The following is a 65,209-nucleotide window of genomic DNA, read 5'->3' as shown; positions in this document are numbered from 1 at the left end:
ACCGTCAAAAGCAATGACTGGCTGTAACAGAGGCCAAAATGATTGTCAGAAAGGTCAACCCATTCTGTTCGGCACGTTTTGGGTTCTGATTTGCACAATCTAATGTTGCTGTTGTTCCACCAATTACAATGGGTTTTGGCAATTATGCGGTTAAAACTTTAAGACTTTAAATGTTTTTCTGCAGTCGATTCTTTGGCACTTAAGTTAATGGGAAACATTAATGGCATACATCTGTCTAAAATGGCATTCAGCAATATGATAAGCAGTTTACGCTTCGACCGTAGACCTGTCTAGCAAATGACGTTAGCGTAATCAAATTCTATAGACGTTGCATTGCAACTACATGTTGATCTGGTCATTGATGGTCTTAAACAAATCCCGTTTAACGGTATCATTGTTGGAAGGACAGTAAAACTAGTTTCAGAAGTCAAATTGTCTGGTTGAAGCACGTTCATGTTTTTCTGTTTGCAGTATTCTAATGAGTGTTTTTTATTCCTCAGTCTTGGCAATATGGAGATGCGATATTTTTAAACTGATTAACGTGTGGCCAAGGATTGAAATAACTGTTTCGCAAAGAAAACAAATGAAAAAATCTTTTATTGGTTCGAAATTTTACTTTCTGAAATTTGTGCGATCTCAATAGTCCAGTATGTTCAATAACCACAGGAAAGTCAGATGTTGATTTTTTTCGAAAGAAAAAGAAATATGATAAGCATAAATAGTAGTTGTATGAGGATCAAACATGATTTGATACAAAAAACCTACAAAATGAGGGTTGCGTTTTTTAAGTCAGTCAGTATATATATATCATGCATATTCAGAATGAGAACAAATAAACCATACATACGTCAACATTATTTGTATATTAAATTGTAGATTAAACCATTCATGCATTTATACTGGAATGAAGGAAGAGTATGAATTCGCACATACCAAATATTGTTATCCTATTACTTATAATAAGACAGAATTTAACATTACAAAAGTCTTTTTTTAAGTAGTCACTGAACCATGAAAATGAGGTCAAGGACATTTGATATGTGACTGACGGAAAGTTCGTAGCATGAGGCATCTATATACAGACTATGAAGCATCCATGTCTTCCACCATCTAAAATATAAAGCTTTTTTTAAACGAAGTTAGCTAACGCCGCCGCCGCTGGATCACTATCCCTATGTCGAGATTTCTGCAACAAAAGTTGCAGGCTCGACAAAAACCAATGAGACGCAATACAATTGTTTGTGTGTTTCAATTTTATTTATAACAAATCCATATAGAAGAGTTATTTTGAATAAAGAAACAAAATATGGAGGACATAGATATTATTTAAATCAAAATTTCCTCTAAACAATTTATATATAGTTTTAAAAAAAATTTGTTGATTCAAATACATTTTTAATTTTCTTTTTTCTTCTCTAAAGAAGTAAATATCAAATACAACAGCCGAGGAAGATCTAAGTCACATTTTCAAAATAAATCATGATCTTTCCGTTATTTTGTTTTCAACGGAATTTTATCAGCATTTAAGACACAGTTATTTGTTAACAGGCATATCAATCTGTATGGTGCTATACCATGTGTTATTTGTACATTTTAATATATTTCATCAAATCAGGAAATACACAATTACGTTAGACTGATAGTAAAGCAACCAAAAAAAAATAGAAGTTAACTTGAATGACTAACATGAGGTTATCCTCATTTCACCTACTTTGACAATTTTTGTTCACCTATGTTTATTTATGAACCAGACAAGTTTTTTTTTAATTTTTAGATGTATCCTTATATATATAATATAATGATTTATTTGCAAAATATACACATATATGTCAAGCAAACACAAATATAAACATGCATATCACAAAACTACAAACATAATCATAAAAAAAAACATAGTTATAATGGTAATGTACCCTTTGATGGGCATCGGCCTCCATTTCACAATTCTAAAGACTGCTTTATAAAGTCACCAACTTCTGTCAAAGCTCAGATTCAGGATTTAAAAGTTATCGTAGCTGTAAAAGGGGTTGATAATTTGTATAAACAGGGTAAAAAGTATTAACCTTAAGGTAGCAATACACATTTAGGAGTTTGGTTTCTCATTTTGGACCCGGTCGATTTTTTGAATATGAAAGTTATTGTGTAATAAAATTCATTTTTAGACAGCTGTTTACTAATTTAGCCTTCAAAGATGGTTTATAAGAACATCAAGATTATATTTTACATGTTTTATTGGCTATTTCCTGTTCGGCTCTCCGTATTTTCATAGCTAGACCGGTCATCGGTCAAGAAATTAACGTTATGTTTACAAACACTTTTTTTCTACACGAAGTTTTTGACGAAATTTTACCAAAATATGAGGTGAAAGACATACAATTTTCATTGAATTTATTGAAAGATATATGTGAACAATTTCAGAAAAAGTATTACCTTAAGCGATTGCAATTATACTTTTAGCGAAATTGTGGGAAAATATGTGACTTCCCTCCCTTTTTTGCAATATTTTATAACAAATAAATGCAGATTGTTTCCATGGACACATCCAAAATAAATTATATTTTGCCATTTTACTGGATATAAAGTTTATGTAAGATTCTGATTCCATCCATATGCATATACATGACACAAACAGTAAGCTTAATATTGAAAGAAAGCAGTGAAAAAGGGGTGGTAAAATTTATGAGGGCAAAGGAGTAGGTCCGGTAAGGACCGATTTTGGCCTCAAATTTCAGGTTCATCTGACAAAAGATTTTGACGACTTTTTAAACACTTAAAAGTGTCTACTTCATTTGAATCAATTAATTTATGTGAACGATTTTAACTGATTCAATCATTAAAAACGATCCGATTCAAGCTCAAGTATGAAAAATCTACCAAGTATGCTGAAAAAATGTCACTTTTCATATGGTTTTTGTCAAAAATGAAAGTGGCCCCATCCGTGTTCATCCTCGACCTTTATATATGTTATGTATTATCATAAAGTACAACTTACATTTCAATATTAAGGATGGACACGAATGCGGCCACTTTCGTTTTAAACGAAAACCGTCTAAAATTTAACTAAAATGCTCAAACTGTGAGGATTTCAGTAATTTAGCATGACTTAATGGTGCTAGTACCCGATATATGTGCATTATATTGTAAAAAAAAAACCAACATATTTATGTAGCAGAAGCATTCTTGTGTCCAATAAATAACTTAAAGTTACCATTTTAACGATTTTGTAAAACTGCTATATTTTGGGGCCAAAAGGGGTCTTACTGAACCTTCTCCTTTTAATATCTTTTCCTAACTGTTTATAACTACCTTAAAAATAAGCAATCTTTTATAAAGTTGAGTTTAATTTACAATTTAAAAAAAAATGGTATTCATCATCAAGTTTATTGCAAAGTTAAGATAACCTTTGACTCTCGGTACATTTTAATATCTACCTATTTCAATTTCTAGGTTATGGTCACTAACCCTTAATTTTGGAATTCATTGTCTGGTTTTAAAATTTGATTCTTTCAATAAATAATTCTCAATTTTTATCTCAGATTTTATTCGACTGTATAGAAATAATTTTGAATTGGCTGTTAGTGACGAAAGTTTATTCAGGACTTCTTTTTTAATTTTGTATAAACTTCATGAGGGTCGTAATTAGGATACCTCCATGACGAATAACGGATACAATTCCTGCCAAATGATGTTAACGGTAATTTGTGGTGTATGACGATAAAAAGTACACTTTCTTTTACATGTTTTAGACAATAACAAATGACTGGTTTTGACGAACCACGTTAAATATTTTCCAAAAAACGACGGTGACGATAAATATCTGAGACATCTGACGATTCACGATAAAGATATTTGACATTACTACTCTCCTTCATGTGATACCTGTTTTAACTTCATCTTAAAGGAATGTACCTGTCCTAAGTCAGGAATCTGATGTACAGTAGTTGTCGTTTGTTTATGTAATTTATACGTGTTTCACGTTTCTGGTTCTTTTATATAGATTAGACCGTTGTTTTTTTCCCGTTTGAATGGTTTACACTAGTAATTTAGGGGCCCTTTATAGCATGTTGTTTGGTGTGAGCCAAGGCTCAGTGTTGAAGACCGTACATTGACCTATAATGGTTAACTTTAATAAATTGTTATTTGGATGGAGAGTTGTCTTATTGGCAGTCATACCACATCTTCTTATATCTATACTTAATTTTATTGTATGAGTTATCATAATTTGCAATATCTTCAGCAATTGGGTCTCTTTAAATATATTTGGAGGAAATATTTACCCACTATGAAAACCATCATTATGAGTGACTTATTTGATTTAAAGGCTACTTTTAACAGACGATAATGTTGACACAACTAAGTTTTCTGTGTATTTATTGTGTGGGTAGAGCGAGTAGGGCGATGAACTATTCGATGAGCATTCTTTCGGGTGCTGCGTGCTTCTTAAAAAAAGCTGACACAATTGTCAATATATATGACTTATTTGATTTAAAGGCTACGTTTAACAGAGGATTATATCATTAGTATAAAATCTGCAAAAATATAAATTGACTTGTGCTTTAATAAATAAAGCCATCGAAATTTGCTCAGTTTGTTTTCGCTGAAATAGAACATGCAGTTTTCCTAAGCCCTAGGACAGATTTTAAAATATGAATAAAAAGCATCTTCAATATGTTCTAAATATATGAAGAACAAAAATGTGAATTTAAGCATGAATGCACTTTTTGGGACTCCTTATTACAGAGTCATTGATCGACTGGAGGTCGGTTCAGGTGTGTGTTGCGTTTCGGTGTTGTGTCGTTGTTCTCCTCTTATATTTAATGCGTTTCCCTCGGTTTTAGTTTATTACCCCGATTTTGTTTTTTGTCCATGGATTTATGAGTTTTGAACAGCGGTATACTACTGTTGCCTTTATTTAAATATTTATTATGAATCATTTTATAGCAAGATTTGTCTTCTAAAGACAATGTATCACAAACAGATTATGTTATATACATTAAGTGTCACCAATTTAGTTTTTAATCCATATTCAATCCTAGAAAAATTAGCTTGAACCGACCTCCAGTCGATCAATGACTCTGTAATAAGGAGTCCCAAAAAGTGCATTCATGCTTAAATTCACATTTTTGTTCTTCATATATTTAGAACATATTGAAGATGCTTTTTATTCATATTTCAAGAAATGGATGATCGTAACATATTTTACTTACTCCTTTGTAACGATGACGTTTCCGTAGATATACCTTTTTCCAGTAAATGCGTCATCTGTTGATATAAACTGTGTTCGTTTTGAGAATATTTAAATAAATTTACCTATTTGAAAGATGTACATGTCAAAGAAAAAAACAATACAAACGTTTTAGTCAAGAAGAAAACTTGAAAGAATAACGATGCTCTTTATGTTAAAAAGATACAATTTAGGTTAGGTACTCCGTGCAAATTGGGTTATGTAACATTAATTTCAAAAACATATCAGATTCCAAATTAACTCATTGTCTGAAAGAAATATTTATGTTAATTTATGTTTCACGTCAAAAAGAAACACTTTGTCGTCTGTATAATTACAAACAAGAAGAATATTTTCTTTTTTGTCAAAATAAATTCCGTTGGGACTATTCAACCCATCTGATTCAGTAAGAAGTCCTCTATAATGTTTACCATCATCGGATACAACTACTACAGTGTTGGTCTTATAACTAATCACATAGACATTCCCCTCATTATCTGTTGTCACACGACGTAAATCTTGAAATTTATCATTTTTAAACTCCCACATTAGTTTACCATCTAACGAGCAGCAGTATATTGATGTATTGTCTATACAGATCAACCTGTCTCTGTCTACTGTAATGTCGGTGATACCGCCTGTAGGTACCGGTATAGTACGTATTACTTTACCTGTCAGGTTTATCACATGTATTATACTCCTAATAACAACGTACAGGTTATTATCATTATATGATATTCCTCGGCAGCTACCTTTGGTTTTGAGTGTACTGGTGACAGAACGTGTAGATATATTTATTATCAATATGGTATTGATATCTCTACAGGATACTGCTACAGTGTTACTATCTATCACTGTTATATAACGTGGTGTATAGGACAGAGGTATGTCACGGATATCAGTACCGTCTGAATTACAAGTAATAAGTCGGTTATAAAAATCGGTAAACACTAATGTATTGCCTGTTTTGATACAGCTAAAAATGAACAGACGTTCATAATCTGACTTTTTTATATTTAACTGTTGACGTAAACTGACAGAAACAGGAAGGTTGTATTTGACAGGTGCTTGAGCCTGGGTGAATGATTCTTCTGTGCTTGTGTTTTCTAAAAGAGAAAAAAAAAACATAAAAAAATACCTGAAAACAATGGATTGAATGTTGTAATATAAAGGAGCAGAACTATCAATTCCAATACAAGCACAAATCATACAAACACAAAATTCAATATGGATTGGTACAATATTGATAAAGTTATTAATACTGATATAAAATATCATAGGGAAGGAAAAAATCCAAACAGGTGCATAAAACAATGAAATTTATATATAACAAGTAAAGTGATTCAATTCAAGTATTCAACAATTTGAACTTATTTTTTCTTTGAGTATGACAGTTGTTATCCATTCGTTTGCTGTATTTGAGTTTTTAATTTTGAATTTTCCTCAGAGTTCAGTATTTTTCTAAGTTTACCTTTTTGTAACGTATCTCTTCATTAAGTACTGTATGAAAGTGCTAACTGGAAAGGAGCATTGGTATGATTTTTTGCGGATTGATTTCATTTTCATCGATTACTTATTATTTTTCAGTTTTATTTTTGCTTTTGCACATTATCCTGGACTTTGTGTTACATTCGGTTTAAGGGATAGTTATTTATTTTCAGCTCTTACCAGACTAAGATTTTCATTTTTAAAATCTGTACCGAATTCAAAGAGTGTGTTAATGAAAGAGTTTGAAAACAAAGGAGAATTTTGTTGAGTATATTCATGTATAGGACAGACTTATGCACACGTTATTTGTTTGGTGCTATCTATCTATGTCATGTTGTCAATGATGTATAGGCTTATTTTGTTATTCTTGTCCTAAAGTGTTTGGTTTTAGGGTTACTTATAAATTTATCGTCTTTTCCGCTTCTTTTTCTCGGAAATCATAGAACTAACTAATAAAAAAACCATAAGTTAATGGAAAAACTTTGTCTCAATGAAAAGTAGAAACAAACAATATATATTGGATAGATTGAGTTATTGATTATTGGTTGCTTAACGTCCAGTGACAAATATGTCATGCATGTTTAGGACGAAATCATTAGACAATGAACAAAATAAGAAGATCCCGTGAAAGAGGTCAACCGGCCGGATAAAGGTCGGGAAAACTGTAGGGTATATTGGGAAGTGGGCATGTAATTTGCCTTGAAACAGGCAACTTGCGGGTTCAAAGGGTTGTTACAAGGATTTTTAACTTACAGACAACGTGGCACCTTTCTACACGTGGCATCGGATTTAGCATCCCCGTCCTGACCAGACTTGCCTGAACATTTCGCACAGTCAAACAGACGCCAACGTTAACACAAGTTGTATTGGAACTGGCAAAAATTACATTACTATACACCTTAGCACAGAAAAAATCGGTTACGCTCAGTTATGGCACTGAGCACGCTTTTCAAGGGAGCATCCAATCACAGGATAAAGAAAAAAATCGGCACAGATATCAATATCTAGGTCTGAAAAGGGGGGGTTGTTGCAAGTAGTATACGGTAGATATGCAGGATGTATAGGTGTATATTATTGCATTGCATTGTGTACTGTACTTTGATCGTAAGCTTAATGTGCCATAGGGCCAATAAATGGACCTATGCAATATCTGAAAAATGCCACAAGGCCAATATTTTGGCCATCAATATTAATCATATCTTTAAATACGGCTTTATGTCTCTTAAAAATGTTGAAAATAAGTTGGTTTGATAACTACGACAGTTAAATTCAAATAATTTAACGGTTTTATTTCATATACTGTAAACAATATAGTTTGACGTTGACGTTTTTTTCGTCACTTTCACAACAACAACACTTTCACTGCGACCATACCACGAGTTATCCGATTGCAACACGATCTTACCACGTTTTAACCCTCTTGCTGCCAAAGGGACATTTATGGCTTCTACACACAAATCTTGTTGATTGTGTAGAACGTCAAAGGTCCATCGTAACGTCACAATACCCAGGGGCACTGACAACGTTTGAAGACGGCGCCAAAAGGACGAATTTGGCGGGAATGAAGCAAACTGAATAAAATGCATTATAAGTATATTTAAAACGGGTGTCAAAAAATGATATAGGATTATAAGCTTGTAAGTAATTAAATGAAAATTTATTCAACGTGTTTACTAATTATCTAGTTCTTGATTTTCCTGAAAAATGTTGCATAATTTCGAAAAATTTGTTAAACTTCTTTTCATAAATCTTTCAATCAAATTATCTCATATAATAATCGCATTCCGAATAATTAGACATAATATAATAAGTCCTAAAAAAGGTAAAATTTCATTTCGCGGCGAAATATTAATATTCACAATGACCGCTTTATTTTTAAAAGAGAACTTGCTAATTTCTTTAGAGCTCAAGTGCAGCGATTGAATTCCCAGTTTTGGTGGGTTTTTTTTTTAAAGCACACACATCTTATATTGCCATACGATATTAAATATTTCAATACATTCTTAATCCGTTTCATCACCCATTTCTAATCTAAAAATATTTATTTTCATTTGAAATGTTAAATCAGTAGGTGACACAATGAATTCTATTTATATCCTAAATATATCATCGATATATCCTTCCCAAGTGGCAACTTCAATTTTCAGCCATTCATTTCAGATCTTTTACTTTGTAGGAAAATTCATCGCTTACCGAAGCAAGGCTTAAAATGAAATTATTAGTCCGACACGTTTGATACTTTACAACAAAATCTAGTTCATAGAATCAGCTGCTCGGAGTTTCCATTTATTTTTATTTGTACACGCATTGTTTATTTTTTAATTGAGTGCCGTTATTTTGTTTATATAATTATTTGAGAGTTTTTTGCGGTATTTATCAATTATAACTAGGTTTACGAGGCTAATCAGAAAACAAGGAGAACTATATTTTAGTATTTTAGAGGTGGTTAAGAATCATGTAAGCATTTCACTTGACAAAGATAAAACAAAAATCGCCTATACGTCTCGTAGCCTCGTAGCAATTGTTGTATTATTTTCACTTTTTTAAAGACAAGAAAGATAAAAAAAAAAGATTACTATATTTCAAGGTTAAAAGTTGTATTTTTAAATGATGCTGTATAAAAATCATCGTTTATAACAATCTCAGAGCAGTATCCTTCATGAAATTACATTTACATCGCTTTTCAAAATTACGGCTTCAATGACGCAGGAAAAATAAGGGACGGCGGGAAAGCGCTGTTCTACAGAGAGGCACAAGTTTTGCAACGTCACAGACAAGAAACGTCAAGATGCTTTTGGCGCGACAAAGCAAGAAAAAAACTCGGCAGCAAGAGTTAACTGTGATTATAATACGTTCTTACCACGATTATACTACGTTCATACCGCGATCTTACTACGTTATAAGTAATAACGTTAACATCGTGTTCTATATCAATACAATTCCATTCATTCTATTTATGATTTAAAATAAATAGATTTCTCAGAAACAATACAGTCATGCCGCCAAAATCTTCTAAAACACGCGAATGTGGTGGTAGGGGTTGATGTAGAGGCAGAGGGAGCTCTGATAGTAACGAATTCTGATCAAGCAGAGATTTCGGACCGACCAATCCAAACCTAAATTACAACCTTTTGCTGGTCTATTAAGCTCAAATGACGATATGTAAGTGAACGATAGCAGAGATGACACAGATGTGTCAATAGATATTATATATGAAGATGTGGTATGAGTGCCAATGAGACAACTCTCCATCCAAGTAACAATTTATAAATGTTAACCATTATAGGCCAAGGAACGGCCTTCAACACGGAGCCTTGGCTCACACCGAACAGTATAAGTTATATGGTTCGCTACTGACCCCATACGGATCCATAGAGGGTTAGTAAAATTCATAGGAGTGAGGCCGGAGGCCGAATCCCCTATAAATTTTATTCACCCTCTATGGTCCGTAGGGGGTCAGTAGTTAAGGGCATATCCAACATTTTATTTTTGACGCTGAGATTTTTTTCCCTTGAAGATATTTCATTCTTCATTTGACAGAGAGAGAATCAAATTTTGCCAAAAAAAATATATGTCGTCGATATCGTTTTTGCAAAAAATACTGCTGAAAATTGAACATTATTGCCATTTTGAGGAAAAAAACGTTTTTTATTTAAAAAAAATAAATATGATTTTATAATCAAAATATACTTTTAAAATGGGGCTCAAATTGAAGCAAAATAGTTCAAGATGGTAAGAAAAATCTAACTTTACCATTTAAAGCATTAATTCTTACTCAAATACAGCCAAACACGTTATGGTGGACCCAAACAACGGCAAGAAATGAACATTTGAAATGCACATTTTTTATTTTTTTTAAATATTTCCAACGGTGTCGATTTGGCCAAAGTAAGATATGTTGTTCTTTGAAAAAAATGGAACGTCATAACGTTTTGAAAAATATTTGTCACCATACTCGTTTTTGAGAAAAATCGAGTAATATAATATTGTTTACTTGATCCCTCCCGTAAGCCTCACAAATTGCGCCAAAAATTAAGACGTTTTGGGACGTAACGTTATATTTCCCCGCTAATTTTTCAAAGGCAGTGCGACGGTGTGGCAGACAAATGTATTTATACACTGTGACTTTGTTGGATAGTTATCTCGATAGCACTCATATCGCATCTTCTTATTTATAATGGACCAGTATATGGACGAGATAACAATTCAGTTCAAAGTTTGGGTGGTTTTTTTCTTTATAGGCTTCTAGCTATAACAAAAATCTGTATGTTGATTCTTAGTGTTTTGAATTATATGTGTCGTTGGGTTGCTGTCGTATTTATGTATACCTTTAAAATCTTTTTCAAAACAAAAAGATTGATTGGGTTTAGAAATATTCACATCTCTGGACTGCTCCCGTCTGACAGTTACGTGTATATCTTTGCTAAAATTGGATGCGGCCGATTAGTTTCTCGGATGTATAAATTTGCAGCCTCGTTTAGTCGGATTAAAATGTCGTATATCCGATGCATTGAGTAGGAGAGTTTTGTGCTATCTATACGTTAAAATACCATCTAAATAAATGGCTGAAGGGATATACGAACTTCGAATAAAATCTGTAAACATCAACAAAGGTCACATGAATCTTCAAATAAGTCACATGACTGATTTTAACACATCTGTTGGGCCTTTTGCAGTTGTAGATGGAAAACAAACTTTGATTAACAAAACAGATCAGTAAGACATTAACTGGAGAATAAACGAAACGGCTGAAAAAAGTTGAATGTTATTATAAATTGTGGCCATTTTTTTCGTGTGTTTTTTCTTTCATGACATATTTACTATATATATATAAGTATAGAAATTGATAGTAATTTTCCCACCTAAACGAGCCTGACTGCCGTGGTTTTTTACGCTTCAATATATGAGTTATTGCATATACACAATGGAGTTTTCTGTTCTACTGCCCTCCACCTAGTTTGGCTGCATACAATGTAACCATTGATGTAGACTACTATATCATTATTGATTATTCAAACAAATGAATTCAAAGAGAAAGATGCGGAACAAATTCTAAAATTTTTGTTTAGAAATCAAATATAAAATAAAAATAAAATGTCAAAACTGGAAAACTGTTTGAGACAATCAGCAGTTGAAAACTAATGATTATGCATCACTATATGAAACTGATGAAATGCTTGCTCCCGTGCTCCAGTGGCAAATATATCAGGCATATTTAGGACAAGGCGAAAGTGGATCTGAAGTAAATGATTGATTCATTATCAAGATAAAGGGTTTGCAGCGGTAAAACGTATGCCGTACTAGATAAAGTTGAATAATGATTAAAATCTTGAGTTAAGGTATTAGCCCCCCCCCCCCCCAAATTTTGAATTATGTTATTTCGATGGCTGATTTTTTTTCCTATCCTGTTATGGACCCGCTGACATAAGGAGGCGTGTCTAATTAGTCAAGACCTACTTCAAGACCTACACCAGTTTGTTTTGTTAAATTATATTTGTTTCCTCATACATAAGTAAACACCAACATCGTCATATATTTTCAACTTGTATGTCGGTGTATATATTACAATGTTTTTCCTATTTCATTTTTTTTTTTATTGGTGTGTCATCTTTTGTTCTGCATTATTTACCAGTTGAAGGTCGTATTCATTTTAAAGAGCTACTGTATATTAGCACTTCAACGCAAAGCTAGATGCATGATAAATGATAGTTTACGCTGTATTTTATTTTTCTAAAAAAACCCATTTTTTTCCATCTTTCTCAAGTAAAACCAAACTTTGAGTTTTCTATCCTGAATGACAAAATCTCAGAAAAGAATTAATTACAATTTATGTTGCATTCTAAAGCAATAATAAACCATTACGCATTTGCTCTCGTTGTTTTCTATTGTATTGAAGATAATTTGAATAAAACGGACACTTAAGTGAGTATGGTCTAGTAATAATCAAGATAATTGCAGTTCTTTATAAAAGACCAAGAGGACAAAGATATCTTTTAAGTTTTGAGTTCTAGTTCTGTTAATATTCTGTTTGAGTTTTTTGCCGATTCCCGCCGTGGTGCCCTTTCCTTTGAGGAAAAAAACCGCCCTTTCCAGACGGCCATTATGACGTCGTTGAAACAACGTTAAATTACGGGAAACAATAGACGACGTTTACGTTTGTTATTACCTCCCCTGAAACTGTTGGATATGCCCTTAAACGTATAACGAATTTATCGCACGCTGGACTTTTTCTGCTGCGTTATGTTGAAAAATAAACAATGGAACACAACAACATCGATAGATGACGTCACCATTAACGCGTCATGAACCCCCTATGAAATCTACTAACCCCACACGGTCTCATAGGGGGTCACCACGTGACGGCGTTAAACCAACCACAACGTGATATTTTACTCGCGGTGCGATAATAAGATATAAAGGGCCCCAAAAATTACTAGTGTGAAAACATTCAAACGGGAAAACCAACCGTCTAATCTATATATAAACGAGAAGCATGGTTGAACTGTAAGAGAACATGGGCAAGAACTACATACAGACAAACAAAACCTGGAGATATATAATATATTTTATGTGAAAATGATAATGAGAATGATGATCGTAGTATGAACGTAGTCAGGTCGTAAGTAGGGCGTGATTAGGAAGGCAAGGGCGTGCTACAATCGTACTATGGTCTTGAACAGCGTGGTATAAACGTGGTATAGTCGTAGTGGAAGCGTAGTTCTTGGGTCGCCGTGAGAACGTGATGGTCGTTGTGAGGTCGTAATAACGTCGCTGTGAGATCGTAGTGCAGTCTCTCCGAATAGAATCCCGCTTTCGCTACGCTCTCGCTACGATGGTACAGCGATCTTACTACGACCGTAGTGAGCTCTCACTACGCTTCTACTACGACCTGATTTACCCACGACCGCACCACGATTATTTTCAACATGTTCAAAGTTGGCCACGCTCATCACGATCTCAAAGACCTCACTACGACCGTAATACGACTTTACTGCGATCTACATGACACGATCGTACTACGATCATCAAACTTTGCATTTTTTACACAGATCGTAGTGCGATTGTGGCCTAGTGGGACTGCCGTATTAGAATACTGTCAAATCTTGACAATTGTAGTCATATATGAAACTTCAAATTTAAAAGAAAAAATGGTTATTTCTTATATGTGTTGGAAAATCCTTTATACTATCAAAATCCTCATATGTGTTCTATCATTTTTTTCGCGAACTTATCGATTAACTCGACTTTTGATTGATTTCTTATTGTACATTGCATATTGAAGTATCTACAGCTTGATATTACAAAACGTAAAGTTTCAGGTAGAAACGACCCCCCTTATGACCCATCGGCAAAGTTTAAGACGATTATTGATACGTTGAACATGCGATTTAAATATCTGTATACACATTAAGATTGACCAGTCTTTGGTTGGAACACGTGCACGCTCTGTAATGACACAATATATACCGTCAAAAAGCCTCAAATTTGTCATTAAAGTTTGGATGCTGGTTGAATCTATTTCCGGTTATCTTATGTATACATAGAACTGTTTACAGAAGCCGTCGTTTTGGTCCTGTATCAGATTGGGAACCTCAAAGTAGTATGGTACATGTAGTTAAAAGTCTTCTTGTGTCGTATGTTGTTATCGAAAAAACGATAGATGTCTCCGTGGTGTACACAGTCTGTATTCCAACCGACATTTAGTTCTGTGCGACGAACAGTACCATTTTAATAAAGTTTGTCACATGTTATTTAGAATTTTATATCATTATTCAAAATAATGATTTCTAAAATATATAATAGTTACATGTATTAGTTGTCAACTGAGCCCCCCCCCCCCCCCTCCCTTAAACAAAGACAATTTACTTTAATAACACTTTTTTTTTAAAACTTTAGATTTCCCGTGGAAGATGGTTCTAATTGGGCACTCTGGCTTGCCGCCAACAAAACACAAAACTGACCGTCTCAATATAGTACAGAAAGAAGCGTTCAACACCAACAATGTCTTATAATCTTATCCTATCTTATAATGATGCAGGGAGCGATTTTACGGGGAATTCAAATCATTATGTTATTGATACATTTATATAAGTGAGTTTTATCAGCTGTTGCATGAGGCCAAAAAAAGTATGTGTGTTTACTGTATCTCTACCTACTGTAATTTTTATTCCCTACCCTAAAGTTTTTTTGACATTTTTAATTAAGCACTGTTAAAGTCACAATGTTGCTCCCATAGACTCAATATAAAAAAAATCCCTACCTACCCTGGTTTTTTTTCAGCATGTGACAATAAGCACACATACGTTTTTGTTTGACCTAATGTAATTATATGTATCACTTGTGAAGATGAATGCCTCAATTAAAAAAAGGTACATAACAAGAAATTAAAAATAAACTGCTCAAATAAGACAAGAAAGATCATAGTTCATAATCATCCCATTCTAGTAGAATTTGACTTTTTTTTTAATTGCAACCTGATTCTTCATAAATTTACTACGTGTATATCTTCTTTGTTTCCTTGTATATGGTTTTTATAAGCCATGCAATCATGTGAAAAAAACGTAAGCATTCACATATAAGAACACGAATAAAAAATAAAAGGAGATATGGTAAATACATCAATGATGAAAAAAGGAGATGTGGTGAATACGTCAATGATGAATAAAAGGAGATGTGGTAAATACGTCAATGATGAATAAAAGGAGATGTGGTAAATACGTCAAAGATGAATCAAAGGAGATGTGGTAAACATGTCAATGATGAAAAAAAGGAGATGTGGTAAATACGTCAATAATGATTAAAAGAAGATGTGGTAAACATGTCAATAATGAATAAAAGGAGATGTGGTAAATACGTCAATTATGAATAAAAGGAGATGTGGTAAATACGTCAATGATGAATAAAAGGATATGCGATAAACATGTCAATGATGAATGAAAGGAGATGTGGTAAATATGTCAATGATGAATAAAAGAAGATGTGGTAAACATGTCAATGGTGAATAAAAGGAGATGTGGTAAATACGTCAATGATGAATAAAAGGAGATGTGGTAAATACGTCAATGATGAATAAAAGGAGATGTGGTAAATACGTCAATAAAAGGACAATCAATTCTTCCATTATTCTGTCAAATATTTTTTGAAACATTCAATTTTTCTTACTTACATTGTTTTGTTTGTTTACTGTTGGTTTTTTGCAATTGTATTTTTTTCTTTTTCTTTTTTTGTTGCGAAAATCAACTAATTTTTATACTACTAATGTTTATTGCTCCTTTCCTAAATATACTCAACCGCCACGGTGTGCAATGAATAAATCGTATTTGTCCTATGCGTGGAGAAAGAGTAGCAAACACATTAGGAACGTCAACGTTGAATATTTGATATTATATCTTCAAAATTTATGACGTCATCAACGACAATATCTTAGTTTTAACCAGTGTTTACTTTCAAATATAAGGTAGCACTCCACAGTTAGGTGTGTAGTTTCGCTTTTTGGCCCCTGTGGATTTTTCAAATATGAGAGCTAGTGTGCAATAAAATTCATTTTTGGATAGCTGAGTATTAAAATAGCCTTTGTATTGGGTTTATATGAACATCAAGATTATGTAATGTATGTAATATAGGCTGTTTTCTGTATGACAGTCCGTTTTTGCATGTCCCTACCATACATTGGTCCGGCAATTATTGTAATGTTTTTTTCCAACTTTTTATCGCACGAACTTTGTGATTGGATTTTACGAAAAAATGAGGCGAAAGACACCCTTTTTTTATTTGATCATTAGGAAGATTTATGAAAACAGTTTCTAAAAAGGTATCACACAAAGGCATTGAAATTCTGTTTGATCCAAATTTTGGGGGGATATGTGACATGTCCACCCCCCTTTTTGCAATATTTTATGGTAAATAAAGGCAGAATGTTGCCATGGATACACATAAAAGGAATTAATTTTCACTTTTTTAACTTTTGAAAATCAAATCTATGGAATATACTGATTACATACATATGCATATGTACAACACAAACATTTAGGTTAATGTATTAGAAATCCAGGAATCGGAGATGATAAAACATTTTGTGGCTCATTTTAAATTTTATTTTCTAACTGTGGAGTGCTACCTTATGGCACATCAGAAAGCACAGAAATGCACTTTTTAAGATAAAATTGACCACAAATTTTTAGTCTTTTATGTTCTTGTTTTTGTTCTGAAGGTAAAAAATCTGCTAGGAATGCAATTTATGTTTATTTTATTGTTTACTGTCCTTTGCAACCAAATATACACATTTTGACAATTAGACATGTTGCGGTCTTAAATTTGTACTCCATTAGCTTCGCCATTGTAACCAAAGATTGCGCTTTATATGCTATCCTCAGAATGTATCGCTTTATATTTTTGAATGCAAATAAGTCAAATAAACATTTTTAGCAGGATTTTATATTATAATTTGGCATTAATTAAATTTAATGATGCCAGTACTGCTAGAAATTTATACCCTGCTTGAGAGCTTCTAAACCAAGGTTAGGTATGCTATTTACAGCAAAATTGACCTATAAGTGCTTTCAAATACCTAAAAATTGTACAATTTGTCCTCTTTTAAGGTAATTTTATGATTTTAAATAAGATAATGGGAAAAGTTTTAGTTACCCAAAAAATGAGACAGACTTGAAGTTTTTAACTATTATCCAGCATTTATTTTTAAATCACTTTTTGTCGCGTTTCAACATCAACTGCTAACCTTCATAAAATCTTTATTACTGAACAAATTTTAAAAACTAAGGTACCATTTTCATCGTAACAGCTAGTAGAACACAGAAAATATAATAAAAATTGAGGCAGGAGGGGTAAAATTTCACCTTAAGGTAGCACTCCACAGTTAGGTGTGTAGTTTCGCATTTTGGCCCCTGTTGATTTTTCAAATATGAGAGCTAGTGTGCAATTAAATTCATTTTTGGATAGCTGAGTATTAAAACAGCCTTTGTATTGGGTTTATATGAACATCAAGATTATGTAATGTATGTTATATAGGCTGTTTTCTGTATGACAGTCCGTATTTGCATGTTCCTACCATACATTGGTCCGGCAATTATTGTAATGTTTTTTTCCAACTTTTTATCGCACGAACTTTGTGATTGAATTTTACGAAAAAATGAGGCGAAAGACACCCATTTTTTATTTGATCATTAGGAAGATTTATGAAAACAGTTTCTAAAAAGGTATCACTCAAAGGCATTGAAATTCTAGTTTGATCCAAATTTTGGGGGGATATGTGACATGTCCACCCCCCTTTTTGCAATATTTTATGGTAAATAAAGGCAGAATGTTGCCATGGACACACATAAAAGGAATTAATTTTCACTTTTTTAACTTTTGAAAATCAAATCTATGGAATATACTGATTACATACATATGCACATGTACAACACAAACATTTAGGTTAATGTATTAGAAATCCAGGAATAGGAGATGATAAAACATTTTGTGGCTCATTTTTAATTTTATTTTCTAACTGTGGAGTGCTACCTTATATTGCTAAACAATAACAGGGTTATTGCATGACTATTGGGGAATATTGTCCCTCGTAGAACATAATTTTATATTGCACTCGCAAGCTTGTGCAATATAAAATTCTACTCGGGACCATATTCCCCAATATTCATGCAATAACCCTATATCATGGCTGACTATTAAATGTGGTCTTATTTGTGTTCTGTCAGAAGGTGAAATAATAATAAATATGGTCTCTACGGAAATAAGATATATCTTAAAAATCGTTTGTTATTTGGTTACTTATCGATTAAGTGCAACCACAATCATGATGATTGGGGTTATTACTTTTTGAACTCTTGTCTCGTTTTTGCTTATTTGCTTTGTCTTTATGTTATTTTTTTCCTTGTTGTCATATTTTGTTTTTGTTTATAGTAATCAAGATTATAACACAATGTAGGGGTATATCAGTCAACATTGTGTTATAATCTTATAATATTGCTTCCCACTAACACCATACACCATTACACCATACACCATTACACCATACACCTTGTACCATTACACCATACACGTTACACCTTTGCACCATACACCTTACACATTACACCATACACCATTCCCCATTCTATCTACACGATCCGAAATTACCCATAATGCAATTAGATTTCAAATATTAAGATTATTTTTATTGTGTATGTTTACAATCCGATAAATTAAAATAAAAAGAACTTTGTTTTTAACCAATGAAATGTTGTACACCGTTCATTAACACCATTCCTGATCGCTCGTTACACAATCACACCTTTCCTCATACACCATCACACCATTCCCCTTACACCATACACCATAGCACCATACACCTTACACCATTGCACCATATGCCATACACCATTACACCATACACGTTTTTTGGGAAGTTTACACCATCCAAGGGCTGTAATTTTAGCTCACCTGACACGAAGGGCCAAGTAAGCTATTCTCATCACTTTACGTCCGTTGTCGTCGTCGTAAGCATTTTTTGCCATTTGAACTTCTTCTAGAGAACTACTGTATAGAATGGAACTAAATATGTTAAGAATCTTCCGTATGAAGTACTGACTTAGTTTTGTTACTTTGAAGCCATTCCATCATCCAAAATGGTCGTCATCAGGAGACTTAGTTTAACATAGGACCCTTAGGAAATGCATACAAATGACTTTTTTTTTTAGAAAACCACAGAATGGAATGAAAGCAAACATGGCATAAATGTTCCTTATGTGGTGCCGATGCAGTGTTGCTTCTTTGTTGCCGATTTACTGTTCAAGATGGCCACCAGGATTTGTTTATTAAATAACGGGGTCAATATTGAACCAACTTTGGCCTCAATCATTATTTGGGTACCTGTTGTTATTTTGATCTATTTTTACATGATTTCCAAAACCAAATTAGAGTCAGGTGAGCGACATAGGTGTCGATAAAATGGAATTATATGCAATTGTCAAACAAGTGAGATGTTTATCTAGCTATAAGAAAAGGGTTAATCCATCATGTTCTATATATAAGGAAATATTGAACCTAGCCTGGTATATGATAGTTGTTTACCTTTCGTTGGATGTGTTCGAGTTTTTGATTATTCCATTTGATGAGACACTAGGATGCATGAGTACGATTTAATAAATATTATAATATAAAGATGTGGCATGATTGCCGAACAAATCAAATTTCAACTGATTCGTTTCTGATATAATAACAGTAAATCAAATATGATGAACAGCAGCAAACTACAGACACATACATATCGTGACTGGATTAAACAGATTCGCTGGCGTCAAACTATCTTCCAACCCTGACAACGCTGTGTAACAGTACAATATACACGAGAAAAAGATGAAAATCAGTTAAAATGGACGAAACAAACACAAACACTAAAGGCACAAAATACATGTCTGAGAGTACTCGCAGTTACCTGAAGGTAATTCAAAGCCAATATAAACAATCTTAACTCATGTTAAAATTAAGACTAAATATCTCTTTGACTGGACAAATGTTAGATGTTACATGATTTTCTGTTGGCTATCATCGAACTTACCCTTAGATGTTTCAGAGTGTTCTGATGGTTCTTCTATTTCTGAAATAGATAAATAGAAAAAGGCTTCGATTATATCATTTGAACAACAATTTAGTTCAATTAAAAAGGTTCAGAGTTTTTTTTTATTATCTTAAAATCCACCATTTCACAGTACTTGCACATTAATAGTTTTTTAATTTTTTTAATAATCGTCTTGCAAATGAATAGATGTAAAATAACCCTAGGGTCATTGGGGAATAGAAATTAGGTCACTAACTATCTTCCCTGCCAAAGTTGGACGCCCTCTTTGGTTGTACAGGATGTACACGTACACAGTCACGTTTGGTCTGAATTGGACCGATAAATCGGAAGCCTCGTACAGAGAGAGTGCCAGACTCTGCACGTAAAGATTTAGAGGGGTTAGAAGGAGGTCTGTTACTTTTTGTCTCTTTCCAATTTACCCTCATTTTCAAGTAGAAGCCAAAATTATACCAACCGTCATCCCGGTCGCTCCTTTTGTATTTATTGTTAATTTGCTCTCGTCCTTAAAATGCATAAATATGTCTCACTTGCCGTAAAGCAATCAATCAATCGTCTTGAAAATGAATGAAATATTTGACAACTGTTTTAAGCAGACACCAATCAATTAATCTATGACTTTTGAAATATTGTCATTAAGAACATATTTTCTCTGGTTTGTGAACTAAGGGCAGTTGAATTTTGTAATTTGGGGGAAATGTAATATTATAGAAACCGACACAATACCACGAGGTCTTTCGTTTTTTGCAGTTATCTGGTCGGGAGCAGATTTTACAACGAACCTTTCGTACTAAGCATGGACAAATTGGTCAAAATTTTTTTTCGCAGAGGTTAGGCTTTGTCGCAAGGTTGCTTTGCAGGATGTGTTAATAAGCATCCACATCGAAACAAAATAGGGAGGTTGAAAAAGAAGGTTTTTGTATGGCCATGTCACGCTTCCTGTGGTTAATCTCTAACAGTACCGCTTTATGAAAACCGTAGTTGGTCTATTGGAAAGCTTAACCTTTAACCACAGGTAACATGTCGTTAAAATCTCAACACTCTCCGTACCAGTCCACACACTTTGATAATGGATTGATTGCTTGATTGTTGAAAATTTAACAAAAAATGACACATATTTCATTTATGTGCAGGGCGAGAACAAATCAACAATACTTTGTGGGTTGACTTTTAAATCTGTTCTTAATTTGTGCCACTGATCTATTAGCAAAAACCATAAACCAATCAATCTTCGTCGATCCATTTTATTTTATTTGGTGAATCGTAGATCCAATTCATTTTTGTTACAATTGTGGTATCAGAAAAAGTCAATAAATAGTTATCAAAGGTACCGGAATTACAATTTAATACGCAGGACGCGGTTCGTCTACATTAGACTCATCAGTGACGCTCAGATCAAAATAGTTGTAAAGCCGAACAAGTACAAAGTTGAAGAGAATTGAGGACCCAAAATTCCAAACAGTTGTTCCAAATAAAGGCAACAGTAGGATACCGCTGTTCAAACTCATAAATCCATGGACAAAAAATAAAATCGGGGTAACAAACTAAAACTGAGGAAAACGTATTAAATATAAGAGGAGAACAACGACACAACACTACAATGTAACACACACAGACACGGACCAAGTATCAGAAAAAGTCCCCCGATAATAACAAATATAACATCAAAACCAAATACGTGAATTTGGGATAGACAAGTACCGTGACACGTCTTATCGCAATGTGAATTTACACTCAAAAATAAGAGAAAACAAACGACGCAACGTTAAAATGTAACACACACAGAAACGAACTATAATATAACAATGGCCATATTCCTGACATGGTACAGGACATTTTTAACAGGAATAATGGTGTGTTGAACCAGGTTTTGTGGCATGCCAAACCTCCCTCTTTTATAGCCATGTAAAATATATCATTAAAATGACAACTCAACACCACAGGACTACAATATAAATAAATTGGAGAACACAATCGACAAAGAAACACACAAACAACAGCCAACAAAAGGCAACAAGTTTAAAATTTTAATATGCCAGAAGTGCATTTTGTCCACACAAGATCTACTAGTGACGCCCAGATACAAAAGTTTGAAAGCCGAAACAAGCACAAAGTCGAACAGCATCGAGGACCAAAAGATAAAAAAAGTTGTGCCAAAAACGGCCAGGGTTTTCTGTTAGTTACCAGAACATCCCTTTTATTTAGAATAATTTATACTTTTGCAAACAGTAAATTTATAAAATAATATACAAAAGATGTACATGATAAGACTGAAGTATTAACTAACTACAGGAAACAACTGAAATACATTACATAAGCAGACATTTGTAACACAAAATGTAGACAAATCCGAATAGGTTTAAACCTGAACGCCAAGTGACGTCATATTTGAAATTGTAAAAAATGACAAAAAAATGACGTCATATGAATTTGTAAAACAGATCATCAAAAAATTAACAATGACGTCACATTTGAATGAATAAGATACAATTAGGTTGATTTAAGATTATATTTGAACTTAATACTGATATTGCATTTAATAACAATGCACATTTTAATACTTATTAATTGCAAACTAAGGTAGCAATTAACTATATTATAAAGCTATGTCCGGTTTGTTTTGAATCTAACTTCAAACGTAAAATATCGTACTGATTACGTTGAACAAAATGAAATTTAATGAATGAATGCGGTGATAAATTTGTTTTAAACCATAACACATAAATATAATAGACAAGACGTCAACACATTTGACAACATCCGATGAGAATTACAAATTAACATTAAACATTTAAACTAAATACATGAATTTGGGATAGACAAGTACCGTAACACGTCTTATAGTAATGCGAATTCACACTCAGCAAAACAGTCACAATCGGTAATAAGTCACGTTCGGTAATTAAAACATTAGACGACATAATGACAAACCACAATCTACCATGTGGTAAAGCTAGTTTGGTGAAAGACACATCGTATGGATCCACCAATTCGTGATGGTGTCCATAAAATTTACGTAGTGTCAATTTTAATCTGTCCTCCTCATAACTTTGTTGGAGCAGTTTCTGCGTAAGAAGCACACTCCTGTATATGAAGTCCGTATAGTGTGAACAAGCACGAGTCTGAGGTAATTTCTTCTAACAATGTAGCTTGTAAAGAAAGATTTGATACAATATTCTTGCTATATTTAATGTTTATTGATTCTCTTTGTCTCATGTAACGATGTCGGGCCATGAAAACTGGAATTAGATTGAATTACAACTCGGCTAAGAACATAATAGGTAGGACCAAGTCAATCGATACGCATCGCCGTATAAAACTGGTTTTAAGAATTAAATTATACTGTAAACATATATCATAAAATTGAGAATGGAAATGGGGAATGTGCCAAAGAGACAACAACCCGACCATAGAAAAAAAAACAACAGCAGAAGTTTTATTTGATAAAATAATTAAACCTGGTGTGCTTTTCGGCATTATGATATTTGAAATATGGGAGAACATTTAGGAAAGAGAATCACACAAATAATAGCTATCAAAAGGTACCAGGTTTATAATTCAATAGTATTTATTGTGAACTTGTTCTCGTCCTGAATATGCATGAAATATTTGCCACTGGACGTTAAGCAACCAACAATCATCAATCAATCCTTTTAGTTTTACATATAATTGTGTGCATCGGAGGGATAATGGAACTCTGTTCCTTATCCATGCTGTATTAACAACGATTCTCTAATAATAACTGTATGTTCATCCTATCATCTACATTGATGTTGTTTAAAGAACTTCATCAATGAAAGGAAATACATATATTGTATTTTGAACAAATTCTCAAATCTGTTGACAGGAAAGTGTAAATGACTTAATATACTAACCGTAAACATTAGTCTTTATTCCCATAATTATAACCACAACATGTGTTTATCGTTGGTGTATCTCTTTAATATATACCCAAATATAAGATATAGCAAGAAACAAAACAGCGACTTAAAAAACTTTTAAAAACCAAGGATAACTTTCAAAAACGAGCAGAAAATTTTACCAATATCAATAATGAAAAACCAGGATACCATCAACAAAACAGTGACTTATGAAACGTATTAAGCATCTTTCAAACAAATGTAGGAATACGCAAAGTCGCTGTTTCATATTGACTACTTTATTGCATCTCATTAGTATGGGCATGGGGTGCTATTAAAACCTTTGTTTATTTCTAGGATTTATCACGAAGCAAGGCACAAATAACTATTAGAAACGAATAAACAGAAACATACGCACAACGTTTATATTTGTGGATCAATTATGATAGCTATATATTCTAATTCGTTTTAATAACTCCCTTTTTAGTGTATGATTGATTGTTGGTTGATGATTATTTTAAGTATGTTGAAGGACAGAACAAATTAACAACAAACATAAAAGGTAGGTCTAGTAAAATTGGCCGTTCTTGCTAGAGGAAGGTGCAATTTGGACTGACATTGCTAAATGAGGATAAAATCGATAAGAACATAAATTATCCTTTCATCAGGTTACTAATGACCCCTAAGAGTTGTTGCAACAGTTCTAATCTGAACAAGAGCATTGCATTCTCTCTACACCACGACAGCATCGAATTTAACCATTCAGACCAGACACGGCTGCATATTTGTTCATCCCAAACCACCGAACGGACGCCCCACTTTGATAGAGTATGTACTGCCGGTATCTTAAATTACCTCTCGTGACTATATTTCTTTCCCCAGTCATATTTTTGGGAGACTTTGTATATATGATGTCTTTGGAAAGGTCGTTTTATTCAAAATCTAATTTGTAAAGTAAAATGTTATAAAATAATAACAATATGGAAGAAAATTACTTGTCCGATTGTATAAATATCAACAGTACATTGTGTACTTACAAATAATAAAAATATACTGATAAACTAGTTACCAAGATTAATAGGCAGGAGTGTTGCAGTAATATTCTGATTTGTTCCGCTTCCGTTTGAATGCTTTAGGATGGCGTCACCTATTTTTATTAACTGCGCTTCCATTTTATCATCAGTTTCAAGCAACTGGGATTCTATGTCAAATTCTAGACATACCTGTCCCCCTATGGATTTTGGTTTATTCCATTGTGTGCTCTCTGTAAAGATAAAGAAAAAATGAATTTGACATATGCAGTCAATTGTATTTGAAACTATTTATGTGACGTCAGTTATTCATTGTTTAGTTTTTTTATTCTAAAATACTCAGTTCACTAGCACCAATTTCTACCGTCATATATTTTAGATACCTGCAGGGTGTTTAAATTTACCGATGGTGTCCTGTTTCCCGATTGTGATATTTTAACCTAATGTGGATTCGCATGGCAGGTGATACCTGCATAGAGGAAGACGCTTGGCATATTGGTACAATTTACAAACGGTTCCGTTCTCATTGGAATTCCGGTGGATGTATCTAGCAAACATACCCAATGTTTAAAATGCATATGTGTTCTCGTCCTAATAATTTCTATTATACACCATGTCCATTTCTTTTAAATCGCGGCTCAGACATTAATTCAATATAACTAACAAACCTTCTACAGGTAACACAACTATATCGATGGTCTCAGAAATGACGTTTGTAAGGCGTGGCAAAATCTTTTCTAGAAATAAAGCCAGGGTTGTTAGTAATTTGTTATCTGTTTCTAACATTTCCAGCAGTATATCTACAATCAGAACAACACTCCCTTTAGTGGCAACAATGAACTCAATTCCGCTTAAGCCCTCGTTAATTTCTTCTGTAAGTGAATTGAGAACTTCAATATTACTCTCGACATCAGCCGCCTTCTGAAAGATGATCTGTACACGGACTTTCTGTCTCCCTACACAAATAAATATAAATATAATGATAATTTATTAAGTGTAACCATATATATGTTGGCAGTTTGATGACTCTACATATTTGCAAAAATTGGAAACAAACAGATTGAATAAGACATAAAAGCACCTTCGTTGAATATAAGGCAGTACACTTTTCTTGGAATGTTAAGTTGCACCATTTCCCTATTACTTTGCGGATGGGATGAACCACGATATAATTCTCTCTATATAAAATAGTTTGTATCATTGTAAAAAGGTTAAATTTCGAGGAAAATTCAAAACGGAAAGTGCCTAATCATATGGCAAAATCATAAGCTCCAACACATTAAACGAACAGATTACAACTGTCATATTCCTGACTTGGTACAGGTATTTTCTAATGTATATTAATAATAAATAATTACTGTTCAATCTAAAGAAATTGTAATATTTTAATTCATCTTCTTGCACAAAAAGTAGTGTTACAATGCGTATTCTTCGAAACCTGAGAACATTTAACTAGGACACAATAGTCCTCATTACTTTCCTTGTTTCATTTGTATTGTACATGGCGTATAAACTTTGATTTTCGTTTGGTTAGAATATCCATCCATCCATTAAGTGGTTCGGGATTCATTTTCGTGCTTTTTAAATTAGGGAAATTATATGTTGTTGTCAATTTATAATGGACAATACTCAATAAACTAGTCTTAACTTTCGCAGTTTTTATTATGCATTATGATTAATTGTAACAAGAAGTGTAAACATGTCTCTCTTAAAGGGGATTAAAATTTCTAATATGCGTGAAACTTCCTCCCAAGAAGTGCCTTCACCGGCCCGTGCAACTACAGATGATAATGCGATAGCAATCACAGTAGCATTTGAAACGATCGAAATTTTAAATGATTAAAAAAAAGCTTCACCTTTTATACCGGGGTAAAGGAATCGAGAAGAATATGAATTATATACCGAATATACGAAATCCGTAAGAAGATTTAGATACACCTTGAACAGAGAATTGTATCTCAAATTAAAGAATTGCCTACCGAAGTTGATATTGGGAGATACATGTAAACTTGATGACAAAGTAAGAATGTTTGTAAAAATTGCATGCTGCTGGTGGTGTTTTAAATATGAATAAGGTTGTTGCTCCCGCACGTGACATAGTTGGAGCTGACGATCGAGCTCTACTAGTTAAAACGGAGGACATTTAGATAATATTCGAGATAATGCAAAACTACTTATGAAGAAAATGAATCCTGCAAATGAAAGGGGATGAAACGGCCAGAAATTTACTGGAAGTTTTGAAAACTTAAAAGCGGAATATCTGAAAAAAGTCTTAAAATAGTTCCTTGAAGTGAATGAATTTTAGAAGAAAAGGGATCCAAAGATTGAAGTATTGTTAGATGACAAAATAGAAATAACGGGTATGGTTGGAATGTCCCCGACAGATTCATTACTTCCATATCAGTTAATTTACAAGGTTACAACTAAGACACGTCATCCTTCATACACATTTCTAAAAGACTAGAACGTTACACATTCTTATAGTTCCTGTACATCACGACTTACAATGATACAATATACGAAGTCATTATTGATACCATACTTAAACAAAGTTCGTAACGAAGTTACACGTTTAGACGATGTTGTCTGATATAAATATTTACGTATTTTGAAGTCAGATTGGATAAATCGACAGTAAATTTTCGTTGGGGTTTTCATTTCGTGGATAATGTATCCCCGAAATAAACAAAATTGAATCCCCAACGAAAATATCTACTTTTACAGTATGTGACTGCTCTATTTGTTAAACTATGTGTTTAAACATCTGCATCACTACTTGTATAACATGTATACACAAATTTATTTTATCGGGTATTTATTACACTTGTTTTGATTTTACAATAAATTGTTTAAATTGCCTAAATATTCATTGTATAAAATGCAAATTACCTTCTAATTTTTCGTCTTTGAGCAAAGAACGAAGATTCGTCAACCATGTGTCAAAATCGTCTCCCCAATAAAACTTTATTGGCCTCTTCTCAAATCTCACTGTAGATGGAAAGATATGACACAGTCATAAACCATCGAAATAAAATTGATGTAGATACATGTAGTAACGATGTAAATGGGCAATGAAAAAAAAAACATATGGTGTCTACTCTATAATTAAAGCCTGTATGCTACATTCTCTATTAGTACATTATTAAAGCCTTATGTTATATGCTCTATAATTAAATATTGAATATTATTGACTCTATAATCAAAGCCTGTATATTATATGTTCTATAATGAAAGCCTGTATGTTATATTCTCTATAATTAAAGAGTATATGTTATATGCTATATAATTAAAGAATTTATGCTATATACATGATATATGCTATATAATTAAAGCCTATATGTTATATACTGCATAATCAAAGAATGTATGTTATATTCTCTAGAATTAAAGCCTGATGTTATATATTGTATGTCACCGGATATATTTATCCATTTTGTTTCATTATTAAGCATTTTATAGTATTTGTGTTTTCAGTGTTATATGTTTCCCATTTATATCATATTAATTTTTCATATTCATGTTTCTTGACGATTATCGACACATAGTTTTGCGCTGCGTATTTTGAAATAAACTATAGCTTTGTACGCTATGTTTTGCTTTATATACTGATTATTAAAATTAGTACAACAGAAAGTTAAAGCGATTCTTTATTATTATTTAAATGACATATATTTATATTCAGATGGCATGAACTCAAAGCGCGGCAATATAACCATATATATACTAATATAACGTCACTATTCGAGTTAGTCACTGGTCAATATTAAACTCAGCAGGATGGAAAACTGAAGTCACCGCTACAGGTACTTGTAACTTTATTTATTCTTTTAGCCATGTTTAAAATGTTTCAATTAAAGTAAAGTTGCTTTAGTATTTCAAATATATAGAATTCAGTATGGCTTCAAAGCTGCATTTTGGTATGTAAATTAATGTCAGAATAGAGCTCCGTTGCATGCAAATATTTCAGTCAAATATATTGTTCATATATATTGGGACACAATTGAACAATTTGTATACTTGCAAATTTATATAATAAAGTATATTAAAATTAGTTAATGCAGGAATGGCCCACACGTATTGGCATGACTAGTCTTTGTGCTTTATGGTGACTTATTCCTCACTTATGTCGACGATATATTGGTGTCCCATTTTCCCTCTGACATGTATAATTAAAGAATGTATGTTATATGATATGTAATTATAGAATAAATTGAGAAAGGAAATGGGGAATGTGTCAAAGAGACAACAACCCGACCATAAAGCAGACAACAGCCGAAGGCCACCAATGTAGCAATGTATGTTATATTCTCTAAAATTAAAGCATGTATGTTATATTCTGTCTTATTAAAGAATGTATGATATATTCTCTAAATTCACGACTGTATGTTATATGCTCTAGATTAAATAACTGTATGTTATATACTCTAAATTAAAAGACTGTTTATTATATGCTCTGTAATCAAAAACGATATGTTATATTTTTTAGAATTAAAGACTGTTTGTTATATGCTCTATAATAAAAGACTGTATGTTATATTCTCTATAATAAAAGCCTTATGTTATATTCTCTATAATTAAAGACTATTTGTTATATGCTCTATAGACTTTATAGTATATTATCTATAATTAAAGAATGTATGGTATATGATAGATCGTTAAAGAATGCATGGTATTTGATAGATCATTAAAGAATGTATGGTATATGATAGATCATTAAAGAATGCATGGTATATGATAGATCATTAAAGAATGCATGGTATATGATAGATCATTAAAGAATGCATGGTATATGATAGATCATTAAAGAATGCATGGTATATGATAGATCATTAAAGAATACATGGTATATGATAGATCATTAAAGAATGTATGTAATATGATAGATCATTAAAGAATGTATGTAATATGATATATAATTTAAGCCTGTATGGTATATGCTCTATAATTAAAGCCTGTATATTATATGGTCTATAATTAAACAACTCAACACTGTAATAATATCATTGAATATTGTTTTCATTGGCATAAATATTGATTTTGTTAAATCAAAAGCAAACTAAATATTACTAGTATGTTATACACATATACATATTCATGGATCTACAATCTGTCGATACCCGTAAATTAGCATTGTACAAGGTCGTGTTTTTATATGACTGTTTATGACGTATTTTACTAAATTCATTGGATGTTGGATGTGTACGGATTGATAGTTAAGTCTTAGGTACATGATTTTTTTATTAGTTGTTAGTGGCTTTGAACTAGCTTTCAGATATATATACTGCGAGTACTCTCAGATCTGTTCCTAGTGTCTTTTTGTTTTCAGGATGTACAAGTACCTGGCCACGTCCACTTGTATTTTTGTCCATCTGATGAGTTAAGCCTTTTTCAACTGATTTTTATAGTTCGTTCTTATATTGCACTATTAAACCACTGTCCCAGGTTAGAGGGAGAGTTCCTGCTAACATGTTTAACCCCGCCACAATATTTATGTATGTGCCTGTCCCAAGTCAGGAGCCTGTAATTCAGTGGTTGTCGTTTGTTTATATGTTACATATTTGTTTTTCGTTCATTTTTTTATATACAAATAAGGCCGTTAGTTTTCTCGTTTGAATTGTTTTACATTGTCATATCGGAGTCTTTTATAGCTGACTATGCGGCTTTGCTCATTGTTGAAGGCCGTACGGTGACATATAGTTGTCATTGTGTTCTCTTGTGGATAGTTGTCTCATTGGCAATCATACCACATCTTCTTTTTTATATCTATAATTGAAGCCTGTACGCTATATTCTTAAATTTAACACAGTAATATTAGGTGCAGACTTACATTTAATATTTTCAATCTCCATCATTGCATTTTCATATTTTGCCTGCATTGCTGTATCCATCCCACATGTTCTGCAATCAACTATCTCCAGTTCATAATTTGTCGGTTGAGAGAAATATAGATCCATTCTATGACCAATGCTTCGAAACTCGTTGAAATATTCGTTACACTCATTTTTTTCAATTTTGGTGTCGCTTCGATGAGCAAGATTATTTCTGTAGCGTCGAATACGTTCAACATCATCTCCTAAATTTATATCGACTTTGTCTGGAAGCGTGCCCCAGCCTTTTGTGGGTTGTGGTATTAATTTCAACCGTCTTAATATATGATAAATTGATGTAACATCTAACGAATCGTATGTATTTGAATACTGTAGCTCTTCAATGATTCTTTGTTGTTCGGGATAGAATGTTGTTAGAACAGGGACACACTTTTGATGCAGAAGTTTTGCGACAGGCTCACATTTTCGTATAACATCTCGTAGAATTTTGGGGAAAATGTCGATGATAGGGATCGATAGCCTAGAATACCTTTCTCTCTTATCACTCTCAGTATCCGGTAGAGATTCTGCCATTACAAAATTAAACATATTAGAAATTGTCAATTTTATATAATTTTTTAATAAAATGAAACATACCACATTTGTTCCAGTAATTCATACGTTTAATAATTAAGTTTGTGTGACATTCTTTTTTTTGTAATTGTTTTCTTTAAATATTTCAATAAATTCATGGGGCAAATTGTACCACAGCACTAGCTACATCACGTACTATGTATAATCAAATAAATAAGATACCAATGGTTGTTGCGCACCTTATGTAATTCGAATATGACCTGCATTTGATTACTTAGAAAACGAAATATACTTCAAAAAACAAGTTGGTGATGTGAGAGGAAAACATGTTAATGATACAATATATGACCTTAATATTGTTGGCGTTATTGTTTTAATAAACTTTATTAGTTACAGTAAAACTTTAACTTTGATAATACCGAAACTTACCCTGAATTGCTTTTACACTTGTGAGATCCTGAAGGATGGAACTGGAATCTGTTTCAGATCTACACAAGCTGGTATACAAATTCCGCAAATCGTCTTGTTCCAAATAAGAATCAATTCTTGTGACCATACATTTAATTTCTTCCAATATCTTTTCGGAATATTGCGCAGTTACCTCTTCAGTGTTAATCTTAATTATTGAATGTGTTGCATTGATAAGCCTTTGTATATCATCAGCGATTTCTACTTCTGTATCATGGGGGACATTTCCCCATTTGCACTTCGGTTCGTCTAACATATTGAATTCATATCTTAGTATTTTGTAGCTAATTTCAATCGTGAAATCATCTATTTTTGGAAGCTTTTCCATTAAAACCACTTCATTTTCGGTAAAAACCAAGCGGAAATCGTTCTTCGAAAATCGCTTTTGTAATCCCTTTGGTGTTACGTAATCTTTTAAAATCATTTGCATAACTTTTGGAAACAATCTCAGTACCATGCATCCTAACTTTGCATGTCGTTCTTTAAATATACCTGCCATTATGCTATTTTATCTTGTCTGGTCAACACTTTATTTTTTACATACAAAACCTCGGCTGTAACACATGAATTGTGTCTTCTCATATGGGTCCATCTACAAACAAAATATAATCGGTGCATTTTGTTTATTAATCATTAATACGCTACATAAACTCATTGTCCTAAATCACATTTTGCTTTGCCAAATTAAAAAACAAAGTGGTATTAATTATAAAGGTTTGGTACAGGAAAATTATTCATACGTATCGACTTCTTTTCGGGAAGTTATGAAATTGATACAATCAAGGTCATTTATTTTATTTGTATATGTGATATAGATACAATGGAAAGGCGTTGATTCTTGAAAAAGAAACCATGAGCCCGGAGGGCGAATGGTTTGTTTTTCATGAATCAACGCTTATCCATTGTATCTATCACTTAAACTATTGTGATAATGTCTTTTGAAAATTAACGCCTATTCTTAATTAGAAGGTATTGTAAGTGAGTTTAAATAACCATGTTATCGTGTCAAACGATCCATTACAATAAATTAAATATCACAAATAAATGTTTAAAGATACAAATACATTATTACACAACACGTCTGCCCTTTAAGATCTTCATATTATCAGGCATCTGAATATTATCTGTTTATACAAAATAAGTTCTATTCGGACTCATTTCTATTAAAATTGAAAATGGAAATAGAGAATGTGTCAAATGGACAACAACCCGACAAAGAAGATATATATAGTGCATATAATAAGTGTGTTTCCGATTTTTTTAACACGAAGCCTAATTCTAGGCACATAACGATTTTCAAGCATAGGAATTTGCGAATTAACATGTGTAAAATTATGTAGTAAAACAGATAAAATCATATTATATTAATTTATAAAACAATAATGGACAAAAAGAATGTAATTATTTCTATTTCAAACATGTGGAATATAAAAAAAGAAGATGTGGTATGATTGTCAATGAGACAACTCTTCACATGAGACCAAAATAACACAGAAATTAACAACTATAGGTCACCGTACGGCCTTTAACAATTAGCAAAGCCCATACCGCATAGTCAGCTATAAAAGGCCCCGAAATGACAACGTAAAACAATTCAAACGAGAAAACTAACGGCTTATTTATGTAAAAAATTGAACAAAAAAAAACACTGAATTACAGCTAGGCTCCTGACTTTGGACAAGCAGTTGCACATACATACAGAATGTGGCGGGGTTAAAAATGTTAGCGGGACCCCTCCCCCCCCCTTACCTGAGACAGTGGTATAACAGTACAACATAAGAACGAACTATTAAAATCAGTTGAAAAAGGCTTAACTCATCAGATGGACAGAAATACAAGTGGACGTGGAATAGCCAATTTTAATCCGATTATAAACGACCAAACTCGCTTTTATTACACAAAATATGCACAATAACATACAAAACAAGAACAAAAACTGGAAAACCAGAGATTATGGACAACAAAGAGAATTCAGGGATTCGAACCTAAACAGACAAGACCTAAACTTTAACTCATCAATCTTAACCATGAAACCTCGTGGCTACCAACTCATATTGTACGTTTGCCTATTATTAATATATAAAGGTACAAGCCCTGTGTGTATGTTGAACCGATGTATATCATATATCCATTTATATATATAAAATAAACAAAGAAATCGTAACCAATTGGTAGCCCAGAGGTTTCATCGATATGTTGAAGTCAGTAACATTTAACAGAATTCATGGACGGGTTCGATTCCCAGTGAAGGCATATAGAAATTACAAAAATTAAAGGTAAGTTTTTAAAATAATTCCATTAGTGAACAGAAATCAGTAAATTAGTCAATTCAACCTTAATGAAATTAGACATACAAAGGAAACAATAGAATATAATCTGGTGAGTCTATTTCAGCGACGGATTTAGGAAGCGTTGATTCTAGAAAAAGAATCCACGGTAAATGAATAGGCTGACGTCACCACAATGGTTTAAAAAAAGCGCATACACACTTGACATTACTTTTGGGGAGATTACATTTACAATACAAACCAATACAAATAGAGTATTTATGTTACACCGTTAATATTACAAAACACAACATAAAGCATGAACATATAAATAACTGGATTTTTTTGTACATAGAAGTCAAAAACTACCGAGCCATTTACATTAAAATTGAAGGTATTAAAGATTAAAATATCCCAAGGTGTTTATTTACTGCCACACTGTAATAGAGTGTTATTCGTTTTTCATATACGGATCTTAACATTTTGAAATTTCTACAATAAAATAAATATATTACTGACTATATGATATATTAATACTACATAATTAGTTCAATGTTTAAATGGTAAGTCTGTATTTTGCTTGGAATCGGGAACGCAAATTAAAAAAAAATCAAACATGTGATTAGCAGTAAAAAAACAAACGATAAAGTAAATAAAGGCAACAGTAGTATACCGCTGTTCAAACTCATAAATCCATGGACAAAAAACAAAATCGGGGTAACAAACTAAAACTTAGGGAAACGCATTAATGTAAGAGGAGAACAACGAAACAACACTACAATGTAACACACACAGAAACGGACCAAGCATCAGACAAAATCCCACGAGAATAACAAATATAACATCAAAACCAAATACATGAATTTGGGATAGACAAGTACCGTGACACGTCTTATCGCAATGTCAATTTACACTCAAAAATAAGAGAAAACAAACGACGCAACGTTAAATTGTAACACACACAGAAACGAACTATAATATAACAATTGCCATATTCCTGACTTGGTACAGGACATTTATAAAGGAAAAAATGGTGGGTTGAACCTGGTTTTGTGGCATGCCAAACCTCGCACTTTAATGGCAATGTTAAATATAACATTGAAATGACAACATAATATTACAGGACTACAATACAAATAAATAGGAGAACGTATTAGACAAAGAAACACATGATTAATGAATAACAAAAAGCATCAGGTTTAAAATTTAATACGCCAAAAACGCGCCTCGTCCACACAAGACTCACCAGTGACGCCCAGATATAAAAGGTCGAAAGCGAAAAAAAGGACAAAGTTGTACAGCACTGAAGATCAAAAGTTGAAAAAGGCTGTGTCAAATACGGCTAAGTTTTTATGATTGGGATAAGAACATCCTTATTATTTAGAACAATTAATGCTATTGCAAACAGTAAATTTTATCAAATGAATATAACAGAGATACATAATGAAACGTAAGAAAGACGGAAATAAGCACGTCAGTACCAAAATATCTGTTCATTTGGTGGATGGTATCGAAATGGGTTGTACAAGGTGCTTTTAGAATAAAACATTGAAAAAGAAACCTAGACAGATGTAGCATTGTCAGTGTTGATCTTAATTATTGAATTTGTAGCATGAATAAGCAGACTTGGGGTAATTGTAATTGTAATCGTTAATCAGCTGTAATTGATTACAATTTTTCAAGTAATCAGTGTAATCATTAATCAGCCAAAAATCTGATTACATGTAATTTAATTTAATCAATTACTTTTCAAAATACCCTGTAATTATGATTACTTTTTGATTACATTCTGATTACAATGAAAAAAAAATCTAAAATTGTGTTTTTGGTCATTAAATGAACCTCTTTGTTATTCATATTTGATAAATTTTTAACACACTAAAATGGTTTGGTTACTTTCAGCATGTCTACTTCAGTAAAAAATAAACTGTTACAGTATTGAAAAGTCATCATTAGCCTAAGCAGAGACATATAATACAATTATATACCTTTTATCTTGGTAAAAGATATTGTACATGCATGTATATTCATCGTTTTATAATGATCTTCATATTAATATTTGATAATAACTGTTATATATTCAAGTAATACTTTTCTTTAACCCTGAATTATAATCTTTTGTTAATTTTTGTTAACTTTGAATTGATAGGAAGGAGACTTATTAAGGTTTGTTTTTATTGCAATTACCAATTGAGTATAGCTGTAGGGACATATATATGATAAAAGATAAATCAGACATGAAAATTTATCTAATTAGCACAAACTAAATTAAAAGTTGGACAATTTTTTCTCAATTCAATTCTTTATTACTTTAAATATGTTGTTTAGAATTTTAAAAAATTGGACTGGACATGTAAAATGCAATGATTTTTAGTACTTGCATATTGTTTACAATTTGGTTAAACATTTTTATTAAAACATAGTTTTAACCAGTAACTTTATTTCAACCATATTCAAACTTCCATAAACTGCAACTTGGAATACATATAAATTATGAAAGAGGTCAGAAGACAAACAAAAAACTCTTATGATATATCTTTATTAAATTTAATTCAAAATAATTCAGAGATCATTGGTGATAAAGTGTAATGTATATATATGTAGTTAAATTTGGTGTTTATTTAAATAGATGAAGTTAAATTTGAAGTTATCATTTTATAATTGAACCAAATAAAATATTTTCTCAAAAATGCTATAGTTATATTGAACGTTTATCATTCACATCATTCAAAATGTTTTGTTTTTAAATTCATTGTAATCAGATGTAATCATGATTACTTTGTCAATGTAATCATTAATTTAATCAGATACTTTCAGAAATGATGTAATCATTAATTTAATTTAATCGTACAAATGACAAAGTAATTGTAATTTAATCAATTACATTGAAAGTAATCGGACCCATCTCTGTGAATAAGTTCCTTGTATATCATCGGCGATTTCTGCGTTTGTGTAATGGGGAACATTTCTCCATTTGCATTTAGGTTCATGCAGCATATTGAATTCAAATCGAAGTATTTTGTAGTGTGAAATCACCTATGATTGGAAGCTTTTCTATTAAAACGACTTCATTTTTATAACAACCAAGCGGAAATCGTTCTTCGAAAATCGCGTTTGTAACCCCTATGTAGTTATGTAATCTTTTAAAATCATTTGCATAACTTTAGGAAACATGTAATCTTTCAAAATCATTTGAATAACTTTAGGAAACATGTAATCTTTTAAAATCATTTGCATAACTTTAGGAAACATGTAATCTTTTAAAATCATTTGCATAACTTTAGGAAACAATCTCAGGACTATGCATCATAACTTTGCATGTCGTTCTTTAAATATGTCGGACATTATGCTGAATTATCTTTGTTTTGCCACCACTTTCTTACATACAAATCATCGAAGATTTCTGCAAATAAAATACAAAAGGTGACCATCAATTAGCAGATATGATAACGATGTTGATACCCTGTTTGGAATAATAGATTCATAATAATCAGCATACAATATATTTTTTAAAAATATGTGTTTTTCACCTCTTCCTTGTCATTTTAATGTCGATACACTCATATAAATATTTCAATAGGAAATTAGAAAAAAAAAATAACAAATATGCTGATGAATAGAGATCTGTCAGATAACTGCGGATCAAGAGAAATATAAAAAAGATATAAAAGGCCAAAAATTAGAAATTCATGACATGCCGATAAGAGCACGAGACTTCAAATCGCCTTTTCACAGCATATTTCATCATGTATGTCATCTTGTAATTATATGGAAATTTGTTATGGCCCTTGATTCAGTGATAGTCTATTCAAGCCTTTAGTCTTAGTTGCATGATTTTTTTATTAGTTGTTAGTGGCTTTGAACTAGCTGTCAGATAACTGCGAGTACTCTCAGATCTGTTCATTGTGTCTTTTGGTATCAGGATGTATAAGTAACGGGTCACGTCCACTTGTATTTTTGTCCATCTGATGAGTTAAGCCTTTTTCAAATGATTTTTATAGTTCTTTCTTATGTTGTAATGTTATACCACTGTCCCAGGTTCGGGGGAGGGTTGGGATCCCGCTAACAATGTTTAATCCCGCCACATTATTTATGCATGTGTCTGTCCCAAGTCAGGAGCCTGTAATTCAGTGGTTATCGTTTGTTTATGTGTTACATATTTGTTTTTCGTTCATTTTTTTTACATAAATAAGGCCGTTTTAGTTCCAGTTTTAGTACTCGGATACTCAATTGTCTGTTATACGTCTTGAGATATTTCTCTTCATATTTCCACTCACTTTAGTTTCGTTGAACTATCCAATTCGTAATACTAAATATTTTTTTTAAAATCAATTTACAACATAAATATGTTTATACTGAGGATACTATTTGTTATAGTAGTACCAGCAACGTCCTTTCCTTCCAAGGGAATGTTTTCATGAGAACTTCTTTACTTGTAACAAAAAATAAAAGGTCAACCCAATCTTTCGTCTTAAATTTTTGACCAGATTATATTTCTAAACAAGAACAAAATCAAAGTGACCTCCTTTGAATCCTACGCAACTGATTAGAGACAATTTTAACGGTGTTTGTACACGGATCAACAATTTCACGGATTCATAATTAACTCATCACAAGCCGTAAAAACTTACCTTTATTTGTTAATCAAGACTTCTATGTAAACGTGATTCGTATGATATGTACATTTGAATTAATTTAATTACTCTGTATTTGAAACTTAATTATAATTGTTTCATTTACAATTGAAAGATAGGCGGAAGTACGAGAGGGAAATTCAAACTCAAAAGTAGAAATTAAAGTGACAACGTCATGGTTAAAAAAAAAGATATCAGACAAACGATAGTGCAAAATAACAAAACACAAAAAAGTAAAACTGAGCATTATGAAAACGCACAAGTAATTTGAAGTCCAATATTGTTGTTGACAAATTAATGGACACGTCGTATTATAAAAAAAAACGAACTTCTCAGTACCAGATGATACCTATATTGTCGGACTTTATATGCAAATATTTTTGATTGTATTGAAATGTTGTTCATGCACATGTACACAAACAATAATTGCTATTATAATAGTCTTTTTTGTAGAAACGGCGGTCGGTAATTCACTGTTTATTTGACACAAAAAAACAGAGGATCAAGCTATGTTTGTAGTACGTTTGTCTTTCGTTAATAATTTATGAAAGGTAAAAAGAAAAACACTGCTTCCCACCCGAAATCTAAACTTTTCAATAGATGTTTAAGATTTATCCGAGTACTCTCGAGTACTCGAGTAGTTGACCGAGTATCCGAGTATTCAATTTCAGATCTTTTGACATCACTAATAAATATGTATCTAGATAACATTGAACCGTCGGTTAACTGAACCGCCGGTTACCATGGCTACTATATCTATATAAATAGGGTGCAAACATTAATCCATCATTCTGCCTCTGAAAAAGGTCCGTTTTTGGACCAAAACCTGTCAGGCTATGAAACATCGCCAGGCGCAGTTAAGTATTGCATATCTACTATGTTCTTATGCTCTTCAACTTCGTAGTTTATAATAATAATATTTGTATTCGAGCGTCACTGTAGACGAAACACACGTCTGGTGCAAATACCAAATTCCAATCCTGGTATGAAACATCACCAAGTGCTGTTAATTATGTGTATTGGCATATCTACTATATTTTATGCTTTTACATATTCCCCGCTGATAAAATGTATGTGTTACCGGCAATAAGTGAAATTACGCATTAAGCTTAAATCCTAGGCAATAAGCTAACGCCTAGGCATTAAGTTATTTCCTGAAATTTTCAGGCATTAAGCTTATTTCCTGAAATTTGAAGATGATTATTCATCCTATTGGCGAACATAATGTTAGGCAATAAGTAAACTCATGAATTTATGCATATTTGGTGATTTATTCTTGAAATAAATTCGTTTCCTAATTATCTTGCTAATATTTCATGTATGAATGTACATTCATTTGACAGATCTTCAAATTTAGTATACTAAGTTTATTTATTTTAAAAGTAATTTTATCAGTTAAACTAGAGGCTCTAAAGAGCCTGTGTCGCTCACCTTGGTTTATGTGAATATTAAACATTGGACACAGATGGATTCATGCCAAAATTGTGTTTTGGTGATGGTGATGTGTTAGTAGATCTTACTTTACTAAACATTCTTGCTACTTACAATTAACTCTATCTATAACAGTAGTTTCTGTGAAAAATGTTATTGAAAATCTACAAATTTTATGAAAATTGTTAAAAATTGACTATGAAGGGCAATAACTCCTTAGGGGGTCAATTGACTAATTTGGTCATGTGACTTTTTTTTAGTTCTTACTTTGCTGTACATTATTGCTGTTTACAGTTTATCTCTATCTATAATAATATTCAAGATAATAACAAAAAAAACATCAAAATTTCCTCAAAATTACCAATTCAGGTGCAGCAACCTAACAACCGATGATCCAATTCATCTGAAAATTCCAGGGCAGATAGATCTTAACCTGATCAACAATTTTACTTCCTGTCAGATTTGCTCTTAATGCTTTGGTTTTTGAGTTATAAGCCAAAAACTGCATTTTACCCCCATGTTCTATTTTTAGCCATGGCGGCCATCTTGGTTGGTTGGCAGAGTTACCGGACACATTTTTAAACTAAATACCGCAAAGATGATTGTGGCCAAGTTTCAATTAATTTGGCCCAGTAGTTTCAAATAAGAAGATTTTTCTAAAAGATACCTAAGATTTACGAAAAATGGTTAAAAATTGACTATAAAGGGCAATAACTCCTAAAGTGGTCAACTGACCATTTTGGTCATTGTGACTTATTTGTAGATCTTACTTTGCTGAACATTATTGCTGTTTACAGATTATCTCTATCTATAATAATATTCAAGATAATAACCAAAAACAGCAAAATCTCCTTAAATTACCAATTCAGGGCAGCAACCTAACAACGGAATGTCTGATTGATCTGAAAATTTCAGGGCAGATGTCTCTTAACCTGATGAACAATTGTACCCCTGTCAGATTTGCTCTAAATGCTTTGATTTTTGAGTTATTAGCCAAAAACTGCATTTTACCCCTATGTTCTATTTTTAGCCGTGGCGGCCATCTTGGTTGGTTGGCCGGGTCACCGGACACAATTTTTAAACTAGATACCCCAATGATGATTGTGGCCAAGTTTGGTTAAATTTGGCCCAGTAGTTTCAGAGAAGAAGATTTTTGTAAAAGTTAACGCCGGACGCAGGACGACGACGACGACGGACGCCGGACGCCAAGTGATGAGAAAAGCTCACTTGGCCCTTTGGGCCAGGTGAGCTAAAAACAGAATTAACTCAAAAAATATTCATGATTCTGTGGTATTAAAAAATATTAAAAACATTTAAAAAAGTGATTGTATGCAATAAAAAAAGGGTAAAGATTCTATAGAATAATTATAATATTTATTTGAAAATTTGTTCACTTCACTAGTCGAGCTGGTTTGAACTGGTCAAAAATAGACAAAATTAAGATATTATTTTTTGCTCAAACCATTTTCCAATTTGTTTGTATTGGATCAGTAAATTTTCTGTTAACAGATCCACAACATGCGATATCGAAATGATTTTAACACAAATTTCCATCAATTTTTCATATTTTTAAATTATTAGTTGATGCATTTTAATATAAATAACATATTTTATTAGTGATTTTATTTCCGGTCTCTTAGGGAGAATTATCTCATTGGCAATCATACCACATCTTCTTTTTTCTTTTGCTCATACATGTATTCAAACGTATGTTAGTTGCAGTAATAAAATAAAACAGTTGAAGTACTCGGTATTTATATGAAAGATGCACGAGATTTGACTTTGAACTTTTAAGTATGAAACCGTGACAATTCAAATTCAGCTCCCTCAAAGCATATAATAATTTTACCGATTATATATTTAATTTGAACTATTTACAATTAGTTTGTTCAATTTTAATATAAAACGTAGTTATATTTTTTACTTATGTTTGTTTCAAAGAGTTTAAATGAACAATTGAAATATCAAAATTACTTTATTACCTTTAACTCAAAACTAATAGTTATTTTCTAATAATTAATCGGTTTTTTTTAATTAAAGTTGTTGGTTAAATTTGATACAATATTTCAATTTTTCATGTGTTATTTTCTTTTACGCTAATACTTAGGACAGCGGTTAGGAAATCCTAGCTCAGATCATCCTCAAATACAATGTAGCTTCGATGTGCGTGCTGAGACATGTCGTAAGTCGGTCCTAATTTTATTATAATTTCTGTCCTAAGAATATCTTATGGGAACGATCTTAATTAGTCTGTTTCCCGGCCGTTATTGAAATTCTTGATATTAATATTTGTATATTCCGAAGGCATACTGAATGTTTTACGGAGGGGACCAACATAGATCTTAATAGAACAGTTTCGATAAACATGCCCCAGCTCTCATAATGTTATTATGTAACAAATATATTTTTATTTAAATGAATAAATATTTTTTATTTACTTGCATTTATATTTTAGGCATTAAGGTAAATGACTGCATACATTTTTCAGAATTTAAGCTTAAATCCTAGGATTTAAGACTTATGCCTAACATCATTTAGGCAATAGACTTACTGCCTAGGCGTTAGCTTATTGCCTATGATTTAAGCTTAATGCCTAATTTCGCTTATTGCCACTAACATATACACCATTTATATGGCTTATACTAACGAAAGCTCTATTTGTAGTTTATGTATTTAAAGAACTCTTCTGTCAGCACTACCTTCCTATATTGTCTATGCAAAGTTGAAAAGCGTTGAGGATCACAAATTCATTTAAGTTTTTCAAAAAAATGAATTGGTGTTTATTCATTTCTACAGACTTCATTGCGATATATACTATACCAACATATAAAAGATTATCGGACTTTTTATATCATCTACGCCACCGTACAAGGATACTGGCTTAATTTCGTCACTTCGTCATTATCTTTTCTTGGAGCTCACTGCACTGACGTTTTGTATAATTACAAGAAAATGAAAATTATAATTTTAATAACTTTTTATGACGAAAAGCGGAGACATATATTTGATTTTTTGAAAAACGAAGGCTTTTCTACCTCAGGAATAGATAACCTTAGGTGTATTTGTCAAAACTTTTAGGAAATTCAGGTCCTTAATGCTATTCAACCTCGTTCTTTATTTGGCCTTTTTATCATTTTTTTATTCGAGCGTCACTGATGAGTCTTTTGTAGACAAAACGCGCGCCTGGTGTAAATATAAAACTTCAATCCTTGTATCTATGATGAGTTTGTTTATAATGAATTCTTAATGTTTTAAAGGATTAATATCTTCTTCATAACTTCAAAAACAAATTAAAGGTTTAAGAAGGTATACAAGCATGATAAAAAATTAACCCTTGACATTATAGGTAACAGTGTATAATAAGCAACCAACTGTGCATCTTCTCATAATGATTTTGACAAAAACAAGTTTTTCATCAAAATGTAATTAAAAGCAAACATACCGTCTGATATACTCTTCTCCTCATATGACCTTTAGTATTTTTACAAAATATTCACCTCAATTATTCGTTTACTTGTCGTTTTGATTTAAAAGACGAAACGGTTATTCAAGTCATCCGTAAAACATAAAATCACAAGGTAGATTTAAAAGAATAGAAATTTTAGTTATATATGTAACAAGATAAAATTTGGATCCGACTGCCATTCTTGAAACTTTCATCAAATTAACAGGTTACAATACTGTAGCAAAATAGTAAAACTATAGTACAGATGTTTCATTTTGTTAAAGTAAAAAACAAAACAATATCTTATACATGTTATACTAGTTTTAACTGTATACCTAAACAACCCTACGAAGTAAAGAAACATATACAAATCGTTTACAATCGTCATTTATATAAAACAAAAATCCTTCGAAAAACTAAATTTGACTGGTTTTACTGTGTCAATTGGCCTCATACATGTCATGACACAATACTGAATAGTGTATCATTTTTACATTGCAAACACATTTCAATAGAAAACTACTGATCCGTTTACATTGATTTAGTTTAAATGTCTTCAGATATTATATTTCATTGGGTTGTTGACGCATGATATATAGGAATTATCAAGGGTATTTTTTAAAGATCTTCATAACAATAAAGAGACCTATTTACATCCATATGAGAAAATAGAAATAAGTCATATTCTAACCTCGGGTCATACTTTGATCGAACATTTAGGAAAAATAACAGTTATGGCTTCATGCATATGGTCATTTTTTTCAAAACCGTTATCTAAGTGAATCTATTTATATTTATTTTTCTGAAGACTGCCCCGTGGTGTACCTTGTTTAACAAAAAGAAAGTATGGGAGTGGAAAGGTGCTTCCTTATATTCCTTATTTTTAAACTTTTATATGGTATATTTACTTCATGAATTCAAACCAAATTTTAGCGTTTTAGATAGAAACGTCCATCCTTTAAGTGGTAACTTTACATGATAATTATAGTTGCATAATACGAACCGAATCTTCCATATTATTTCTACTCAAAGAGCATTTGACATACACGTATCATAGTTATTATTTATTAATAAATAAACTTACTGTCTGAAGTATTCTTCCGTTTTTGTGTGATTTACTTCGATTTTATAGTGAATCTAATACTTAAACACAATAAACAACTATGTTATTATTTTTCGTCGCCATTTTTAAGTTGCAAGGTCAAACGTCATATGTAAACAACAGATCACATGATCATGATCAATTAAAAACATTAGAATATTGATTATGACACAGTGATGACTGTTGTGCCCATATTTTGACTATATTTTGACTAATTTTACCTTATAAAATTGAGAATGGAAATGGGATATGTGTCAAAGAGACAACAATCCGACCATAGAATAGACAACAGCAGAAGGTCACCAATAGGTCTTCAATGCAGCGAGAAATTCCCGCACCCGGAGGCGTCCTTTAGCTGGCCTCTGTTAATTTTGTTCACGCATCGTTGTACATATAATGGAATTTGATGCGACTGTCATACAAGTGAGAGGGTTAGCGCTATAAAACCAGGTTCAATCCACCAGGTTCTACATTTAAAAATGCCTGTAGTAAGTCAGGAATATGACAGTTTTGGTCCATTCGTTGAATGTGTTTTATCATTTGATTTTGCCATTTGATAAGGGAAGTATTAAAAAAAAATTGACTATATTAGAAATAAATGCTATTCTAACATGTCTAACGGACTTTATTGATACATTATCTCAGACTTTAACTCACAAAGTTGGCATAGATAATCAATATTCATTATAACTTCATCAATTTGTTAGTGAGTCTCCTGAATTAAGACTTTAATATTACTTTTACTGTTAAGTCAGTTTTTGAGATATTCATTTGACGTGACTCTGTGCTTATGTATACCATCATACTTTGAACGACAACATTATTTTATTTATTAATATTACTTTTACTTATGTATCTTGTCATACTTTTTGAATGACAAAATTATTTTGTTTATTAATACTACTTTTTCTGTTAAGTCTGTTTTTTGTGATGTACATTTGACGTGACTCTGTACTAAATATCCCGTCATACTTTGAACCACACAATTATTTTATTTATTATTATTACTTTTACTGCTAAGTCTGTTTTTTGTTATATCTACTTTACGTGACTCTGCATTTATGTATGCCGTCATACTTTGAACGACAAAATTATTTTATGTCTACCAGTGCGAATTTCAAACGCGCACTTTTACACCAGTACTGAAAACCTTCCATCCTTTATGGATAGATTTTACATTGATAATAAAATCGTATAATATAAGCAAAATGAGGATGTTAAATTTGATGTATGACTTTTTGTGCTTCTTCGTTACATTTGTTGTCTTTTTTATAGTGATTAAGATGATAACACAATGTTGACTGTTGAATCCCTATTTTTGACATTTTACTTATTGTGTCTGTTTGTTTTGTTCACACATCGTTGACAATGTAATGGAATTTGATGCGACTGTCATACAAGTGAGAGGTTTAGCTAGCTATAAAACCAGGTTCAACCAGGTTTACATAAGAAAATGCCTGTACCAAGTCAGGAATATGCCAGTTGTTATACATTCGTTTGATGTGTTTGAACTATTGATTTTGCCATTTGATTTGGGCTTTCCTTTTTGAATTATCCTCGGAGTTCGACAGTATTTTTGTGTTTTTACTTTTTTTTTAAGGAAAATTAATTATTTCAATCTGTGAAAATGCATCACATGTACAATAGAAATGAATCGCCCTACAGTGAAATTGAAAGTCTAATATCATTTTTTGACAGTAAACGTGAATTGCTTAACGAAAACAGCATAATGGTATTCAGTATATTACCAAGCTAAAAAAAAAACCTGTTTTTATTAAGTTATAAAACATTATCAATTATGTTCAAAGGTACAGTTTTCTGCAAATCAAGCCTATTCAATTTAACATCTTGATTTTGATTTATTATTTCATTTCAAAATCTTACATTTTCGTGTGTTTATTTGTCATTCTACATAAAAAAAAATCATGGCATATACAGTGAAAACGGTATGTAAGAATGTTTGAGGCGTATGTTTTACATTATTATTATTATTATTATTGCTGTTGTCTTCTTTGTCATTCATACTCATCGAAATACCCTCTGTGGAGCTTTCATTTATATACTGACTGACTTTAAAAACGAAACACTCAATTTGTAGATTATTCTACCAAATCATGTTTGATCCTCATAAAACTACCATTCATTCTTATCATTCTTCTTTCTCATTCGAAAAAATCAACATCTGACTTACCTATGGTTATTAAACATAGCGAATTATTGAGGTCGCACGAATTTCAGAAAGCCAAATTTCTAACCAATAAAAAAAAATCATTTTTTTTCTTTGTGAAACAGTTTTTTCAATCCTTGGCCACACTCAGTTAAAAAAATGTTGCATCTCCATATTGCCAAGACTGAGGAATGAAAAACTGAATCAACCAATTAAAATACTGCAAACAGGAAAACGTGAACGTACTGTAACCAGACAATTTGGCGTCAGAAACTCGTCTTACTGTCCTTTCGAAAATGATACCGGTAGAAAGGATTTGTTGAAGACCATCAATGCCCAGATCAAAATGTAGTGACAATGCAACGTCAAGGTATTTGTAATTGTATAATTACATTTTTTCTATCAACAATATCTTTCCAGTTTGAAATATGGCGTTTTTAATCTTATTCATACCGAGATAACTTATCTATGACAATAAGATAACAAACAAAATGAAGAAGGTGTGTCTGGACAAATATACAAAATAGCTCGTAACAAATTACAGGTAAACTAGTATTGCGCAGACATGTTATTGTATAATTATTTCCTTTTCAACGTTCTTATAGATAGTAACAAACACAAATGGTATTTAGATAAACACCGAAAAAGAGAAAGTGTAAAAGTGTGTGATGTTATCAACTTTCTTGTTTCGACAAATCTTGTTTCCACAATAAGTCAAACTAATGTCTTTTTCCCAAATTCCTTATACAATGTAAGTATTTCTAGAAGTACTGATATATGTTTCACCGATGTTTGATCGTGAAATTCGTGTAGATTTGCTTATAATATGTCGTGGTTCTGTGCACCCGTAGATGTAACGGTGCACCTTAGTTCTTGTAATATGCTCTTTATATTTGTAGTCAGCACTTCGGTGTTGACATGAATATCAATTATATGGTCATTTTGATAAATTACCTGTTGTCAAAATTTTATCTTTTTTCGAAAAACTAAGGATTTTCTTATCGCAGGAATAGAATCCCTTCGTCGTATTTGGCACAACTTTGTACTTGTTCGGCTTTACAACTATTTTGATCTGAGCGTCACTGGTGAGTATTATGTAGACGAAAAGCGCATCTGGCGTATAAAATTATAATCCTGGTACCTTTGTTAACTCTTTACAACACTGGGTCGATGCCACTGCTGGTGGTCGTTTCGTCCCCGAGGGTATCACTAGCCCAGTAGTCAGCACTACGGTGTTGACATGAATATCAATTATATGATCATTTAAATAAATTTCCTGTTGTCAAAACTTTATTTTAAGTCGAAAAACTAAGGATTTTCTTATCCCAGGAATAAATTATCATGGTCGTATTTGGCACAACTTTTTTGGAATTTTTGGTCCGAAATGCTCTGCAACTTTGTACTTGTTTGGCTTAACAACTTTTTTTATCTGAACGTCACTGGTGAGTCTAATGTAGACGAAACGCGCGTCTGGCGTATTAAATTATAAACCTGGTACCTGTGATAACTATTTATTATAATCTGTCTATTAAGTATAAATTATACCAATAAGAAGTAAAATAGCACATATGCCGATTTCCAAGAAAACTTCAAAAAGGAAGGCTCCTTATCACATGGCAAAATCAAAAGCTCAATAAAACAAAATGATTAAAAAAACAACTATCTTTGTCCTGACTTGGTATAATCATTTCCTTATGTGGACAATAGTGGGTTAGTCTTAATTTAAATGAATCAGAAAAAAAAACATCTTCATGACATTGAAATAAAAAAGAAAACAAATAAAATACTGAACATACGTAACAACAAATGACCTCAAATGCCCTCACTTCCATAGATTTTTTATAAAGGAGCAAACAAACATTTTTCACTATAGTTGGCTTTATAATATGTTTTTTCTGTTGTTATATAAATTTGATTTCAATTTTTTTTAAATAAAAAAATATGTTCATATTGTCATTTTAATGGAATTTAATGCGACTATCATACAAGTGAGAGGTTTTGCTAGTTTTAATCCACCATTTTTTACATACGAAAATGCCTGTACCAAATAAGAAAATGACAGTTGCTATCCATTCGTTTGATGTGTTTGATTTTGCCATTTGATTAGGGATTTTTCTTTCTGAATTGTCGTCGGAGTTCAGTATGTTTGTGATTTTACTTTTTAAACCGTTATTCCTTTCACGGAAAAAAAAGGAATGGGATTCATCATCCGTGACTTTTGCACTTGTGTGAAATATTTTTTGTATCTTTTAGCTTAGATAGCTAGGAACTATCACTTATCGAATGTTCCTAGGTGACTCAATCCAGGTTTTATAGCTAGCAACACCTCTCACAGTCTCGGTATATGTATGACCACCAAAACAACCAAGCAAAGTACCCCATGTTCCTACTGGCCATATGATATTAATTAAAAACAAACACAAAATACAAAAACAAGATAATCTAGATACTATATAAGATAAATAGATTCTTTAATTCTGTTTGATTAAAAATGAATTAAATCATCTGATATGACATGCATGACTCGAAAATACACAGAAATTCCAGCTACAAAAGAGGACGGGTTTCAGTAGAATATGAAAAAAGATAATAATACATTTTCAGATACACGGATTAGTAGACGAAACGCGCGTCTGGCGTACTAAATTATAATCCTGGTACCTTTGATAACTATTAAAAGCAATTGTTTGGTACACAAATAAGTTAAATAAAGGTAGATACTGTTTAAGATTCCTACATATCATAACATTCAATAAACAAAGAAGGAGAAATGTATATATAATAGCCAATGTTGAGTCAAAATACAATCCTCTAACTTATTTATGAATCCTTTCATATAGTTAAAATGGCTTCAGAGACACATGTACCATGTGGTCCGTGTAGATATGATGACGTCATGAGCGACGTAAAAAGATGGTGTACGAATTGTGAAGACGGATTATGTCAAGATTGCGAAAAAGTTCACAGAAAGAGCAAAATTTCAAGAAACCATCAACTGATTTCAATAGAAGATTATCGCAAGATTGAAAATATTGTGATCTCCCAGGTATGTGAGCAGCATGATGAAAACCTGGAGTGATTCTGTAAAACTCACGACCAAGTCCTCTGTATTGTTTGTGTCCCACCACAACACAAGGCATGTTCTGACGTCATATTGATTAGCGTTAACTCCGCAGATGCTAGACAATCCAATGCTTTATCAGACCTGGAAGAAGCGATTGATGGAACTCTGCGCAAATTTGAAACAATTCATAAAGAATCGCGAATCAACTGCAAAGGACATTGACAAACAATAATTAGCGATCAAAACTACGATACTTGAAACGAGAACAAAATTAAACAACCAACTACAGGTTGTGTAATATTGCCAAATGGTAATTTATTGATTGCAAATTGGAAAAAGGAAAATCAGTTAATAGAGTACAGCGATACAGGCGAACATATCCGTGATATTCCAGTCTCTGGGATGCCGTTTGGTATCACAGTGATAGACTCTAATCGTATTGTTGTAGCATATACGGACATGGAATTCTTAGAAATTACGAATAGCAATACGTTTAACGTTGAGAGGAAAATCAGGTTACAGAATATTTGTTGTGGATTATCAATAGAGGAAGGGAGACTTTACATAATCAGTGGAGATTATACAATCCAAGTCCTGGATCTTTCAGGAACACAACTGGAAAAAATTGAAAGTGGAAACTAATGGTTTTGTTCATATCACTACTAGCAGGGAAAGGATGTTTTACACAGATGTCGGCAAGAACATTGCACATTGTTGTAGTTTAAACGGAGAAGCAATATGGCATTTCAAGAGTAAGGCAATTGCATATCCTTATGATGTAGCAGTAGAAAACTACATGAACGTCTACGTTGCAGGTTATATATAATAATATAGCAATAATATAATCGGACGGAAAAGACAGTGAAAAATTAAGACATATTTGACCGAATCGGATGGACTAAAATTGCCGACTTCAGTGTACTATAACAAAGAGAAAAGAACCTTAAAAGTTACTTACATGTAATGAAAAGAGTTGCGTTGTTCAAAGTCGTTTAAAACTTTTTAAATAATATTGATTCTGGCAATCTAGATACATGCATACAACAATTGGCATTATTTGATATTGATAAGATACAATATATCAGTTATACATTTAATTATCATTGGAAGGACTCTTAGGTCATAAGCCTCACCATCGAGGATCTAACCGTGTTAACCCATCTTTACACATGTATTCTATGTTGGATTAGTAAATAAAGTTTTCATTAGTTGTCCTCTATAGATATGTAGATATACATACATGAACTGTATAATTATTTTATATCTTTATACCACTATATTCAAGCATGTAACTATGTGACCATCGTCATTAGTAGCAACAGATACTGGTCAATATTTGTTGACATTTCTATAATAACACGACCCTACATTGCCAATAATTATATAAGTATTGGTGTTTAAAACACATAAACGTAGGATATTTTAAAGAGGAACTGCAGCTGGTTGATACCCTAAGAATATGTTGAAATTTTATTTCTTTTATGAAAGGATATTGTATAATTTGGTAGGTCAGACGCGCGTTTCGTCTTCATAAGACTCACCAATGACGCTCATATCAAAATATTTATAAAGCCAAACAAGTACAAAGTTGAAGAGCATTGAGGATCCAAAATTCAAAAAAGTTGTGCCAAGTACGGCTAATGTAATCTTTGCCTGGGATAAGAAAATCCTTAGTTTTTCGAATAATTAACAGTTTTGTACACAGGAAATTTATAAAAAAAATGATCACATTATTGATATTCATGTCAACACCGAAATGTTGATTCCTGGGATGGTGATACCCTCGGGGACGAAACGTCTACCAGCAGTGGCATCGACCCAGTGGTGTCAATAGTTATCAAAGGTACCAGGATTGAATATGAACGAATGGTATTTTTATTGCAATATTTATGTCCTTTTCACGATGATTCAATTTGTTATCGTCAAGTTGAATTTTCATTGGTATAATGAGGAGCAAACCATAATTTTGATTTGTTAAGGTATATATTTTCATCGAAAAAAAACTATATAAAATACATCTCGGAATTTTCCAATCAGTGTTCAGGTATTTGATTTTTCAAATCATGATAATTTATACTGCCAGAAACAAATAACTTTTAACAGAATCTGTCTAAACATATCAGACATTAACACACTGATGGCATATACATGTATTGAAAGAGTTTTTTTCTACCTTTCTCAGATTAATTGACTTTCGGGTCACTTATTGTTTGGCGGGCCCATGTCTCTTTTGAAAAATCAAATTAGTTGAACCTGTCGATCACAAGCTCATGGTCAGATGGAGATCCTGGCCATTCAAGAAAAGTAACGCATACGTGTAAAAAATGGGGTGAAAAAAATCAAAACAATTTGAGGCAGTGTGATCTACAAGTAAACCAACACGACCGAGATCATCAATTGACTCCTTATAGAAGTTTAGTCATTGAAATATGATTTTTGCTCTTTTATTTTATTAGTGGAAACCATAATAGCATGAATAGATAGGGAGAAACAAAACTATAAATAGCAAAAATGTCCATAACATTAAAATTCAAATCTAAGTCAATATATTATTATTTTAAGATGAAAATTAAAAACGGCAACAGTTTAATAAAACACGTTATTTTCTTAAAAAAAACAAAAAAAAAGAAAACAATAAAAGAAAACAATAACTCCTTTAACTGTTTAAGGATCCTACTGTTTTGGGCATTGAAGCATTTTTGTTTATCTGGTATTGTTATACATTTTTGTTGTTAAGCATTTTGAAGGATAGAAATCAACACTTGATTCTATTTCACATACCCTAAAGATTATGCTGGCTGGGTTTGAACTAAATTGATCCAACAGTTTCATACTTCCTAATATTTTTGATAAATTATGTGCGGATATGATGAGTCGAGTCTTTTTTTAATATGCAAGCTTATGTTATGTTTCATTACCGATGTGATAGTCACAGGTTAGACGAGAGATAGGCTACATTATGTATGTGTCCTTTCCTTAGTCTAGAGCCTGTAATCAGTGATTATCGTTTGTTGTCCTTTCCATAGACTAAAGCCTGTAATCAGTGATTATCGTTTGTTGTCCTTTCCATAGTCTAGAGCCTGTAATCAGTGATTATCGTTTGTTGTCCTTTCCTTAGTCTAGAGCCTGTAATCAGTGATTACCGTTTGTTGTCCTTTCCTTAGTCTAGAGCCTGTAATCAGTGATTATCGTCTGTTGTCCTTTCCCTAGTCTAGAGCCTGGAACCAGTGATTATCGTTTGTTGTCCTTTTCTTAGTCTAGAGCCTGTAATTAGTGATTATCGTTTGTTGTCCTTTCCATAGTCTAAAGCCTGTAATCAGTGATTATCGTTTGTTGTCCTTTCCATAGTCTAGAGCCTGTAATCAGTGATTATCGTTTGTTGTCCTTTCCTTAATCTAGAGCCTGTAATCATGGATTATCGTTTGTTGTCCTTTCCTTAGTCTAGAGCCTGTAATAAGTGGTTATCGTTTGTTGTCCTTTCCATAGTCTAGAGCCTGTAATCAGTGATTATCGTTTGTTGTCCTTTCCTTAGTCTAGAGCCTGTAATCAGTGATTATCGTTTGTTGTCCTTTCTTTAGTCTAGAGCCTGTAATAAGTGGTTATCGTTTGTTGTCCTTTCCATAGTCTAGAGCCTGTAATCAGTGATTATCGTTTGTTGTCCTTTCCTTTGTCTAGAGCCTGTAATCAGTGATTATCGTCTGTTGTCCTTTCCTTAGTCTAGAGCCTGTAATCAGTGATTATCGTTTGTTGTCCTTTCCTTAGTCTAGAGCCTGTAATCAGTGATTATCGTTTGTTGTCCTTTCCTTAGTCTAGAGCCTGTAATCAGTGATTATCGTCTGTTGTCCTTTCCTTAGTCTAGAGCCTATAATCAGTGATTATCGTCTGTTGTCCTTTCCTTAGTCTAGAGCCTGTAATCAGTGATTATCGTTTGTTGTCCTTTCCTTAGTCTAGAGTCTGTAATCAGTGATTATCGTTTGTTGTCATTTCCTTAGTCTAGAGCCTGTAATCAGTGATTATCGTCTGTTGTCCTTTCCTTAGTCTAGAGCCTGTAATCAGTGATTATCGTTTGTTGCTGTTTATAAAAAGAACAAGACGTGATATAATTGATAATGAGACAACTATGCACCAGAGCATGAGATCGAATGGAACAGTAGTTAACAATTGTAGTTCACCGAAGATCCTCCAACAATTAGCAAAACCCATCATTAGAGAATCCGAGATATGCATGAGTGAGGTCGTTCCTTAATCTAAAACAATTTATTTACTATTTAACAGGAAATTTCCTACAAAAATCGGAATACTGGTTGTTAACTATTTTTGACTATATTTAAAAAGTTTACTAAAACAATAAATGTTCAGTCTTATAAAAGAATATGTGGTATGATTGCCAATGAGACAACTCTGCACAAGAGACCAAATGACTCTGAAATTAACATTTATAGGTCACCATACTGCCTGCAAAAAAGAGCAACGCCCGTACCACATAGTCAGTTATAAAAGGCCGCGAAATTTAATGACAAATGTGAAACAATTCAAACGAGAAAACTAACGACCTAGTGTTTGTATACTTGGTTACGATAACGCCATAAGGTATGACATAGGACATGATATCGTTGAAAAATGTGGAGTCGACAATTGGACTTTTTTTAAAACCATTCGGTTCGTCATATATTCTATTTTGAAGTCGTCTCTCTATGTTTATATAAATAGAAAAGATCGAAATATTAGTAACTTAAAGACATTCTAGTTTCGGTAGTAGCATTTACTTCAAGTTCACTGATAAATAAGAGATTATATTCCAGCACTCACTGAAAAAACTAAAACAACACGTTATAAGTGTCACGTGTTCGACGTGCTTTACTAGTTTTACCTTCATCAAGAAGGTTTAATGCCAAACATTCGAAAGTCCAGGACATATACCAACCGAAACAGGTAAAAAGCTACGTGACTAAAAAGGGATCTGAAAATAGCCAAATACATCTAAGTATAAAAAAGAAGATGTGGTATGATTGCCAATGAGACAACTATCCACAAAAGACCGTCAATTGCCTGAGGGAGTTGAAAACTTACTGTCTAAATAATTTTAAAATTTATTAACGACTGATAATTAAAAAAAAGGTTTGTTATAAAGCATGACAGTATCGAAGAACTGAATACTGAGCTGATGTAAAAGAGGGACGAAAGATACCAAAGGGACAGTCAAACTCATAAATCTAAAACAAACTGACAACGTCATGGCTAAAAATGAAAAGGACCCTTCAGGGACTGTTAGTCCACCATCAGAGGTATCGGCCCTGTGCTGCAAAAAATGAACACAACAAGTAATAAATGTTCTGGTTCTGAGCGCTTTTCTGGATTAACCTTCATTAGGAACGCTCAATATATTTGAACGCCAAAGATGTTTAAATAGCCAAATCTATCTGATATCAACTTTGCCTGAGGGAGTTGAAACTTTAGTTTCTAATTATATTATACAAATATAGCCTTTGCATGAGGTCTATACAAGGATATATTGACCTGAAAGAAGTATATTGACTGAGGACGAAGTCCGAGGTCGATATACTTCTTTGGGTCGATATATCCTGTATTGACCTTATACAAAGGCTATATTCTGTTATATTATTAATTTCCGACCATGTTTGCATCAAAATCGTCATTTAAGTTTGTTGGAACTTTATAGATATTACATTGTCTCCTTGATAATAACAACATATTAGGTCCGAGACCACAATTGTCGTCCCTTGATTTTCGTTGTTCACGAATATAGTCCCTAGTGTTAACAGTGGGTTACTTGCCAATAATTTTTATACCCCTTCCAAATTTATTTCTCCATGTTTAATGCCTCAAATTGTAAGAAGGGGGGTGAAATTACACAGTAAAAAAATTTGGGTCCAGAATTTTACAGGAAAGTAGTGATTCGGTCCAGCTGAAAAAGGTTAAAAATTAGCACTTCGGAAGCTGTCAAAAGATTTCAAGACACCCTAAACACAACATTGTCCATATTTTGAGTTTGAGGCGATGAAGTTTTCTATAATTTTGATATAATTTGTCCCAAAAGTAGTACAACACACTGTAAAAATTTCATTGAGAAAGCGCAGGTGGGATTTTTTTAATTTTCATTTATGTTCTAAAAGAAATGCACTACGAATTAATTGTGTTCTCGGACCATTAGTTGTTATTTCATTTACTTTTTTTTTTCGTCAAACAATCGATCACAGATATCATTTGTTTCAAAACGTTAAACAATATCCTGAAATTCATTACATGACGTCACAAAGTATATCGGTTTTTAGATATCCTAAAAATAACCGTGCAATATGCTTTTTGCCGGTCAATATGCTTTTTGCTATCCGCCGTTTTCTCTCTACCTTCGAAAATACAGTTTAACATGTGACTATCCCTAAACGAATCAAATTTGTTAAAATATACGAATTAATAATATTAAAAAATAAACAACGGATAATTTTAAAACGGTTTGTTATAATGTCAGAAACGAATCACTGACTACTGAGCTGATGATACTCTCGGGGTCTGATAGTCCACCAGAAGAGATATCGACCCAGTGAAATGTGTGTTATTGAATGACAAGACACCCACAATATATCTGGTGTGAAATTACTACTATTTCATTATTTAAAAAAAAAATATTTGGACTCTGTTTTATTTGACTACAATCACACGTCCCCAAGATGGAGTGTACACATACTATTCATTTGTGTACAGAATATCAATTCACCAAACTCAACAAATATGTTTACGATAAAAAGTTTAGGATGGGAGTAATAATATAAAGTATACATTTCATAAGTGTTGATATCACTTTAAAATGATACAGATAGTAAATGACAACTTTGACCTAGATTTATTTGAACAATTTATAGTATTATTAATTAAGCTGTATTAAAATACATATAGAGCGTGGCATTTATCATCCACTCGTTCCGTATCTGGCTTTTCATACAGTTTGTTCTTGAAAATATCACATGAAAATTTGTCATTAAACCCGTAAGAAGAACATAATATTTGCTAAGTGTCCTTATTAAACCCGTAAGTTACTTACTTAATTACTTACTATACTATTGATGCTATTATCATATTCTGGAAACAAGTGTAGCACGCATTGGATTCGAACAAAGAAATTGTTTACTATATAAAAATATACGTTTTATGTCCAGTGACAAGTATAAGTCTTGCGTGTTCAGGAGGAGAACAAATTAACAATTGATACTACATGTATATAAGTAGGTTTTGCAAATCGGATCAACCGACGGGATGAAGGCAATTAACTTGGACTTCCATTCAAAGATCGACAATTCATAACACCAAAGTAACAAACTGGTTAAAACTGACCATAAGAGGAACAAATCTGTCAAGCGCGCGCGTTAACCTAGCTTATTAAAAAATAACTTATATCTCCTTCTCGTAATCCCTGTTTAAGCTATGACTGACTATTTTCTTAAGCTTCTGCATCTGTGTCATACTTTACAAACCACAGAAATCGATATGCATATCATTATAAGGAAATCCCATACTGTTTCTAATTTGTCTATGAAGGAAATTTGTTCGGCTTTATCACAATATTTTAAATATTTAAAACTCTATATGCTTTTTTGGGGATTTGATTGTATATACTGACCTATTTCGATTTCCATGTTTGGTCACTCATTCGTACTTTTGTTAACAGTAAAACAGTAAACGTCTCTATGTATTTTTATTAGCAAGCAGAACTGATACAAAATACTGTTAATAGAATAGTAGCTACAAGTCTTGACATTGTGAATTTAGTTTAATTTGATTCTTTTCTTATATTGGTGATATTTATAGTCTTCTTTTTCTTCGCTGTGAATACCACTGTCACTCAATATAGTTATAATCAATTTAAATATTGTCAGTTTATTGTCTTAATTTTGTATGCCATATCAACCATTTATGTAAATGTGTTTGTGCTAATAAATATTGTTTATTGTCTATTATTCACCAACATGTCATACTATCATTTTTTTTTTTTTTTTTTTATAATTTTCCAATTATTCAATAAATGATGTTATTATACCTTACATATATTTCAAACAATTCTATTATCACGTGACGTGGAATAATTCAGTTAATTTTCATTCAATTGCAAGGAAGGACGAATAACCCTAAAAATTTACACCAGCGGTGAATAACCCCTATTATTACATTGGTTGCAATGAATTACATTGATTTCCCAGTTAGATAAAAACCGATAATTTCACATGTGAAATAAACGTGGTTATTTCACTCTCTGACGTCATACAACAATAGGCGTTGTCAAGACGTCGATAACGTCGGATCAAAACAAATTGTCAATGCGTAGGAAAAAGATATAGTTCCTTACATTTTCTACATTAATTTCATAAAAAAAAAGCCATTTACCAATGTAATAAAAAGAATAACTAATCGCCGTATTTGAATATCAAAAATAAGACAACTTGTGACCGAACGCCGCTATGGATTAAACTCGTGCTGCGCACTCGTTTAATCCATGCGTCGTTCGGTCACGCGTTGTCTTATTTTTGATATTCAAGTACGGCGATTAGTTATACTATAATTATTCACCGGTGAATAACCTTTTCAGTTTGTTGATTTGTACTTGAGTTACCTCCCATGAAAATGACGTCACAGACGTAAATAAACAAAATGACAGTGTTCACGTTACACTTGTGGAAGCCCATCGAGAGACGAGGAAATGAGGCATTGGACATGAAAAGAGCTGAGAGTGCCAGCAGCCGATAATATCTCTTATAAACGGTCCTTTTCAGGGCCATCAATATTTTACAAAAAGGTTCTACTTTTGTTGTAAATTCGAGAAATTCGAACACAAATGTATTTTCAAACATCAGTCATATGTTAAAAATATAGACACTATAGTAAGTGTGCGAAATGCCCTTCCACTGTTACTTCGGTATAATAAAACAATTGTGGACCCTTAAAATCGATGAATATCCAAAATTGTCAACCCTTAAAAGTTATTTCACTTCGGGCTGAGCCCTCATTGAAATAACCTTCTCGTGTTGACAATGAACAGATATATCATGTTAAGGAGGGGTATTTGCGAAAAATACCAGTCGAGAGAATGTTAAATTTCACGAGCCGTAAGGCGAGGGAAATTCATTCTCAAGACTGGTATTTTTCGCAAATACCCCTCAATAACATAATATATCTGTTTAATTACACCGAATGTTAATGTACTAAAACGCATTGATGATCGTGACGTTACAAGCGTCCAGTTGGATAGAGTATTTTTTGGCAAATACCACGGCAGAGAGGGTAAAAAAGGCATATCCTTTTAGCAAATACCCCGGCGGCGTTAAAAATGAACGATATTCATTTGATAACAGTAAATTGGTGAAAAATACACTGGCTATTAACCAATCAAAATCCCGGATTCTTACATAAGGTGTAATTATTTTGGATATTCACCTCTTCAACGGGCCATAATTGTATATTATTTATTAAGGTTTCATGCAGGTAGATATAAGATATTCGGAGTATTCGAATGACCAGCACTCGCACCCGCAAAGTGGACAGGGATCAATATAAGTTGTAATAACTTGTTTCCCAATCCACAATAAATAAATGAAATATGTTTAAACTACCACGGCTGTGAATTAAAAAAAAAAAAAACCGGAATGGTATACCCGTGATTGGTTCTTAATATTAGACAACATATCTTTTTAGAATTATTTCCCTTTGGCTGATGCAAAATAACATCAATAATCAGTAACTAAGGCGTTTATCTGGGTATGTATAATCAACTTTTGTTGTTAAAGTTCAAAAACATTAAAGAAGCAGCATGATCATACGCGAAAATGTCGAGATTAATTGGTCACTCTATTATAATGTTGATAGAGAGGGTGGTCGGGGTCTAGTCCAAATAGTCGGGGTCCTGATCCTGAAATCTCTAAGAATATGAAATTATCCCGAACTTGAATGGCATGAGCTAGAAGAGAGGAGATGAACAACAAGGATGTGAATGATGTACAAAATTACTAACTGCCTAGTTCATATAGATACAACATCTAGTCTTACTCCAACAAGCCGAGCATCAAGCTATCAAGAACAACTCGGACTGGATGTTTCCATGTTCCTCTTTGTAGAACGGATATAAGGAAAATGTCATTCTATCCAAATTAAATCAATCATTTTTCAATACGGGAATGGAATGCCTTACCACTTTCCACTACCACTGCCCTGAGTCTTGAAAGCTTCAACATTTGTTAAAGGCTCGGCTAACAAAATAGACATAAACAGATAAACACTTGTTTTTAATGTATATAGGATTTTAACTTTCACAAAATGTAAATATAATTAAACTTTCTTTGGACTTTCATGCACAACACAAGAATAATCAGACAGTTGCATGAGTTGATTGCGTACGCTAAATTGGACATGCTGGAAGAAGAAGAAGAAGAAAACTTGGGAGTCCCAATAAATGTCCCCCTCCCCCTGTAATATAAATGTATAAATAATAAATGTAACTAAGAGACAATCAAAGTGTACTGCTAAACATACTTTAATATAACGCTAGAGCTAAGTAATCTACACATGTACACTCTACACAAATACCCTTATATTATCTGTCTATCATGAATGTCTATCAGCACAACAAGTGCGCATGGTGCGTGAACTCTGAACTACATGTATATAAATATTTATGGATGAATGTAAGTAACAATTTTACAGATGGCCTAGCTACGTTTCAAATGCTTCTCAATGGACTTCGTTGGTCTTTTGACAATGTTTGAATTTATTTTGGAATGAAATCTGCTTCACTGAAATGTGGACCACAAGTTGACCCAATATTGAACTGTGATTTGAACATCATGTCTATATTCTTTATTTTTTTAGCTTATTTTTTTTTTATAGATTCTTTATACTTTTTGTCCATTATCATGATTATCATGATTATTCTCCTTTCTTTCATTGTCTTTGTTTATATACAACTAATCGCTATTTATTCCATTCCGGATACGTTCTAATATTACACAACTTTTTCATCCAGTTGAAGTTATCTGGGACCCTGTTTAAACAATTCACCATGCATGTTACTTTTTATTGAGACCTGTTTAAACTACCAAACTACTTCAAACAAAATTTTTTTTTACTTCAATTTTAATTTCGAAAAACGTGGATCATACTATATCAAAGTTTCTTGATGATCACTTTCTAAAGTTTTTTCTCCCTCAGCTCACTACTGATGACCTCCATTTTTCGGCCGTTGACCCAAACAGGAAGTTGTATAATGACTGTTTTTCCCTGAATGGACTAAATAGCGATAAGGTGTATTTTAGCACCTCATTATTCTTTCTTCGATTTTTATCATGTTTATTATGTTTATATACATGTATTTGTGTATTTTTTGTCTATTCTTTATACTTTTTATACCCCCTGTAGCAATGGGGGCACAAGTCCAACCCTTGTCCTTCTGTCTGTCCCACCGTCTTTGGTTTCTGTTCTCTAATTTCTGTTTGCTGCAACCAAATGTTATGAAACTTGTACAAAATGCTGTTTCCACAAAAATAGATCAAGTATGAATTTGGGTAGCATCACTTTTACTATTCTTGATTTATGTCCTTTAATCATTTTGTTAAGCAAGAGGACCCCTGGCATAATGCCTGTGTCCATGTGAACACATGCATTTATCATTTATTTGCCCATTATTGTCTATTGTCATGATTCTGCAGTCTGAATGTGCACGCTTAGCCACAGACCCACATGATGATCCCAAACTTGTAAAATTGCTTTCAGACTTGTAAAAATCTTCTCCACATTGGCAAACAGAACCCAACTAAAATTTTCTTAAAATTCAGCTTCAGGGCTGTGGATTCCAAAGTTAAAATATATATAGTGAACTTCATTTACATTCCTCCATTCCCCACTCCCCCAAGAAAAAAAACCCCAAAAGGCCTACCTTTAGACCCAGTCTTTTTTATCATGTTTATGGCAGTCTGGCTTTGACAAACCAACATTTTTTTTTAAATGTGACATGATACACCAAGAATTGATAGACCCAGAGAGTAGTCTGTTATATATTTTGTAATAAACAATGATGAACAGTCATGACAGTTACTATTAAGAGATGCATACATGTACATTTGTATTTCTTATTGTTATGATAAAAACTATGAATCCAACACGCATCATTTTAATTTTATATAGCCATATTTCAATATATGCTTCCTGGACCATGTGGACTCATCAAAATCTTTTTGGACTCACCATTTTTAAAAGTGATGAGTCCCAGGACTCACAATGAAACATTCTAGTGGGAACCTTGGTGAAGACTGATTCTGTAACGCAGCCCAACCACTAGCTACCTATAACCTGTTTATCACTGTTATAGTAACTGTAAAATCTGAGTTATAGAGGGGCCTAACTTGTCTGACTTGAAAGAAATTTTCTGTGGCTAATTTGGTTTAAAATTTTAAAGCTGCCTTTGCAATTCGATCTCAATATTATTACAGCTGGTTTTAAATCTGTTTGTAGCTGAATTCAGAAAATTTATATGCTGTTAATTACATGTAAATGTATTTGTTTTGGCATAGTACACTATTAATGTATGCTTTCACATTTTTCCCTGCTGATACACATTATTAATACATTGTACATTGTATGCTTATATAATCATGATAATTATCGCTTATACTAACAAAAGCTCCATTTAGAGCTTATGTGTTTAGAGACCTTTCATGTTAGTAAAGTCAAAATTACTATATTATCTATAAGGTAAAGCTAGTATTCTGATGCCCCATGCAGACTATATACATGTAGCTAGTATTTAATGTCATGAATATTTTTGTGGACTAGCAAGTATAAATTTGCAAAAGTTTGATTAGACACACAATAAAAATATTAGAATTTAGAATACAGGTCGTCTTGACCAGTAAAGATTCAGGTGCAAACTTGGACTGTATTTGAACATGACAGCTAAATAAATAATGTCATTGAGATTGCTACGATATATATCTTTGTGACAATCAATGGGGACATGTAAGGAACCAGCAAGAAAATTTCCTAGTTTCAGACTTTAAGTCACTTCATGATCTACCCAGTTAAGTGAAGCAAGCGAGGGGTTTGGGTTTCAGGCTCTTGTTATGTACAAGGTGATATGACTTACCACTGGAATAAGTCACTTTTTTAAGCTTGAAAATATGTGAAAAGGTCAGGAAAACTATCCAAAATATATGATAATGTCAACATGGTCAATAAAGTTCCATAACTTCTTCGTCTGTCATCGTTCTGAGTGTTCTGGTCTGTGTTTTTATAAACCAATTTTTCTATTTGGCAAAATTTGAAATTGGTATTCCACAATGTATATTACCCACCACATGAAACCCAAACAATATATGGGAAAAGGCTATATTTTTATCTACGCAATATTTGAGAAAGTTTACATTTTTAAAATCTAATTTAAATGAAAAGGGTGGGATAACACAGAACCCCAGTGGCACCTTATCAATTAAGTATTGATTTTTTTAGTTGATACTCCCATATAATTTAAAACCACTTTTATAAACTTAACATTGATTAGTAACATTAATGTTATGTCATGTACAAGATTCAATCAGATTGTTTGCATAATATGAAAAAATTGTGTTTGCATAATATGAAAAAATTGATAAATTAAATGCCTTTAGTCAAAGCAATAAACAGTAGACATATAATCTTTACAATTATAAGTTTGCTTTTAAAAGGAAAGCATCATGTATATTTGAACTAATTTAAGAGGGTCTAATTGTGAATTACAATACTGCAGAAAAATAGGCTAAAAGAATAAAAAATAGAGAAAAAAAGGACCAAAAATATAAGAAATATGGAATAATGAGGTTCTAGAGAATAAAAAATAGACTAAAATGGGGAAAATGTATATTGAAGAGTATAAAAAAATAGCTTGAAAGATTAAAGAATATACAATTGAAGGACCCTCTATCCAGACCCTGATTTAAAACATGTGATGTTATTGTTATAGAATTGATTTTTTAGCACTTTGAGCAGCACAATATTCCATTGGGAAAATTTGCTACGAATCATTTAATTCGCACGTTTTCTATAGTTCACTGTTTGTGTTCATGAATATTTTAAAGCAAATATCAATATTTTAATTATGTGTTTTTCTAAAAAATATTAGAAATATTTTTTTTGTAATTTTCAGGGTATATATTATGTGGAAAGGTGCAATGTATTGTGAACGAAGTTTACAGTTCATCAGATGAAACAGAAAACAAGCCGTAACTCAGTAAGTGATTATCTTTCTAATACTTTAAATTCAGACATTATCTGCGATGTTTTTTTTTTTGCGAAAATATGATAGGTACTGTATATTAAACGCAATAGTTTTAACTCGATCACATTTTGAAATCTCAAAAATTAAAATCACATTTTAGTCTTAAACAACAAAATCTGAATAATAAACATGATAAATGCATGCAATAATTTCTGTATTTACAGTGTATTAATGCAAAATAAAGATTTCAAAAGTTATTAAATTGATATGGTCTATAGAAAATTGTCAATGAAACAGCAACCCAACACACTATTCATGTTATTCCAATAATACATCGAGAGACCTGAACATACAGTCTTAAAAAATAGAATGGTACTTTAACAAGATTTTGGAGAAAGTCTTTGACAGCCGCATAGAAATTGCAAAATACCAAAAATATGGTAATCCTTGGCAAATTTTGAGTGGTCAAAACTTTTGGACTACTACTTTTGAAGAGCTCTGATAAAAATAATCCCACAGGCATGATAGATAACCTTAATAATCCTCTTCATGCTCTGAATTATTTTTGAGTAACTGGATACATGTGACTTTTTTTAGCATATATATGCATACGTAAGTGCAAGGTTGTCAAGTCTGTCAGGCAGTTTTCACTTGACCTCAACTTCATTTCATGCATCAAATCCTGTAAAAAAAATAACTTTAAATTGAAGATATATATTTATGGATCTTATTCGGACAAGTTAGTATTTGCAAAAGATTTTTTAAAACAGATACAGGTACATAAGAAAAATGTTGGAATGTTGGTC

The 65,209-nt window shown here is 32.3% G+C and overlaps 2 protein-coding genes across 4 annotated transcripts in view; one reads left to right on the top strand and one right to left on the bottom strand.

Moving 5' to 3' along the window:
- Window positions 1–5,377: 5,377 nt before the first annotated feature.
- On the bottom strand, window positions 5,378–32,634 carry LOC143057050 (uncharacterized). Of its 2 annotated transcripts, XM_076230275.1 has the most exons (7): window positions 32,007–32,634; window positions 31,004–31,570; window positions 28,066–28,164; window positions 25,845–26,132; window positions 25,215–25,409; window positions 20,268–20,306; window positions 5,378–6,330 (listed from the first exon to the last, which is right to left on the bottom strand). In XM_076230275.1, the coding sequence occupies exons 1-7, from the start codon at window positions 32,542–32,544 to the stop codon at window positions 5,507–5,509; spliced, it is 2,550 nt and encodes an 849-aa protein (XP_076086390.1). In that variant the 5' UTR covers window positions 32,545–32,634; the 3' UTR covers window positions 5,378–5,506. The 2 variants fall into 2 exon arrangements, with proteins under 2 accessions (XP_076086390.1, XP_076086391.1); XM_076230276.1 differs by lacking the exon at window positions 20,268–20,306.
- A 31,683-nt stretch (window positions 32,635–64,317) lies between these two features.
- The window catches only part of LOC143055927 (uncharacterized), a 17,966-nt gene continuing 17,074 nt past the window's right edge, over window positions 64,318–65,209 (top strand). The window contains exon 1 of one of the 2 annotated variants that reach the window (XM_076228975.1): window positions 64,318–64,415. The gene's annotated coding sequence lies outside the window, so the exon portion shown is untranslated. The remainder of the gene's footprint in view (window positions 64,416–65,209) is intronic. The other variant, XM_076228976.1, reaches the window with a different exon arrangement.

The sequence above is a fragment of the Mytilus galloprovincialis genome, chromosome 13, assembly GCF_965363235.1.
Source record: "Mytilus galloprovincialis chromosome 13, xbMytGall1.hap1.1, whole genome shotgun sequence".
NCBI lineage: Eukaryota > Metazoa > Mollusca > Bivalvia > Mytilida > Mytilidae > Mytilus > Mytilus galloprovincialis.
Note: the sequence above shows the minus strand (reverse complement) of the source record. Positions and strands in the feature narration are given on the sequence as shown.

Excerpts from the sequence above, each read along its gene's own strand:
- LOC143057050 (XM_076230275.1), bottom strand. The coding sequence starts at position 32,544 with ATGGCAGGTATATTTAAAGAACGACATGCAAAGTTAGGATGCATGGTA. Across the intron at positions 31,571-32,006 it reads AAGTGTAAAAGCAATTCAGG|AATCTCTACCGGATACTGAG; the intron begins GTAAGTTTCGGT and ends TTGTAATGGCAG. Across the intron at positions 28,165-31,003 it reads GGAGATTGAAAATATTAAAT|TGAGATTTGAGAAGAGGCCA; the intron begins GTAAGTCTGCAC and ends TTCCATCTACAG.